At 42.1% G+C, this 60,948-nt stretch overlaps 3 protein-coding genes and 1 long non-coding RNA gene across 7 annotated transcripts in view; 1 reads left to right on the top strand and 3 right to left on the bottom strand.

Moving 5' to 3' along the window:
• The first annotated feature begins 470 nt into the window (after positions 1-470).
• Positions 471-37,626, top strand: CNN1 (calponin 1). 2 transcript variants are annotated; one of them, XM_087711047.1, is made up of 7 exons: positions 471-628; positions 24,934-25,055; positions 26,799-26,865; positions 29,214-29,351; positions 30,474-30,584; positions 32,213-32,359; positions 34,458-37,626. In XM_087711047.1, the coding sequence occupies exons 1-7, from the start codon at positions 566-568 to the stop codon at positions 34,707-34,709; spliced, it is 900 nt and encodes a 299-aa protein (XP_087567173.1). In that variant the 5' UTR covers positions 471-565; the 3' UTR covers positions 34,710-37,626. The 2 variants fall into 2 exon arrangements, with proteins under 2 accessions (XP_087567173.1, XP_087567175.1); XM_087711049.1 differs by lacking the exon at positions 471-628 and adding an exon at positions 10,455-10,520.
• Positions 37,627-41,087: 3,461 nt separating this feature from the next.
• ELOF1 (elongation factor 1) lies at positions 41,088-45,677 on the bottom strand. Of its 2 annotated transcripts, none has more exons than XM_087711045.1 (4): positions 45,540-45,677; positions 42,715-42,836; positions 42,304-42,374; positions 41,088-41,798 (listed from the first exon to the last, which is right to left on the bottom strand). In XM_087711045.1, the coding sequence occupies exons 2-4, from the start codon at positions 42,828-42,830 to the stop codon at positions 41,734-41,736; spliced, it is 252 nt and encodes an 83-aa protein (XP_087567171.1). In that variant the 5' UTR covers positions 42,831-42,836; positions 45,540-45,677; the 3' UTR covers positions 41,088-41,733. The 2 variants fall into 2 exon arrangements, with proteins under 2 accessions (XP_087567171.1, XP_087567172.1); XM_087711046.1 differs by lacking the exon at positions 45,540-45,677 and adding an exon at positions 45,051-45,199.
• A 9,525-nt stretch (positions 45,678-55,202) lies between these two features.
• LOC148048417 (uncharacterized) lies at positions 55,203-56,738 on the bottom strand. Its single transcript, XR_015696088.1, has 2 exons — positions 55,753-56,738; positions 55,203-55,664 (listed from the first exon to the last, which is right to left on the bottom strand). It is a non-coding gene; the product is annotated as an uncharacterized LOC148048417 (long non-coding RNA).
• A 338-nt stretch (positions 56,739-57,076) lies between these two features.
• The window catches only part of ACP5 (acid phosphatase 5, tartrate resistant), a 13,246-nt gene continuing 9,374 nt past the window's right edge, over positions 57,077-60,948 (bottom strand). For both annotated transcript variants that reach the window (XM_087711043.1, XM_087711044.1), the window contains exons 4-5: positions 60,526-60,871; positions 57,077-57,682 (exon numbers count right to left, since the gene is read on the bottom strand). In XM_087711043.1, the coding sequence (XP_087567169.1) occupies positions 57,440-57,682; positions 60,526-60,871 (589 nt within the window). In that variant the 3' untranslated portion in view covers positions 57,077-57,439. The remainder of the gene's footprint in view (positions 57,683-60,525; positions 60,872-60,948) is intronic.

The raw sequence follows: 60,948 nt of genomic DNA, 5'->3' as shown, positions 1-60,948 counted from the left end.
ACTGGATTTTGTGTCTCTAGCTCATTCTTCTGAGGCTTGGATGTACGAGAAGGAAAGCTACGAAGGAGAGTGGAGAGAGAATTGCAAAAGGCAGGAAGGCTACATGGGAACATGAAATAGAAATGGAGTAACACAGAAGTTAGCAGAGCAGGCAAGTGGGGAGGGAGAAAGAACTGTGGGCAGGGGATGCTCTGCCAATCATACCCATCAGCATTTCCCCATTTCACACATGCTTGGGCTTCTGTAAATATTTAGACTCTCCATCCATCAGGAAATCGAGTCAGAAACAAAACTGGATGCCCCCCCAAAGCCCCTCAAGGTGGAAAAAATGACACCATGGCTTCTTAATGCCATCAGGCTGACATCAGCATCCTTGGCAGGTGGCGATTGGCCACGCAGCCCAGCCAATGGAAGGACTCCTCGGACCGGAGGGTGGGGGAGAGTGCCAGAGCAAAGAGTTTTTAAACTCTTGCAGGGAAAGCTCTGGAGAGCCAGACCTGAGCGTGCAAGCAGGGAAGCAGAGAACCGCACTGAGCAACAACACCACACGCCCCCCTTCCCCGTCATGTCTGCAACACATTTCAACAGGGGCCCAGCCTACGGCATGTCAGCTGAAGTCAAGAGTAAGGTAAGGCATGGCCAAGATGCCAGGTGTTTGCATGTGTGTGTGAGAGAGAGGGGTTTTGAGTCCCACGTGGAATGGTACTTTTTCCAAGTCGGGGATGGGATTGAATCAACCATAGGACGGGAGAAGTGCAAAGGGCTGTTTGCCTCTATGAAAAATCCAGGCACGAAGGGGGAGAAATGCATTGCTTTGGTGCAGCTCCTCTCAAGCATTCCAAGCATTTTACAGACACCCCCCCCCCTCCTCACCTCCTTTCAATCTCCACGTTTCAAACTAATGTTCTCCTGTGTGCTGATATTACAGGCAGGAGGTGAACTGAGGCTGGGGAAAAGACTGTAAACTTTGGGGAAGGCATAGAGAAAATGGAATAGTGAAAGAAAACGTTAAATACCCAGGAGCACAGCTGTTTTACTAATTCTATTCCATGTCTGATTATGCCCATTTTACAGATACAGAACAATAGATATGATGCAACATTTTTTTCCCCCCTTAACAGTATAGAAAGAGCATTTTACACATGAGGGTTCTGGTTCTCTCTTCCATGATATTTATAAGGTCTGTCTGTTGAACCCTCAGAGGATAGCCTTTGGTGATGTGAATAAACATTCTGGCCTTTGGAGGTTTATACCTGTGCTTTAAATATTAAGTAATGGCCATTGAATTCAACAAATCTCACTTCCAGACAAATCCCAGGACTTTGCGTCAACGCACAATTCCAATCCCTGGCCCAGCATCATCCCAGCCCACGAGAGTTGTTCACTAACATGAACAATATATTTGGACAGCAACAGGTTTCGGGATGCACCTGTCACATTTACAGAAACAATTTGCTGCTCCAGAACCTTGTGGACAATCGTGATTCCACCCCCCTAAAATTAGTTCTTATAGTGAGTTCTGATGTACACAGTACTTAATTCAAAATAAGTCGACTTTAGACTACGGCTCGCATTTCTTTGCTATTGATCTTTTTATTGTTTCCAAAAATCGATTTCAGTATACCCAAGCTGGTATATATGGAATTGATTTGATTTGATTTCATTTCATTTATATGCCGCCCTTTTCCCCAAAGGGGACTCAGGGCGGCTCACAATTCAAATCAGGGAAGGGGGGTACAGACAGGAAATAAAGACGAAACATAACAATACATAATTTAAAAACACACAACAGTCATACCATTCGAGACGGGGGGGGGCAACGGTTCTTTAGCCCCAGGCCTGTCGGAACAGCCAGGTTTTAAGGGCTTTGCGGAAGGCCTGGAGGGTGGTGAGGGTACGAATCTCCACGGGGAGTTCGTTCCAGAGGGTCGGAGCAGCCACAGAGAAGGCTCTCCTCCGGGTAGTTGCCAGTCCCAAGCGGTCTTGCAACAAAGCGATAACCAGACTAAACTTTGGAGGTTCAGAGGTGACTCGTGATGAGTTTTTGCTATTACAATATCTTGCTTCCCGTCTTAATGTACACAGATTGCATACAGAGATGTTTTGTGGCTCTGTCTGCATAAAATATCTTTCTACCGCCCTGCATCACACCAGCTAATTTGGAGGTGAGATTTGAGAGAAGCGAATCAACAGGTTGCAGAGTTGAAGGTTCATCTATTGGGGATGCTGCAGTAATAAATTCCTGCTATAATCAAGGGTTTGGACTAGATCTTTTGGTACTCTTGTATTGTATGTTTTTATGAACATGCTATTCCATAGGTCACGTGCTCCACCCCGTAGAGGCTGAATAATTATGACTTAGCATGCTCAGGGAGCCCTGTTCCTATGTGCATTAGGCTTTTCTTGCCTCAGAGAGTTGGGAAGATGGAGACAGAATGATGGGCTTTCAATGGGTCAGCTACTGGACATAGAGTGCTTAAGATGGATTAGCAAAATAGCAGGAAGCCCAGGAAGCTGTGATGTGATGGAACTCTTATTGGCTATCAATGACTCTTCCCTAAAGACATAGTGAGGGCAGCCACTTCAGATGATCTGAGGCGCCATTTGGAAGGTAGGATGGAAAACAGAAGAAGTAGGACCGTTGTAAGATAAGATGGATCTATAGGATGTTAAAAAAGCAATCTTCAAGTATATTGTCAACTGTAGGGAAAAAATGTTATAAATACATATTAGTAATAACGGTTATGAGATCATATAATTGTGAATGTATATATGAAATTGATAAAATAAAAAATAATAATAATAATTTAAAAAAAGGAAAACAGCACTCAAAGAGCTATTACTTGAATCATGGGGTGGGGGGAGGCAAACCCCTAATTTTGGAGGGACCCTCAGCTGCTACTTTAGATGGTTTCCAGAAGGGGAAAATATAATTAAAATAAAAGGAACTGAGGGAAATTGGCCATGGCTGATTTGTTTATGCCCTCCCAATTCCCTTTCCTCCTACCAGTACAAGTAGAACAGATTCCCTGCAGAAGATCAACCCTAGGCTTGTGTTTCGTTCCTTTCGTTTTATCATTTGTGAGGGAAAACTTCATCGGGGGCTATGCGGATTGTGCTGAGGTTGTTAGGCAGGAAAGTGTCCTGCACATCTGTCCTTAGCAGAAACAGCTGTTGGGAGCTCTGGCAGACCTTCAAGTGAGGACTCTGTTATCTTTTGCTTCCTCCTTTTCTACATCAGGACCTTTTATTCTAAATCACACTGGAAGCAAGAGCTGGTTTTATTTTATTTTTCTTGTAACTTAGCCTGACTGTTTGAATCTGCATGGGGAGCACTCAACTATGGGCCTTCCTTGAATGTTAAGAGCATCTGTCCAGCCCTGATCCCCAGTCACTGAGCTAGATAAACCATGGCTTAGCTGAGGCTAAGACAGCTTCCCTAGCAGTTCCTCATCGATTAGAGAGAACAGAGCCCCTGTGGATTAGCCAGGAGGCCCTGATTTTTCTCCTGGTGCCCTGCCTGTCCCATGAGGGCTGGTTCTAGCCAAAGACCAGTCTCTTCCCTCCCCCTCCACAGCTCCTCTCTGGCCTGTCTTACTGGAGTCTCAGCAGCAACAGACTCACCATATATGGTCAGTTTTGGGGTTTCTTTGAAGGCTAGTTCTAAATAAGGGCATGGCTGGGCAGGGTGTTCGTTTTAACAGATAGCAGAGGGTTTGCATTGAGATACCAGGTAAGAGAAACCACCAGCATAGCCTTCACACTCATATATGTATGTGTGCACGCACACCCTTACATACACACAGATATAGAGACGAAGATCCATCCTCCCCTTCAGGTTATAAACACCATCTGTAGCCATCAAAATAAAATATTTTTTTTGTGGATTCTGGAATAAAAGAATTAGACTTCCTGAAGGACAAGTGGTACCTTTCTCCCTTTCATCAGGTGCAAGTTGGTTACTCTGAAACATTGCTCTCTTTACTTGCGATAATCAGTATTATCCTTTCAGAACAGTTATGAATCCTAAGATCCAGAATGATTTTTTTTTTTTAAAGCCATTCAGTTTTTGAAAATACCAAACTTTCTTCCAATTACGCTGGCACATATTTTGTATATTTAGTATTTTGTTTCAATCTTCATCTCAAAGACCTACAAGCAAAGAAGCAGACCGTAAGACTTTCTTATTGATGTAAGACTTTGAAATAACTGAATTCTATCATTGTATAGAACTTTCGGGAAAAAAATAAAAAGAAATCCACTAGGAAGCCACAGGAAAAAGCGAACAATTACAATTCAAATATCTCCAGTTCTTTCAAACATCCCCATAATGAGAAGAAAAAAACAACACATGGAAATGTGCATGTTTTTCTATCATTAGATTGTGATTAAATATAGAGAAGGGTAATTATGCCAGTGTTTCTCAACCTTGTCAACTTGAAGATGTCCGGACTTCAACTCCCAGAATTCCCCAGCCAGCGAATGCTGGCTGGGGAATTCTGGGAGTTGAAGTCCGGACATCTTCAAGTTGACAAGGTTGAGAAACACTGTCCTAGACACTGAATTGTTTATACGCGAATGCTGGCTGGGAAATTCTGGGAGTTGAAGTCCGGACATCTTCAAGTTGACAAGGTTGAGAAACACTGCATTATGCATCTGAACATGAAATTCATTAGATATATGAAATACATTAGAACATCCATTTTCAGTAGGTTTGGAATACCACCACGCTATATCTTTGAGCAAATATTAGACGAAAATATTCCCAGCTCCTACAGGGAATTAATACAGTATATTCCTAGAGATTGTTTTCAGTTGTTTTCTGTCTCCGGAATCTGGAAAAAGGCCGCCAAAATGGGAGTTATCTTAAATAACCTTTGAGGAACTGTTGAATCGAAATGGCAGCAAACAGTGACTTTAATTCCTCAGGAGAATATGCAAAGGAGATTTTCCTCATGAAAATCAGATTTGTATATGTTTCACATATGTTGCTAACTGCCTCTATATAATAAATGGAGGACAGAACTTATAGAATCATAAGGCTTGAAGGCTAGAAGGTCTTCTAGTCCAACCATTTGCCCAAGGCAGGAGTCTTTATTTCATCCCAGACAAATGGCTGTCCAATCTTTTCTTGAAAATGTCCAGTGATGGGGCACACACAATTCTTGGAGGCAAGCTATTCCAATTATTAATTGTTCCGTCAGGAAATTTCTTCTTATTTCCAGGTTGGGCGTCTCTTTAACAAGCTTCCACCCATTGCTCCTTGTCCTGCCCTCAGGTGCTTTGGAGAATAAACAAACACACTCTTCCCTGTGGCAGCCCTTCAAGTATTGGAAGACAGCTATCATGTCACCCCCTAAGCCTTCTCTTCATTAAGTTAAACATACCTATTTCCCTTAGCCATTCATTGTATGAATTAGTCTCCAGCCACCTTTGAATGGCCTCTTTGTTGCTCTTCTCTGCGGTCTTTCTAGGGCCTCAGCATCTTTTCTGGTATCTTGGTGATCAGTACTAGATGCAATGTTCCAACTGTGTCCTCACCACTGCAGTATAAAGCAGTACTCTCCCTTCTCATAATCCTGATGCTATTCTTCTATTGATAGAGCCAAGGTGGCGCAGTGGTTAGGGTGCAGTATTGCAGGCCACTTCAGCTGACTGTTATCTGCAGTTCGGCGGTTCTAATCTCACCGGCTCAAGGTTGACTCAGCCTTCCATCCTTCCGAGGTGGGTAAAATGAGGACCCAGATTGTTGTTGGGGGCGATATGCTGACTCTGTAAACTGCTTAGAGAGGGCTGAAAGCCCTATGAAGTGCTATATAAGTCTAACTGCTATTGCTATTGCTAAAGAAAACAATAATGTTTGTCTTGTATGATCTTCCTTGATTGCCTAATTTAATCACTTTATCAAAGAAAGCAATAATGTTTGTCTGGCATGATCTCCTGTTTTTTTAACAAAGGCATGCTGGCTTCTATTACCCTGTTCATTTCTAAGTGCTCAGAAATCTTTTCCAGGATTTCCCCAGGAATTAATATCAAGGAGATTGGTCTGCAGTTTCCTGGTTCCACTTTCCCCCCTTTTTTTTTGCAAATTTAAACCACATCAATTTGTTTCTAATCCTCTAGCACTCCCCCCCATGCTCCAGGAGTTCTGAAAGATTTTATTCAGTGGATCAGAGGTCATAGCTGCCAGCTCCTTCAGAACCCTGGGATGTAAACTATTTGACCCATGTGATTTGAACATCTAAAGTGGATAGGTGTTCTCTTAGCAATTTTTTTGTCTATTTTCACCTGTATTCCTGTTCCGTCTCCCAGGGTGCTGCTTTTGATAGGCTGGTTTATTTTTTCATTATGTGTAAAGACAGATGCAAAGAAGGAATTAAGCATTTCTGCTTTCTACCTGCCACCACCTTCTTGTCATTTTCTCCCATTAATGGACCGATCATTTCCTTGACGTTCTTCTTATTTCCTACACATTGAAATAAACTTTTTTTTTGTTATTTTTGGCATTTGTTGCAAGTTTTAGTTTATTCAAAGCCTTAGCTTCCTTGACTTTATCCTTGCAGATTGGGGATATTTGGGGCTATTAGTTATATGTCCCTCTGTCTATTTTTAAATACTTGTCCTTTTTTTACTTTCAGTTTGTCAAAGTGCAGTCTTTATGCAACTGGGCTGATTTCATCTGGGTCTCGTTCTTCTTTCTCTGTGGTATTGTGTCAAATTGGGCTTTTATAATCTCATTTTTCAGAGTTTCTCAAGCATCTTGAGTTACTTTCCCCTTTAGGATTTCCATCCATGGAATTCTTTCTAATCCCTCTCTTAGTTTGTTCAAGTCAGCTCTCTTAAAATCTACAACATCAGTCTGACTTGATTCAATTTTCCTGTGCTTGCATTATGACGGGTTCTAGAATGACATGGTCACTATCCCCCAAAGTTCCCTCAACCAACTTATCCCTTTAGTAAAAATTAAGTCTAGTATAACTGACCCTCTAGTTCCCTTCTCTATCTTTCCATGACAAAGTTGTCAGCCAGGCACATCTGGAGCTTGTTTGATTTCGCACTTGCTGCAGAATTTGTCTCCCAGATGATAGCTGGTAGTTAAGTCTGCCATTATTACATGGTTCCTGTGCACCTCAATTTACTAATTAGTTAAAAATCTATTTCCTCTACTTGGTTAGGTGGTCTATAATACAAAACCTATAGCAATATCATTTCTTTTTCCTCTAATATTCACCCAAATACTTTCAAGAAGGCTTTCATCCTTGGTATTGTGAATATTTCTGTAGAGGTGTGGAAATTCTTTATGTACAATGCAACTCCTCCTCCTCCTCTTTTGTTGAGTCTGTTGCTTTTGAACAATTTATATCTTTCTAACAGTATGTTTCAATCATGAGTTTCATCCCACTAGGTTTCAATAAAAGCAACAATATAGTATTTGCTCTCATGTACCAGGAGTTCTCACAGGTTCTCTGTGTTTGTTCCCCATACTTTTAGCATTAGCGTACAGGCATCTCAGCCCTTTATGTTGACCCTATATTTGCTTCATGCATCTTCTGTTAATGTCCCTGAGTGCCCCTTCCTTCTCACCCCCACTCTTCCTCATCATCTGCAGCTGGCAATGGAATCCTAGGCTGCATTAACAGTTATAGAATCAAGACCACGCACAGTCTTAATACCACTTTATAGTTCCTTGGTAAGACCCCCACTTGGAAAGTTGCTTCCGGTTTTGATTACCTCGGTATAAAAACTCTAGAAAAATGTAGAGAAGAGCAACAAAGAGGATTAGGGGGCTGGAGGTATAATAGTATAGGGTTGCCTGCTTGAGCAGAGGGTTGGACTAGAAGACCTACAAGGTCCTTTCCAACTCTGTTACTATTTTATGTTATTCTGACGTGTTTTTATTAGACTTTACGCTTTGGTTTTGGCCCTAAAAATTGGTCTCCTTCTCCCTCCAGTTTTACTTTAAAGCCCTTCAGATGAGTTGAGCCTGTTGTTTCCCAAACACATTCTTCTTGGTCCTTATGAGGTACATCTCACCTCTTGCATTGCATTGCACCTTGTAGTTACCAATGATTAGTCATTTAAACTGCTCCTTCCGCTACGTCCAATAAGGCTGCTACTTTTTCAACGATAGCCATGGCTTGCAGAAATAATCCGGCTCCTCTCTTACATTGTTGCTTCAGGTTTTTCTCTAGAAGTGTTTGTTATTTATTTTACACCATGGTTGTATATTTTGTTGTGTTATAATAGTGTCTTCTTTTAAAAATTGGCCCAGGAAAATAAATAAATATTTACTGTTAGGAAGGCAAAAAACGGGCTTGATTTGCTGTTTATAAAGGGACCAGGAAGAACTGCTACATATCAAACTGCAATAAGAAATCTGTTCTGCAGAAAAAAATGGGCAGGAGGATTTTTTTTTTAAATTAAAAGTTATTAGAAAAATGGGGGGGGGGAAATCTACATAATCAGAATGGGCAAGTGTGAAGGGACAGGAATCACCCTCACCAAACCAAGCACACAAACTGAAATCCTTTAATATATAATATATTTAATATATTTAATATATAATCCTTTAGAAGAACCGAGTTGGCGCAGTGGTTAGGGTGCAGCACTGCAGGCCACTTCAGCTGACTGCTATCTGCAGTTCGGCGGTTCTAATCTCACCGGCTCAAGGTTGACTCAGCCTTCCATCCTTCCCAGGTGGGTGAAATGAGGACCCGGATTGTTGGGGGCGATATGCTGACTCTGTAAACCGCTTAGAGAGGGCTGAAAGCCCTATGAAGCGGTATATAAGTCTAACTGCTATTGCTATTGCTATATGTGAAAGTCTCAGATATAATCTGGAGCTGATCAGGACAAAGTAATAAACACGCACGGAATGGCTTATCTAGAAAATGTCCCTGGACCCAAATCTCCTTCAATGGTGTCTGATTCAGAGGGATCCTCCTCTTCCTTTATTAACATTACAGACTCTAGTTTTCTTATGAGATTTGAAAGTACTGTTGCCTTCATTTTACCAATCGTGACCCTTGCTGTGGAGCAGAAGAAATGAACGTTATTAGAGATGATTTTAAGAACGCAGGAGAAGTTTCTAGCACAATGTTTTACAGTGCTTGGCATGAGGCACTGCTACAGCTATTGGCAACGTTTGCATCTGTGAAGCTGCTGTCAGAGATTGTTTGGAATACATCCCGATCCAAAACGGCTTCCCCTTCTTAGGTCAAAAGCAAAGTTTAAAACACAGAACAGTCTGTGACAGGCATTCCTGTGAGCACAATGTCCCATTAGCTCCACATGTGATAAATTCAGATAATCCCTCACAAAAGCCAAGGCTTCCAACAATCTTGCCTGCATTTTTTTTGTAGGCTCCACAACCTGGAACCCATAAATTAGTATTTATCGCCTCTCTAAAACTGCACCCAATCCTAGTTTGTAGAAGGGTGTATCGCCACACTAGTTGACTTCTCAAGCAATTCCTTCTCAAGGGCCCTTTGTAGATTTTGGAGTAGAATCCAAAAGAAAGTTTTCCCAATGTTCCTTCTGCATTGCACAAACATTAGTACTAATCAGCAATATATTAGTGAGGGACTATCTAAAGCAGGAGATGATGATAATTGATAAAGGAAGAAGGTATTTGGCTTGATAGTCAGTTTCTGCTTGGTATCACTAAGTTGTTTCTCTCTTGATGTGCTGGTATTCCTTAATGCAGTGTTTCTCAACCTTGGCTACTTGAAGATGTCTGGATTTCAACTCCCAGAATTCCCCAGCCAGCGAATGCTGGCTGGGGAATTCTGGGAGTTGAAGTCCAGACATCTTCAAGTTGACAAGGTTGAGAAACACTGTCCTAGACACTGAATTGTTTATACGCGAATGCTGGCTGGGAAATTCTGGGAGTTGAAATCCAGACATCTTCAAGTGGCCAAGGTTGAGAAACACTGGCCTAATTGCTACCCTATCTGGAGTGCAGAAATCTGGAAAATGCCTAGATAGCTGGAAATAATTAGATGTTTCTGTAGCTTTTTACAAGAATCTAGTACTTGTAACGACATCTTGATTTCTGAATTCAACTATGGTAGCTCTAATATTTTCTCTTTTAAAATGTTGTGAACACGAGAGCGGAAGAATTATATTCTAGTCATACAATTTAAGTTTGATTTTAGAGTTGATTCATTTGTTTGATACTTGTGAGCTTGGATAGTTACCCAATTAATTATTTAAGAATAATAAAAAAATTACAAGTACAACTAATTTCTGTAGCATTCAGGTTGCATGAATTGTGCCTATTTGCATAGGATCAGATGAGCACTTCTGTTATTTAAGACGTATAATCAGATACTTTCTGCCCGTGGTTTTCCTATAGAATTATTTCAGGCACCAGCCAATTTGTATGAGAAGTTCATGATATTACCCAGGAGATTTCACTTCTCTTGGTTCTTAACAATGAGCCTGACTAATTATGTCCCATACTTCTAACTAGCCCCTGGCTCCCAAGGTACAACTGAAAACACTCCAGGCATTTTAAGGAAAGTACAGCTTGCATAAAGTTTGGAAAGTTCCATGATTTCGGGTTTGAAAATGCTAAGAATTTAGTGATAAATAAATCCATATCCAAAATATTTGAAGCATTTAACTTTCATCACTCTAAATCAAAACAGTGGAATGAATACTGGCTTAACATGAATTTGATTATTTTTTAACACTTCGATTTCTGTAAATGTTCCATATATGCACCAAAAGCTACAGTGCACGATACAAAATGAAAAAGGGAGAGAGAAGGGAAGAAGGAAGCAAGCATTTAATTGAAAAGCTGATATTTTAGTCATAGTAAAATTTAATGTAGAAATTACAATGCAAAAATATAAATAGCCATGAATCTGATCTCAATGATATATTTAACTTTTGTTAGAAGAGCAGTGAGATACTTCCACTGAAATATAGCGCTATTTTGATTCTGTCAGATATATACGTGAAGGCTAACTGCATTACAGTATTTTCCCCCATGTTTTTTTAGGTTAGTTTATTTACTTGATTTGTATAGCTTCCCATCCCAACAAAGGGACTCTGGGCAGCTCACAACAGTTACAAATAACCCAATAAAAAGTTGCTGATACAGATTTCCCTTTTGATTTTCCATGCTTCCGAACTGCTAGGTTGGCAAAAGCTGGTGATAAATCCAAATCTAGTTATATGATAAATCCCTACAATTAACAAGAGAAAATAAGTTTAGCTGAACAAAACAAGACACACATCAAAATAGAATTCTTAACATTGCTTTTTCCAGTCTAATCACTATGACATGTATAGATAAAGAAGGAAAGTGTCATCTTGGGCACAGCAGTGGAAGCTGTTCTAATAATGTAACAGATAAAAGTGCCAACACTATTGCTACTTTCCTTTTTCCTTTTTCCTTTCTTTCTGTAACATCTAGTTCATTATCTGAGGAAGATGAAAAGGGAACGAATAAGTGAGTCCAGACAGCAGGATAAACACACAGTCCTCCATTTGCTAAACTTCCACCTAAGTCCTGTCTCCGTTTAGCCAGGCCTGATCTTTGAAACATCGCAACCAAGAGATAAATCTTTGTGGCTCTGCGACAAGTATGCCCTCCATTTTTCTCCCAAGTTTGGTGAATTCCTTGTAGAGGGGACACAGCGTGTTTGGATTGGCAGAACTCCCTGGCACAGCGGACGGTATGAAACTGTCTCATATCCAGAGAGAGAGGAAAGGCCCCAGGAATGCGTGTGAGTTCTTGTTCTCAGCTAAGACATTTATGCCAAGCACCAAGAATGGAGAAGAAGAGTGCCGGGGAGGGATGCAATCAGGGCATCAATGAGATCAAACACAGTCTTCCCTTTTACATAAGATGAAATAGAACAGCTTGCCTTTTCCTCAATACTTAGTCTCCTAATGGTGGCAGTCTTGCTTGGGGAAAAATTATAGTTTTGCTAGGAGACAGCCAGGTCTCTGGTTTATATGTTCCTTTCTAGTTTTATATTGATCTTTCAAACCAGATCTCTCCCCTCTAGTTCCTCCCCTTCAACCCCTTTGAGTTGTTCACCACCCTGAGTCCCTCCCGGAGAAGGGCGACATACAAATAAACTAAATCTTAAATCTTCCCGATTTCAAGCAACTTTCCCTGTGCTTTTTCTTGAGAATGTTCATACTTGCTTTTTAACTCTTCACTTGGATTGAAGAACTAAAGAACTCTTCTGTCTGTGCCCTATAAATCACTTTGTATTATGCCTATATCACATGCAGATGTTTGCTCCAAACCATATTCCAGAATGTTCACTCACAAATCACACTCCAGAATTTAGATTTGCATGTTACTTTAATGCTTTAACACTCTTCTTTTTTCAAAAGTGAGGAAAGTATACTAATGTTCCAGCTCTACAGACTGACTGAGTGATTGTGTGCTATTGAGTCATTTTATACGCAGATCAACCAGATAAATGGTTTTTCTTCAGTTCTCCCAATGGTGCCCTCACTGTTATTGTAACTGTGTCCATCCACTGCCGTTGGGTATTTCATTCTTCTCTCTATCATCCCATCTTTGTCAGCATTAGAGCCTTCTTCAGAGAGTTAGGTGTTTGTGTATAAGTCTGAAGCAGGATAATTTTGAGTATTGTCATTTGTACTTCTCACGAGAACTCTGGGTTGATTTGTTCAATGATCCGTTGGTTTGCTTTCTTATCCGTCCTATTCTCCGGAGTCTTCTCCAACACTAAACTTCAAAGGTGTCAATGCTCTTCCCGTCCTGCTTATTTAAAATCCAACTTTCACTTCTATTAAACATCACAGGGAATACCATTGTTTGCCTGATTCTGATCTTTGTAGGTACACACACCATGGCCGAGGTGGCGCAGTGGTTAGGGTACAGTACTGCAGGCCACTTCAGCTGACTGTTATCTGCAGTTCGGCGGTTCTAATCTCACCGGCTCAAGGTTGACTCAGCCTTCCATCCTTCCGAGGTGGGTGAAATGAGGACCCGGATTGTTGTTGGGGGCGATATGCTGACTCTGTAAACCGCTTAGAGAGGGCTGAAAGCCCTATGAAGCGGTATATAAGTCTAAGTGCTATTGCTATTGCTATGGCATTTGAACACCTTTTCCAAGACTTCTGTGGTACTCTGCAGCACATTTCTTGAGTTTTGGCAGAAGCCATCCACCATTTTTTTTATCTTTCCCACAGAGAGGTCACTATGGGCCATGGGGGATTCCATGCCTATATTGTAAGAAATCCTCCAGGCCTGCTGGGCATCTTGGATGGCCACATCTTACTTTACAGGGGACAACCCTCGGTTTGAAAAGATGCAAATCCAGTTAAAGAGGTGAGGTGGCGCAGTGGTTAAATGCAGCACTGCAGGCTACTTCAGCTGACTGCAGTTCTGCAGTTCAGCGGTTCTAATCTCACCGGCTCAAGGTTGACTCAGCCTTCCATCCTTCCGAGGTGGGTAAAATGAGGACCCGGATTGTTGTTGGGGGCGATATGCTGACTCTGTAAAACCGCTTAGAGAGGGCTGAAAGCCCTATGAAGCGGTATATAAGTCTAACTGCTATTGCTATAGTTTAAAAATAATGAATCATAAGACTGAAGACCAAGAAGCCCCTGGATATAAACTGAGCAGGCAGACAGATTACACAACGGCTATAGTCATCACACTGTGTAGATGAGATTTTATGGCATTTTTATTTCAGTTGTAATATATATATCTTTTAAATTTAAACACATAGAATATATAATGGTGCAGCCACCATTATATTCTATAATGAACATTCAAGGAATATGATCCACAGGAGATATAGTTCAGAATGTCAGTAATGATTAGCGGTCTAACTTGAGAGTATGTTATTCACCATTATTAATATTCTGACCCCTGGACCGCTGCTCAAAAACGCAGAGCTCCAAAGAACAAACCAAGAGTTGTACAACATCACATAGGATCCAGCAGGGCAGCTCTGCAGTCTCACGTTGCTCTATTGCTGCTTCTAGAGCCTGGCCCTTCTAATCAGGAGTTTGGAGAACTTGTGTAGTCAGGATGGGAGGAGAGGAAAATGGCCAAGGAGGAGCAGTCACGTTTCTGTTGGAGACAGACTTTCAAGTTATTTCTTAGGCATGAAAGTAGTTGGCTGGGTGGGCAGCCTTGGATGAGTCCCCAGAGCTGCAAATCTGAATTATTGAATGATTTACATATATATTTCAGCAGAGGTTATCCTGGACTGAATCTGATGTCACGCTAACCTCTCCGTTTGCTTCCAAGCTGTGTTCAGCTTTCAACTTCACCTTGTAAAAATAGTTTTTCTTTCACTGGAGGCCATGTATGAATAAACATATGAATATCCTTCCTCACAGGCAAGGCCATGCTATTTTCTGCCTACTTTATCTAGTGTATCAAATAAAGCTTTTTCCTACCGAGTTTCAGAGTAGGACCAGTCATTTGTCCTAAATTAATTTTTTTCTGCTTTAGCTGCATGCAAAAGGAAGATACTGAAGGAGCTTAGCTTTCTCTCTCTGTAATACATAAGAGAAAACTAATGTGGATTTTAGGCATTGCTGTGTGAAGGTTGATCAAATCCTTGCCCTTTTACTAGTACAGTTTCTCTTCCAAAAACCAAAATACCCAGGGTTTTTTTGTATATACTTTTTTATTTTCCATTTTCATAACATACAATCACATGTATACTTTTACATAGCCAATATCCTATTGCATTAAGTAGTAATTACATCAGTTCCTCTTGCCATCAACGCCCAGAAAGATAAAAACCCATTATTAGCTCTTCTGCTCTCCATACACCTCTTTCTTCTGCCTCTCTCCTACCTCCTTTCTTCCCTCCATCCTCCTTTCCTACTCTACTTCCCCTTCCTTTCTCCTTCTCCTCTCTCTTCATTCCACTCCTCCTTATCCTCCTCATCTTCCCCCCTTACCCTCTCTCCTATCCCTCTCTTCCTATCTTTCTTCTCTCCTCTATTTCCCACTCTTCCTCTCATTGGTGTATTTCAGCTTCTGAGCAAACTCCATTCTATGTTGATGGTATTTATGCTTCCATATCAATATACTTAACATATCTTAGTTTTTTAAAAAAAGAATAAGAGAAGACAGTATACATGTGCAATCATATTACTTTAAAACCTAACACCCCCTCCTCAAGTCTAATATACTTCCCTCCCTCCCCCCCTCCCCCCCAACCCCCCCCCCAGCCTTCCCTCCCCCGACTTCCCAGAACCCATACACGGTCTAAATCTTAAACAAAAACAGTCTAAAATATATTGGGGGAAAAAATAGAAAATTGATAACATCTTTACACTGAACTTAGCTCCTCCTTGCTAGGCTAACTTTAAACAATTTATATCATTCCTGATCTTAATCATAAGCTATCTGGAATTTCTTAGTCCGATATTTATTTTGTATATAATCAATACCCAGTTTTGATGGGGATATTTCAATACTAATTGAACCTAGGTCAAAGAACACCAGCCACAGCTGTGCATATCACCAATAAATATATAAGTGGAAGCATTTCAGCAATATGTGATCTGTTTTGGATTTTCCACCAATCAAAGGAGGCAGCAATGCATGTGATTATGACAGAAGCACTGTGACATTTGCTAGCATATTTACTGTGAAGTCAGTGACTATCAATGAGTATATAGATTTTTTAAACTTTATTTTTAGAGGTTTATATTTGCTTCTTTTCCAATTTTTTTAAAAGTATTTTTAAAAATTTGTTAATTGTGTGTGCATAACGAAGAAAAAAAAGCATGCACTCTAAAAGATAAGTTGATTTCCACCCACATTTATAATTAATGCAATTAATTGTAAGAGAATATGTAGTGTGTTACCCAAAGAAGTTTTTAAAGTATTTAGAAAATACAGATTAACAGAGTTGGAAGGGACCTTGGTGGTCCGACCTCCTGCTCAAGCACGAGACCCTAGACCAGTGTTTCTCAACCTTGGCAACTTGAAGATGTCCGGACTTCAACTCCCAGAATTCCCCAGCCAGCGAATGCTGGCTGGGGAATTCTGGGAGTTGAAGTCCGGACATCTTCAAGTTGCCAAGGTTGAGAAACACTGCCCTAGACCGTTTTGGACAAATAGCTGTCCATTCTCTTCTTAAAAAGCACTCATGATGGAACATCCACAATTTCTGAAGGCAAGCTGTTCCTCTGAATAATTGCTCCGTCAGAAAATTTCTCCTTAGTTCTAGGTAGTATCTCTCCTTGATTGGTTTCCATCAATTACTTCTTGTCCTGTCCTTAGGGTTTTTGGGTAATAGGTTGACCCCCCTCTTCTTCATGACAGCCCCTTACATATTGGAAGACTTCTATCATGTCACCCCTAGTCCTTCTCTTTGTTAGACATACCCAGCTCTTGCAGCTGTTCAGCGTATTTTTTAGACTCCAGACTCCTAATTATCTTTCTTGCTCTTCTCTGCCCTTTCTAGCATTTCAACATCTTTTTTATATTGTGGTGACCAAAATGTATGCAGTATTCCAAGTGCAATCTCACCAGTGCAGTGTAATTTGGTACTAACACGTCATATGTTCTTGATACCATCTCTCTGTTGGTGCAATAGCAATAGTTAGACTTATATACCGCTTCATAGGGCTTTCAGCCCTCTCTAAGCGGTTTACAGAGTCAGCATATTGCCCCCAACAACAATCTGGGTCCTCATTTTACCCACCTCGGAAGGATGGAAGGCTGAGTCAACCTTGAGCCTGGTGGGATTTGAACAGCCAAACTGCTGAACTGCAGTCAGCTGAAATAGCCTGCAGTGCTGCATTTAACCACTGCGCCACCTCGGCTCTTGATACCTAGGACCACATTGACTTTTTTGGTGGCTGCAGCACACTGCTGGCTCATACTTCAGTGGTTGTCCACTAGGACTCCTATATCCCTCTCATAGTGCTCTTGAGCAAAGTATCACCTATTCCAGTGGTTCCCAAACTTGGCAACTTTAAGACTTGTGGACTTCAACTCCCAGAATTCTCCAGCCAGCAGAGCCACAAGTCTTAAAGTTGCCAAGTTTGGGCTGACCTATTCTATACCTATGCGTTTGATTTTAGTCCTTCCCCCCCTTTTAAAAGAATCAGTCATGTACAGTCTTCATTTAAACAAAAGCACCTACTGTCGTGAGAAGATTAAGAAACACGATATTGGAGGACTGCAGTCACTTCTGCCAACACAGCACAGGTGGCATAGTGTGAAGGTAATTTAGCATTAGAGAGTTGTGTGCATTCTGCACAGTCTTTGTATTGCTTAGTGCAAAATACTGCTTGCTACTGTAATGCCAAATTCATTTGCCAGTATGTGAGGAGGAAATCTGGTTGGTTTTATTGCATCTAAAGAACAAGTAAAGGTCTAGAAGAGCCCATTTAACCAGAGGAAAAAGCCTGCAGGCAATCATTCCCCCTATACAACTCAAAGCAAAACTCTCTAGGCCTTTGCAAAGATTTGCCAGGAACCCTGGATGAGAGCTTTCTTAAAAAAATGTCAGAGGTTCAAGCAGAGGTCCACTTACCTCCCCAATGACAAATGCTGTTTCCATTAAACCAAGGTTTTACCAGCAGATAAACCATCAAATGTTGGTCTATTGGCCAAGTTCAGACTGTACAGTCCGAACCCTGAATCAGATTACACCTGACAGGAAGACTTCTTTGAGTTTACTGATGCACATATGCTGGTTTTGGCTTTTTAAACCCCAGCAGCTGCAGGAATTCACAATCTGAACCAAACTTGACATGTAGAAGCACTCAAATCAAGGAGCTCTCCCAGCCGAAAGAGAAATTGCACTAATGAAGAATATTTGCATGAAAAATAAACAAGAGCCAAGGAAATAGATAACCCTCTTTTTTAGGGGTTAAATTCTGATGGGGTTTAACTTCCAGCAGATACTTAAAAGCTCCTTTTAAGTGTGGGGAAAAACTACATCGCTTGTAGTTTGGTGTTTACAGGCTTGCTAGATTCTTTCCAAGACATGGTGATGAGGCAGAAACAAAAACAAAAAAATAGTGTTGGCTCCACTCTTATCTAGGACTAGCCAAGCCTCGAAAAGGAACTGGCCTAAGGCACCAAGGCTTAGGGGGCACCAATGCTGTCTCTCCTTCCAAGTCATTCAAAAAATGCCCTTTGGCGAGACGGGGCACCATTGCTGTAGCCTGGGGGTATCATGCACCCTTGAATCAATACTTCACGCTACTTCAACTTGAGGATAGGAGATGTCACATTCAAATGCTCCTTTTTATCTGTCTTCAAATTCTTTAAGGTTTTTTTTTTTAAAAAAAAAGACTTTGTTTGGGTTGGGAGAGAGCAATCTTAATATGTTCCCTGCTAGAGAGATAAGAAAGCTTGTTTATTTGTTCTATCATAACAGAATGTTCAGAAGCATAAAATGGCAGAGTTCATTCTCTCACCTCGGTTCAAGGGATATGTAAATCAGGCTCCATCCTAATGTTACCCATCTCTTTGCACAAATGAAAGATTGCAATTTTTTTCTTATTATGGCAGACGTGTACTAGCATGCGGTTAAATTTGAAAACATTCTGTTTCTGAAGCGTATGTACACGGTGGAAGGACAGAGGGCCCAAGGAGATTGAACTAAAAAAAAAAAAAATCTAAGAATATGCATTGACGGATGACAACCAGGAATGGATTTGTAAAACATCATGCCATTATGTCAGTGAAATAAACCATTTTATGAATCTTCTTTGGAGTAGATTTGGGGGATTTCATTCCCATCAAGCCTGTGGGAGATTAATACTTGCAGGAAAAAGGAAAAAGATTCTCTTTAGTGTGTCTCTTTAGCTGGCACTCAATCCAGACAAGACCAAGTGGCTATTGATGTTGCCCCCCAAGAACGGACCAGATATTCCATCTCTCAGCCTGGGGGGGGGGGGCAAACTCTTCACCCCTCAGAGAGGGTCCGCAACTTGGGTGTCCTCCTGGATTCTCAGCTGACATTAGAATACCAGCTGTTGGCTGTGACCAGGGGGGCTTTTGCCCAGGTTCGCCTGGTGCACCAGTTGCAGCCCTACCTGGACCGGGAGGCACTCATGCCCTCGTCACCTCTAGGCTTGATTACTGTAATGCGCTTTACTTGGGGCTGCCCCTGAAGAGTGTTCGGAGACTACAATTGGTCCAGAATGCGGCCGCGCGAGCGATAGCAATAGCAGCTAGACTTATATACCGCTTCATAGGGCTTTCAGCCCTCTCTAAGCTGTTTACAGAGTCAGCATATCGCCCCCACAGTCTGGGTCCTCATTTCACCCACCCCGGGAGGATGGAAGGCTGAGTCAACCCTGAGCCAGTGAGATTTGAACAGCCGAACTGCAGAACTGCAGTCAGCTGAAGTAGCCTGCAGTGCTGCATTTAACCACTGAGCCACCTCGGCTCTATCGGGTGTACCTAGGTACACCCATGTTACGCCTATCCTCCGCGAGCTGCACTGGCTTCCCATCGGTCTCCGAACGCGCTTCAAGGTGCTGGTCGTTACCTTTAAAGCCCTACATGGCTTAGGACCTGGATATCTGAGAGACCGCCTCCTGCCATATACCTCCCAACAACCCATAAGATCTCACAGGCTGGGCCTCCTCCGGGTACCGTCGACCGGGCAATGCCGGTTGGCGACTACTCGGGGGAGGTCTTTCTCTGTAGCCGCTCCGGCCCTGTGGAATGATCTACCCGCAGAGATCCAGACCCTTCCCACTCTCTCGGCCATTAAAACCTGGCTGTTCCGGCAGGCTTGGGGCTGTTGACCCCAAAATACGGTCCAGACCCACTTGGAATGGAGTGCATGGTGTGTTTGTTAAATCTATCTTTCCTTTCCTTCTATTTTTTTTTTCTTGGTTTATTCTGTACTGTAAGCCGCCCGGAGTCCTACAAGATTGGGCGGCATATAAATGTTATTAAACTTAAACTTCACCCAAAATAATCTTGTTCACTTTTGTAAATGCACACGGTAACAGAGCTCTTGGCACCTCCTTCCTTTTTATTATGGGAAGAATAGCCGATGTCCTCAGAAGTATGATTTTTAAATGGGGTGTGTTCAGATGGTTGAAGTGTGACAGAAGAGAAGCCGCCTCTTCAGAGGACTCCACGGGGCTGCAAGTGTGGAAGGTGTTCTCTGTGAAAATAGGTGACTTAATGTAAGTGAGTAATCCCATTTCCCCACATGCCAAAGTAAGCTAGTTACTTTTTATTCAGCTTTTAAAAATGAAAAATGTGGACAATAAAATCTAGCAGGAAATCAGCCCATCAAAGAGGCAGTAAGCTGGATCTGATTTACTTGAATCCCTGTGTCACTTATTTTAAAAAAAGTGAAATTATGTGTAAGTTGCTTTCCTTGCCAGGAGAAAATGAAAGAATCATAGCTAACAACAAGATTTAGGATATGTAGTACAGGAAAACAGTTATTCTCCTATAGGGGATATTACAATCCCTTCCGGATTGTAGGGTAGTTGATGTACTGTGAAAACTGTGGATCAAGTCAAGCTATGAAGGTACCAGGGTGGCCTCATGAAAACAGGGGCTCTCTAGATCAGTGGTCTCCAACCTTGGCAACTTTAAGACCTGTGGACTTCAACCCCCAGAGTTCCTCAGTGGTCTCCAACCTTGGCAACTTTAAGACCTGTGGACTTCAACTCCCAGAGTTCCTCAGTGGTCTCCAACCTTGGCAACTTTAAGACCTATGGACTTCAACTCCCAGAGTTCCTCAGTGGTCTCCAACCTTGGCAACTTTAAGACCTGTGGACTTCAACTCCCAGAGTTCCTCAGTGGTCTCCAACCTTGGCAACTTTAAGACCTGTGGACTTCAACTCCCAGAGTTCCTCAGTGGTCTCCAACCTTGGCAACTTTAAGACCTGTGGACTTCAACTCCCAGAGTTCCTCAGTGGTCTCCAACCTTGGCAACTTTAAGACCTGTGGACTTCAACTCCCAGAGTTCCTCAGCCAGCAAAGCTGGCTGAGGAACTCTAGGAGTTGAAGTCCACAGGTCTTAAAGTTGCCAAGGTTGGAGACCACTGATCAAGATGCTTCATCTGCTGCATTTTGCTTTGAGTCCATGTGTGTGTTCTGAAAATGTGCCCGCTGGGAGCATTTGGCTGAGGTGAAGGGAGATGGTGGTGCTAGATCTCAATTTGACAAAACCAATAGGGGGACAAATGGCATCGTCCAATATTGACAAAGGCGAAGAGAGGGGACTTTGAAATAATATGGAACCTATGGAAAAAGATGATTGAGGGTGCCAGGTTAGGAACTCAGAAGGCTCTTGCCACTGATTTTAACAGGTGGAGTCCTAACAAACTAAAAAAAAGGAGATAACAAATCAAGTTTTCAAGTTTTCTTACTGGCTTTGTTCCTGTGGAGTTTCTCATTCATTCAAGTCATGGCTTTGTGGTTTTGCTTTTTAGCCACAATTCCTACCTAACTTTGGCTGATATTACAAAGCTGGTTCCAATTAGTATTTGGATGTGAGATAAACTGGGAATACCCAGGCAGTTTCCTAAATTGAGGGGGGGGGGAAAACATCTGGGAAGGAAACGGTAGCAAGCAAACCACTTCCATGGAACTGCCATGAAAGCTGCAGTGTTGCAATCAGCAGGATTCAAAGTTGATTCAAGTGAACCTTTGACTTTTTAAGCAGCGAGGAGGAGAAACACAGTCTATGAAGACGCCTAATCTTAATTATCCCGTCCCCTGACATTTTCGACTGGCAGAATACTTTTTACAAGACTGAAATACTGTTTTGGATTTATTTTTATTGTTTTGACAAGATCACAAATTCTTCGGAGCTGTTTCCCATCACTCGAGCAGCCTGTCCCCAGAACCCCAATCAAACTACCGCTTCGGCTGCTTGGAGGAGGTGAAAAAGCTTTAGAAGGAAGGCCAGGACTTGGCTTCGAAGTCCATTTCCAAATAGCAATAGCAGTTAGACTCAGCATATCGCCCCCAACAACAATCCGGGTCCTCATTTCACCCACCTCGGAAGGATGGAAGGCTGAGTCAACCTTGAGCCGGTGAGATTTGAACAGCTGAACTGCAGAACTGCAGTCAGCTGAAGTAGCCTGCAGTGCTGCATTTAACCACTGCACCACCTCGGCTCTAAATAAAGTGGCAGACTAGCACCAACATTGCTTTTCCCAGTGGCATAATAATAAAAAACAATCCCTGGGGATATTAGTCCCATATCTGATTAAACTTTTAAGACGTTTGACTGATGAAACTGGAATTCTCAAGGATCACCACCTAAGCTATATAAAACTCTATACGGGATTTAACTACTATCGGAGTTTCAGTTTGGCAGCAAAAATGGTTATTTTTGACAGCATAATTCTCTACCTGAACTCCCTCCCACAACAGCAGCACAATGGATGCGCTAAACCCCTTTACAATGATAAATGGGGCCATCTTGCTTTTCAAACACCACTCATGGAAAAAATTCAGCAAAAAGAACATCACTGCAGTCTATGATGGGGAAAAAGAAATCTTAAATGTACTGCAGCAATCTGTATTTTTAAATAAGGAAAATTATCCAAATCGTGAATAATTACACGGTGATCTTGCAGGCAGAGCATATGATTTTTTAAGACCAATTTAAGACCAACGTAAGCCGAATGATGGAATAAAATAAACCAGTGCTGCTTGCCATTTTAGTCAGAAAGGATATAAAAAATTCAGCCTTCACAGTTTATTTCCTGCTTCTCTTTGAAACAGCAACTATCTGCAGCAATAAAAGAGAAATGTTTATGGAAAACATATCTCCCACATCATTTATATTGCAGGGCCTTCTGTCCTGGAACACATCTTTGCTGACATCCAGAGTAGGATATGAAACACGAATCTTAGCTAAGATAGCAATAATGAACTATGGGTTCAATAGCTAGCAAACTAGGAAAACTAGCAATACATACATGTATACTGTCTATAAACCAACCAACATTGGAAACTTTTTCCTAGTCCCATATAGATTGCTGTACTAAACTATTAAAATCAGGTAATACAGGAATATTCTTAAGATTATTGTATGGGATAAGTGTATATTTAGAAACACAATGTTGGAAGACTGACTACCAAGTGTAGAGTGATCTAGAACAGTGTTTCTCAACCTTGGCAACTTGAAGATGTCCGGACTTCAACTCCCAGAATTCCCCAGCCAGCATTCGCTGGCTGTGGAATTCTGGGAGTTGAAGTCTGGACATCTTCAAGTTGCCAAGGTTGAGAAATACTGATCTAGAACTATCACACATGCTATTTCCTATCTTCCACGGGCATTTATGTTGATTACGAATTCACTCAGTGCTGAAATATGTTTTTTTAGTGACATGAGAAAGAGGGAGGCAGGGAAGGAGGAGGGGAGAGATTGAGCCAGAGAGAGAAGGTATTATAAAGGTAACATGTTGTAAAACAAGACAAGATCTTATTCTGTGTCCGTTTTGCCCTTCCTTTTTTCAAATCAGTAAAAGAATTTTTGCTCCCCAATGTACAAACTTCAAACCCAATGCAAAATGGAGCGTTTTTTTTTAAAGCCAAGATGAGATATCTCTCGATTTATTAAATCTCCATCCTTCACAAAGCATGGTTTCCAATGTAATGTTCAACACATACACTTTTAGCAACAAAACTGAACTTTACTTTGATAAAAGAGTGGTTTTAAAATTAGATGTTTTTATTTAGTCTTCCTTCATGCGTTTAACCCATTGTAATCATTACTACTAGATTTTAATTTTTAGAATGCATAAATAACTGTAGTTAACATATGGTGGAAGTGAGATTCGAGAGAGAGAAAAATAACTTTGGACCTTGTCAGCAGTAATTTTAAAACTTTGGATTGGATCCAAGACTTCATTTCACTTAAGAATGAAAGAACTGAAATCCTCAAGAGCTGCAAATCATAACTAAATCAATATTCTGGTCAACTCTATTCATATAATTCAAGTCTGGTGAGTGTGTGCATCACTTAACTGATGCCTAGAGGGGGGAAAAAAACCATGTTGAATTCTGGCAGATTCTTGTCTGGGAATCGGGGAAGATTCCGTGTTGTTGCACGTTCAATGCTTTGAAAGCTATTGAGGCACAGCTGGCTTCCATAGCAAGGACAACCTTTTTCCAGCTCTTATCACTCATGGATGCGGCTGATCCTAGACAAGACAGTAGCATAATGCAGTGCACTCTTCATTAAAGCTTGGGATAAGTGTTTTGGGCTCCACGAGGTGCAGCTATTCCTTAATAGCAATAGCAATAGCAGTTAGACTTATATACCGCTTCATAGGGCTTTCAGCCCTCTCTAAGCGGGTTACAGAGTCAGCATATCGCCCCCACAGTCTGGGTCCTCATTTCACCCACCTTGGAAGGATGGAAGGCTGAGTCAACCCTGAGCAGGTGAGATTTGAACCGCTGAACTGCAGATAGCAGTCAGTTGAAGTGGCCTGCAGTACTGCACTCTAACCACTGTGCCACCTCGGCTCTTAAAACAGCCCATCTTTTGCCAGTCCCTGAAAAAAAAATCGCTAATCCCGCTAAAAACCCATGTAATTCTTAAAGCAATTGCTACTTTGATTTCAGGCTCATGCAGATGCCTGGAAAAAAAAGGATGGACTGCTCTGATGAATGAATGAGAGGTGACATGCTTGTATAAGGTCTGAAAAAATCCATTCAAATTATTTCTGCCGAGCGCAGAGCCTTGGTGACCGCACTGAAGATACATTTCTTTCCATGTGCACACATGGCCTTCTTCTGAGATTGGTCTGGGAACTCATTTATGAATATGAACAGTTCTGGACTGTAATTATTATAGTATTAATGACATTCTTTTAAATTATTGTATGTTAATTCTCAGGCGTAATAAACTCCATCAAGGAGGAGGCAATTGCATCATGCTTGTGAATGAATCTTTGTTTATTCCGTTGGTTAAATATTCCAAAATACATCATTTCTTTCTGCAGCTAGCACAGAAATATGATCCCCAGCGGGAACTTGAATTGCGACAATGGATTGAGGAAGCAACAGGGAAGCGCATTGGAGACAACTTCATGGAAAGTCTGAAAGATGGAGTCATCCTGTGCGAGTAAGATTACACAGAAGGAAGGGGAAGCTTCTTCTCCAAAGACTGAGGATGGACAAAGGAGGTTTAGTGCTAGTTTAGACTAGCATTAATTAGCTGACAAAGGACTTGGAATAGTACGCTTAACTGATTAAGAAAAGGAAATGTTTGAATACTTTCCTCTGGCTTCACAGCCTTAGCTGTTTTCATTCGAATTAAAATTTTAATGACTATCTTTTTCTAGATGGGCATTTTCAGATATAATGAATTGGGGGGGGGGGAAGAAATATTATCTCCTTTTTAAAGAAAATCCCATACATGTTTGTTGAGGGACATTTTTATTTAGATTTACAGTTCATTCTATGCCAAGGACAGTGAATGATTTATTATAATTTGAAAAGAAGCCTGGATTAAAAAAAAAACATTTAATAGCCTAAATACCTACTAAAATTACTTTAAAAGGAAATAAAGAAATCTGATGTAACCCCCATATTCAAAGGTTTGGCCCTAAATATGTTCCCCTAATCCCAAGTAATGGAATAGCTCAAGAATGCTTTAAATTTAATTGAATTTAAAAGGGATTGAAAAACATTGCTTTGGTGACTTAAGACATAATGAAATGCATCAAAGATGGATTTTTTTCCTGGTTATCTGGCAACTTTACTTACCATCTCAGCCAACTGGCAGAAAAGCAGATGTACCACTTTTTCCATTATACTGCATTTGTTTTTATTACTATGAATATTAAACAATTTAAACATAGCCGATATTTGTACACACAGGTGTTAAGAGTGCAATGCCAGCTCTATGTGGTCAAAGCAATCTCAAAATATTGGCAGTGTCACTGAACCACATCCCTTAATTTAATTTTAATTTTTAATTCTACTCAATCACTACACCGAGAATCATGTCCGAAAACACCACCTAAACTGCCTAATAAAGACACTTTTTGGACAACAAATAATTAGGACCTTGGAAAATCTGCACCCTTAATATATTTAATTTATAGTCGATGTGTGGAATTTTAAAACTAAGATTCCTGAGCTGCCCTGGGTCTGTTTTGAAGACAGAAAAACAATACAGCAATTTTCTTCTGACTGACTACTTCTTGAGTACATTCTATGGGTAAGAACACATAAGTATTTCGTGACCCGTCAAAACCGCGGTCCACAAAAGCGCGCTCGACGAAAGCGCGCATTTGACGTCATCACAGCGCGACGAAAAAAATTAAAAATTGAAATAAAATTAAAATTAAACCAAGCTGATTCACATAAAGGTAAGGGTTAGGTTTAGGGTTAGGGTTAGGTTAAGGGTTAGGGTTAGGTTTAGAGCGTTAGGGTTACGTTTAGCATTAGGTTAAGGGTCAGCGTTAGGTTTAGCGTTAAGGGTTACGTTTAGCGTTAGATTTAGGGTTAGGTTAAGGGTTAGGTTTAGGGTTAGGTTTGGGGTTAGGTTTGGGGGGTTAGGGTAAGGTTTTCGCTTTATTTTTACATTTATCGATCACAGCGCGATGTTTTCGTCGCGCTGTGATGACGTCACGTACGTGCTTTCGTCGAGTGCGATTTTGTCGTCCGCGGTTTTGTGGTGGAACCTAAGTATTTTGTTTAGAGAGAACTTTTCAGAAGGAAAAAGCATACAGGTTGCCCCTTCTGAATTACATGGTATTCTTCCATCAAAGTAAACACACGGAAGTCCTATATTGATGCTGAAGAAATTAACAACCTTGAAATTAAACTTTCCTCCCCCGTCTCCCCGCTTCCCTTTCAGACTTATCAACAAACTCCAACCTGGATCTGTAAGGAAAGTGAATGAGTCCACCCAGAATTGGCATCAGGTACCACTCTCTCCTACTATGTCCAGATCAATGCTACTTTTACATTATTAAGGAACTTTTACTAAGGTACATGAGAGATTAGCATTATGGCAGCAGAAAATAGCTGAGCTTTACTACACAGTAATAGCAATAGCAGTTAGACTTATATACCGCTTCCTAGGGCTTTCAGCCCTCTCTAAGCGGTTTACAGAGTCAGCATATCACCCCCAACAACAATCCGGGTCCTCATTTTACCCTCCTCGGAAGGATGGAAGGCTGAGTCAACCCTGAGCCGGTGAGATTTGAACAGCCGAACTGCAGAACTAAAGTCAGCTGAAGTAGCCTGCAGTGCTGCATTTAACCACTGCGCCACCTCGGCTCTTAAGCCTGATAACGGGCTGGGGAATGAAGAACAGGATGGAATTAAATAAGATGGCGCTGCTGTTATTACATAAAAAGTTTGACTTGGAGATTAGCAGTAGCAACAGCAGTTAGACTTATATACCGCTTCATAGGGCTTTCAGCCCTCTCTAAGGGGTTTACAGAGTCAGCATATTGCCCCCAACAACAATCCGGGTCCTCATTTCACCCACCTCGGAAGGATGGAAGGCTGAGTCAACCCTGAGCCGGTGAGATTTGAACCGCCGAACTGCAGAACTGCAGTCAGCTGAAGTGGCCTGCAGTGCTGCACTCTAACCACTGCGCCACCTCGGCTCAAAGTGTAGTAAAGCTCCGCTTTACTATACGCTTTACTACACAGTAAGTAACTTTCCAATATTTGAGGGGTTGCCACAGTGAGGAAGGGGTCAAGCTATTTTCCAAGGCACCTGAAGGCCAGACAAGGAAAAATGAATGGAAACCTATCAAGGAGAGATTCAACCTAGAAATAAGGAGGAACTTTCTGATAAGGAGAGCAATCAACCCATGGAACGGAAGTTTCCTGCAGAAGTTGTGGGAGCTTCATCACTGGAGGCTTTCAAAGGGAGATTGGACTGCCATTTGTCAGAAATGGTGTAGGGTCTGCTGCTTGGGGGGGGTTGGACTAGATGACCTACAAGGTCCCTTCCAACTCTTGTTAATCTAATCTAATCTCAGTTGTTTGGTGTAAACGATAACATATTGGCAACACAAACGAAGAAGTGTTTCAACTGAAATAAAAAGTTTAAATAGTTGAATTTTTAACAAATATAAACACATTGGACAGAAATAAATAGTGAAATTTAATTTCAAAGCCTAATGAGGAAAAACAGGCAGCCAAATATTGTTAAGAGAAAGACGGGCTGATGTATTTGGGGGTAGGATTGGGCAATGAAGAAAGAAATTCCCTTCTTTGATCCAAAAGCTCCCTCTCAAAAGTAGCTTTTATGCCAGAGGTCTGTTATTATACAATACATCAGTGGCCCCCAACCTTTTGGGCACCAGGGACCGGCTCCGTGGAGAGAGCTTTTGCCATGGCCGAGAGGGGTGTGTGTGTTTTCGCATATTTAGAAGCACAGAGCAATTACCAAACATGGCAGAATAATATCCAGCTTTCTGCTTTCCTATCTTTTTACTAACTGCTGAGAGCCGAGGTGGCGCAGTGGTTAGAGTGCAGTACTGCAGGCCACTTCAGCTGACTGTTATCTGCAGTTCAGCGGTTCTAATCTCACCGGCTCAAGGTTGACTCAGCCTTCCATCCTTCCGAGGTGGGTGAAATGAGGACCCGGACTGTTGTTGGGGGCGATATGCTGACTCTGTAAACCGCTTAGAGAGGGCTGAAAGCCCTATGAAGCGGTATATAAGTCTAACTGCTATTGCTATTGCTACATCTTTGCTGACTATACAAAGCGAAGGAAGCACTTCTGGCTCATGAATCCACTCATTATTGGAAGAGTCATTATGCAGTCCTTATGCTTGCACCACTGCACTTGTGATGCATTATGTAGATGGCTCTGAGTTTTCCCCTTGAGCTTTGAGACAGTACTAAATCAGTCTTCCCCACCACAATGCTTTTCAGACATGCTGGAATTACAGTTAGCAATAGCAGTTAGACTTCTATACCGCTTCATAGGGCTTTCAGCCTTCTCTAAGCGGTTTTCAGAGTCAGCATATCGCCCCCAACAACAATCCGGGTCCTCATTTTACCCACCTCGGAAGGATGGAAGGCTGAGTCAACCTTGAGCCGGTGAGATTAGAACAGCCGAACTGCAGAACTGCAGTCAGCTGAAGTAGCCTGCAGTGCTGCATTTAACCACTGCGCCACCTCGGCTCTTACGCGCCATACTGGAGAAGATTCCACCATCCACATTTAGGGGAAGCATTGTAAAGGAAACCATTCCTGGAAAATGCTCAGGGACTGTAAACGATTATTTGACTCTCCTGTTTTGCAGCTGGAAAACATTGGCAACTTTATTAAGGCTATCACAAGATACGGAGTGAAACCCCATGACACTTTCGAAGCAAATGATCTCTTTGAAAATACAAACTACACCCAGGTCCAATCAACCCTGATCGCTTTAGCTAGCATGGTAAGTTGTTTTTGGTCATTTTTTCTTCAGTGAACCCTACATGATAATATGAAAGTATTTCATAGTTATCACCCCAATAATCTAAAGCAATAGCAGTTAAGACTTATATACCGCTTCATAGGGCTTTCAGCCCCCTCTAAGCGGTTTACAGAGTCAGCATATCACCCCCAACAACAATCCGGCTCCTCATTTTACCCACCTCGGAAGGATGGAAGGCTGAGTCAACCTTGAGCCGGTGAGATTTGAACAGCCGAACTGCAGAACTGCAGTCAGCTGAAGTAGCCCTCAGTGCTGCATTTAACCACTGCGCCACCTCGGGTCCTAACATTGGATAACACAATCACCATATTGAAATGTGAGTGGAGGCCAAGACCTCAGATTACATTTAAAATGACAATCTCATAGCTCCATTTTTAGAAGAAAATACCTGTTTTACTGCCTCTGAACTACGATATCCCTTATTGGTCTATAAGTCTTCCATCAGAAGAGTTTTCTTGATGGACAGGGGGAACCATTTCCCCATATATTCAGTTAATTTCTCCTTTCCAGAATTTTACATGCTAGCAGTAAACCCTAAATTATAGAACTGTATAGAACTCTTTCTCTTTCCATATATGCTCAGCTTAATTTTTACACACGCCGAAGGAAGGTGCTGAGATTTCAGCTTGGACATCAGAGAGATGATATCTCAAGAAAATCATTTGCCGAGCTAAACACTTGAGTCCAGGGTTTTTGATCCAATGTGAATTGAAATAACTAAGACAATGTTTCTCAACCTTGGCTACTTGAAGATGTCTGGACTTCAACTCCCAGAATTCCCCAGCCAGCATTCGCTGGCTGGGGAATTCTGGGAGTTGAAGTCTGGACATCTTCAAGTTGACAAGGTTGAGAAACACTGTCCTAGACACTGAATTGTTTATACGCGAATGCTGGCTGGGGAATTCTGGGAGTTGAAGTCCAGACATCTTCAAGTAGCCAAGGTTGAGAAACACTGAACTAGGAGGTCCGGGGCAGGGGGAAACTTCCTGTTGCTCTCAACTCCGCTGCAAAACGGACCTGCCTCATTCTGGCAAAATACCTGAGAGAAACATCTGAAAGGGATTTCTGATTGTCACAACGCAGGCAAAGACAAAAGGCAACAGCGTGAATTTTGGAGTTAAATATGCCGAAAAACAACAGCGGAGATTCCTGCCCGAAAAACTGAAAGAAGGAAGGAACATCATTGGATTGCAGGTACGTGGTTCTGTTTCCCTAAGATGCAGATATTTATGCATCATTGTCTGTAGCAAACAGTTTAGGATACCTTGCTCTACCTTCAAAATTAGTCCCTTTGTGCAAATGTTTACTGTGGCCAAATACATAATTACGGTGGCACTTCCACACCAGTGCTTTCATCCTTCTGCCCAAACGCCCTGAAACAGTTTGAGATTGATTTGCAACGTTTCTCGCCACAGTCAGCCTCGAAGTACCAAGAGGTAGACAACACTTCCTCCAGTCATTTAATTGCAGAGGAGACAAAACGGTGTCTCTGCTATTCTTAGCTCATTACGTGCCTTAACTAATACAGCAAGATGCACCCATACGGATCAGCCAGGTGTGCATCAGGCAGAAAGAAAAAATGCTGATGAGAACCATGAACAAAACACCAACAATTGCAGCTGGGAGAGAAGCAATAGAAATTCCCTTTCTCCCACCTTACATTGCAGAAAATATGCTGTTAGAAGACCAATTTCTCCTCCAAAATAGACACATCTGGGAGAGGGGGAGACGGGGTCCGGGGGAGAGGAGGAGGAGGGGGCAAAATAAAACAACCCCAAGCAGCAGGAAGCATGCTTTGAGCCCACTGCTTAGGGAAGGAAACATAGTCAGATTCACCTGAGCTCTTTTCATCTGAGTTATTGTGTGCAGGGAATTAAAACAATTTACTGCGGAGTAAACTGGGATCAGTAGATTTTTTTTGTTGTGATGTGCACCGAAAATATAGGAGCAGTTGCTGTAAAGATATGCCTGCAAAGCTCTCAAGTCACTTCTGTTTAAGGGCCAAGTGAACACCAGAGGAATCTGCAGAATTGAAAGTGATTTTGTTGTGTAGGCTTTGAAATATGTTAACATTATAATGCATGCACAAAGGGAACGGGCTTGCCATGTGATTCTATTTTCATCATTCTGACTCCACCTGGGCCCCAGACTAGATGTCATTGATGCTATGCCAGCTCTGAAGCCTGGAGCTGGGAAGTGGCAAGAAGTTTCTGCCAACAGATTCAAAACAGACCACTGACAAAACTCTTGCAAGCTTCATCACTGGAAACCTATCAGTATTTTACACTGCAGCCAAACTACAAATGAACAGGCTCAACTGGTGGATAAGGATAGCAGCATAGGATATTCAATTCTGGAAAAAAATCCAGAAATGGTGCAAAGACTGTGGGTGAAGTACCCACAGTTCCATTTTATACCTGACTCATTAAAACTGGCACCTTGTCGTCTAAGTATTATATTTGCCAATGTGATTTTTGCCCATTTGTTCCAAAAAAAAATTATCTCTAGGAATCTCAGTGCTTTGAACTGAGTTTCCCTGCATTAAAATCACTGCCGAGTAGGTAAGGGAAACAGAAGACATGAAAAGGACCAGTTTTTCACTTGTGATTTACAGAGGCACCATAAAGCTGTCTTCACACGGAATGTTTTGTTACCAGCCATGGCTAAGTGATGTTGCATGATATATAAATCGCTGGGGAAAATGGGAGAAAAGGTCTAAGTGACAGAATGAAGAGGAAGCTTTTAACCCATGCAGCATGTGAACTAGAAACTTGGCAAAGAGAGAATGATGAGTCTAATTGTCAATACTGCATTCTTCTTAGATGGGCACCAACAAGTTTGCCAGCCAGCAAGGTATGACAGCATATGGCACACGTCGACACCTCTATGATCCAAAGTTGGGTACAGACCAACCTCTAGATCAGGCCACTATCAGTCTACAGATGGGAACCAACAAGGGGGCGAGCCAGGTAAGAAATCTGAATGGAAAGAAAATGGGTTACTGAGATGATTTTGATACTCTTACCTGTTCCACCCCCCCATTATTTCATTTCATTTATTGAATTTCTAGGCCGCCCAATCCCGAAGGACTCCGGGCGGCTTACAGAAATGAAAAATATTAAAAAAGAGTTAAAACAATAAGACACAACAAAATTAAGAAGAAGCACAACATGCACCCAATCAAAGGGGGGCTGGACCTCAATCCAGAGGTCAACAGCCCCAGGCCTGCCGGAAAAGCCAGGTTTTAATAGCTTTATGGCCATGAGAGTGGGGAGGGCCCGGATCTCTGCGGGTAGCTCATTCCATAGGGCCGGAGCGGCAACAGAGAAGGCCCTACTCCTAGGCGCAGCCAGCCGCCACTGTCCCGTTGAAGGCACCCGGAGAAGGCCCATCCTGTGCAATCTTATTGGTCTTAGGGCGGTATACGGCAGAAGACGGTCTCGCAGGTATCCGGGGCCCAGGCCATGTAGGGCTTTAAAGGTGATAACCAGCACCTTGATTCGTGCTCAGAGACCAATGGGAAGCCAGTGCAGCTCGCGGAGGATAGTTGTAGTATGGGTGTACCTTGGTACACCCAATATCGCTCGCGCGGCTGCATTCTGGACTAATTGTAGTCTCCAAACACTTTTCAGGGGCAGCCCCAAGTAGAGCGCATTATAGTAATCCAGTCTTGAGATGATGAGGGCGCGAGTGACTGTTTGAAGTGCCTCCCGGTCCAATTATTCCACTGGGACATCAACAATTTATTGACTAGTAGGATTACCACAACTGCTTGTACAATAGCAGATACACTGGTTCTGTCATAATGTAATCTCCATGTAGAAACAAAGGATACGCTCCTGTTTTGCAATTTCTGTGTGCGTCTGCATGCTTACTCAGATAATACTAGGCTCTTCGGATCGAAGACAAATAGGTACTTCAGGACACGTGAATCCTATTTACAACTCTTCAAGTTGTATGCAGCAACCACACAGCCACTTCAGTTGCTATGCTTTAAGAAGTCAGACGGTTGCTATGCTGAAGCCCCTTCATGCTCCAAAACCCATTTGCCTTTGACTCTGAAGTACGACACAGGTAGCCATATGTCTACGTGGCTGGGACGTTCCTAAAGGTTTCAGACATACACTGTCACTGTGTGAAACTAGGTAACTATATCTAGAACACTTATGTAGCTTGTGTTTAGGTCTCACAAAAAAAAAACCCTCTAAAATTCTTCCAAACACAAAGTTCCTGTTCTTGTTTGTACATCCGACATTTAATTTGGGAGCACACGATTCTTCGGATTTTGGTCTCTGAAAACGTGTGAGTTGAGGCTGGAGCAAGTTCAAGAGTCAACCACCATTATCTCACGATACTGTATATTTGGTGTAAACAGGTCATGGTTTGTTCTTTCCTCTAAGTGTAGAAATTAGGCACCTCAAATCTCTAGAGAGATTTTTATCTCTTATAAATCAAGATTAAAGAAATTGTTGAGGTATGATAGAAAGCCAATTGCTTCATTCTGAGATATATCAATTAGGAAATGAATATCTTACAAGGGAAAGAGTCAAATTGTTTTTTCTGCGGTGGCATATTTTCTTCAACACAAAGGTTTAGTAATCATGCTAAATACTAACTGGCAGGTATATGTGTGGGTTCCACAAAACCGCGTTCGACTAAACCACGTAGCTGACGTCATCAACAGGGCGACAACAGCACGGAGACAGAAGCACGCTGTAAATGCTAAACCTAAAATTAACCCCTAACCCTAACCCCCCTAAACCTAATCCTAAACTTAACCCTAAACCTAACCCTTAACCTAACCCTAAACCTAACCCTTACCTTAAGTTGAATCGGCTTGCTTTCAAAGCGCTATTTAAAGCACCCTTCTTTCTCCGCGTTGGCTGTTGTCGCCCTGTTGATGACGTCAGCGACGCGGTTTAATCGGGCGCGCTTTAGTCGAGCGCAGTTTTGACGGGTCACGATATGTGTGTGGTCAGTTATTCCAATCTTTTCACACTTTTCCAAGTAACTGCTTTTTACTTTTCTATTCTTCCCCCTTTTTTCCCTCTACTGCGCCCACCTCAGGCGGGCATGACAGCTCCTGGAACCAAGAGACAAATCTTCGAGCCCACCCTTGGCATGGAGCACTGCGACACCCAGAACATCTCCCTGCAAATGGGCAGCAACAAGGGAGCCTCACAGCAAGGCATGACTGTCTATGGGCTGCCGCGACAAGTCTACGACTCCAAGTATTGTCTCACGCCCACCTATGCTGCAATTGGAGATGATGAAGACCAATATAACCACAGCCATCATAACTTCTACAACTCTGAATAGCCAGGAGGAGCTGTGGGACAGATAATAAGAGACACCAGCACTGCAAGGAACTTCCTAAAAGATCCATCGTCATGTGGTTATTTTACCCTGGGAATTTAAGAAGATTCAGACAGTTCCCTAAATTGCTAACCAGCTCACTAAAGACTCCTTAATACATGCCAGAGCCAGGCGTCCCCCTCACTGAGTGTTAAAGCTTCACCTTGATCTCTTTCACGCTTTGACTTAGCAATTCCTGTCACTGCTTTTGAGCACTAATATGGCTCAAAACTCTCAGGATGAAAGAACAAATAATAAAACCAGTCGGTTGAGAGAAGTAGAAACGAAAGAATGAGTCCTCTTAACTTGGCTTCTCAACTGACAAAAAGCCCTGGCAGCTGTCAATCATTTCTCTCCGTGCCAGCTGCTGCTAACGTTTTGCAACAATGCAGAGGCAGGCAATGAAGGTACCTGTAAAATTGTTAGGTGCTGCAACAATTTTGTATTCATTAATGACGCAAATCGCTTCAGGGCAAGCTGTATTTTCTGATCGGCTTAGATATAAAATACCAAGTTCTCCATATGCTAACTTCCCATTGCTTCTGTTTCCTGAAACGCACAAAATTTGTGCAAGGGCAGTGGCAACCTGAGCCAGCCACTAACTTCTTGGAAAGCAAAAGCTTGTGGTGGAAAATGTGTATGGGGTGGAGAGTGATTTGCAGGAGCTGGTCACACCAGCCAAGCAACATGACTAGACTGGTGACACATATAAATATGTCTTTAAGATCAGTAGGTGGCCAATGTCAAAGTCATTTGGAAAGGATGGGTGCGAAAAGGGAGGTGCGAAGTTAAACCAAGCACCTCTGCAATTTCGGGGAGAAACTCTCTGGAAACTGAACAGACAGTTGCCCCAAGAATACAAAAACTTTCCTGCAAAACAACCCAACGCTTTTTAATTCTTTGTTCGGTCATATAACAAGCAGGTTCCTGCATAAACCTGGTTGTGTATTACATGGATAGGAACGTCTTGGCAATTTACAGCTGTTTCTTTGTATTTGCCTTACTTATTTTTCATTATTCAGCATGCCAGTACAGTATCCCTGATCTTATTTGTTCCATTCATTCCGATGTACGTATTTAATTTGCAGTAAATAATAGACGTTTGTGTATTTGCATGCAATCTAAAAATGTAAAGGCATGGGAAATTAGATAGGCTATACAGCAGTGTTTCTCAAGCTTGGTCACCTGAAGATGCGTGGACTTCAACTCCCAGAATCCCCCAGCCAGCAGAGCTGGCTGGGGGATTCTGGGAGTTGAAGTCCACGCATCTTCAGGTGGGCCAAGGTTGAGAAACACTGTTAATACAGGAACCAAGATTACTTTATAAAGCAGATTTATGTAAACAGTCATGTGCCTTGTACAAAGACAAATATCATCTACCACAAAGACAATACTGTGCAATTCAAGGTATAAGCCCAACAAGTATACATTTCACACAGAAGTAGGATTGATTGGTAGTTGACGTGCATCTAGCTGTGTCCTGCCTTTCTTTCAGGAACTCAAGGAAAGCATCCTTTCCTCCAATTTCTCCCAAGATAAAGTAGATTGTGAGATAGCCTGGACTAAGAAAGAGAAATTGGCTCAAAGTCGCCCAGGATGAGCTTTTCGGGGTGTCTCTACTCCAATACTTAGATAACATAACATCACACTGGGTCTCACTTTTTGCTGCCCGTGAATCTTTAATTATGCATATTAAAACACTTTTCTATTAAAAGATAAATTTTATTCAATTTATCATCTAATCCATGCACTTGTAGTTCAGGATTGGTGTGCCTGTCATCTATATGTATATTTAGTTGAGGAATGGCTGGCTTCACTATTTTTTTTCTATTGCCATGTCTGGTAATTATGTAGAACTAGAGGAATGTTTGCTTATTGTCCAAAACGGCATAAATATATACTACTGAAAAGCTAATAGTCAATGAAAGCACATTCCCTTTATCTTCCTAAAAATTCACATCTTCTTTGCAAGTGTTCTGCATGCTGAACAGCTAAAGGCATACTTCTCTTAAAACAAAAACATATAAAAAGGTATGTTTCATTGCAATGTTCTACTAAACTTTACTTCATGTCACTGTAGCACAATAAAAAGAGAAAAGGGGGCTTTTAAAATATGATTTTAAATGCAATTTAACACTTCTGGCGTGTCTATTTAAAAACAAAATGAAGATGTCACCATAACCCTTCCTATTACAACATGTCAGATCATTTACCAGTATCCACGTTCTCTAAACAGAAGTCTTTTGTAACCCTTAGATCTAAGATATTTCAAGAGAAGACAACCACACAGAACTTAATTATTCCATGAAACCTCTATCAGCTAAGCCATTTGTTTGAATTTTTATATAAGCATTTCTTATCTAATGGAAGCAGTCAGCACTGCAAAATGTGCCAAAAGCAAAAGGCATTTCATTCATTACTCTTAGCATGAGATGTGAAGCTACATGATCATGAATGCATTCTTTAAATTGCAATATAATCCACAGTATGAAAAAGACTTTCAGCAAATGAGTCATCATTAAAAGTTTTCGGTGACACTAAAGATAAAATCTCAATATAGAGGACAGTCTCTGCTCACTTGAATATTTCTGCAGGAAGGAACTATCAAGATACAGCAGGTCTGTAGGCAAGATTGGGAAATGTAATGTTTTGTATCTGTGACTCTCTCTTGATCTGGAAAATAGCAATAGCAGCCATCACTGTATTGTTGCCAAAATCATTACTGATGTATACACATAGCTACCAAGAGTCAATTTTGCATATTTGGAATTGGATTATATTCTAATGAAACACAGGCTCAAAAGTGAAATATTTCAGTTTTTAACACTTTGTTGTAGCAAGTCTGCTCAGTGAATTTTCAAATAAATTATCCCCAAATCAATTGATTTTCACATAACCTCATGGACAGAATTGCAGATAAGAGCCTATTTAGTGTGCCCCCTCATTGCTGATATTCAATTCAAAGCTATGCTGGCTGGGGGATTCTGGGAGCTGAAGTCCACAGGACTTCAAGTCGCCAAGGTTGAGAAACACTGTCCTAGAAGTAGAAAAGAGATTTTAGGCTTACCTATTTTTTTTAATTGGAAAAGCAAATTAACAAGGATGTCAGCCGCATATATCTTCTATCTGTTCCAGATCTGCTTCTGTGCTATTTACGGGGTTAGGTGTCAAACTTGCAGCCTGAGGGCCGGATGGGTCACAGGCTGGCTCCACCCTCACCCAGTTTAGTGAAGGGGGGGGGGAAGTCCCAATACATCATGTGACGCTGCCATGACTCTGCAAGTTTGATCCCTTGGGCTATAGTAATGGAAGGATACACTTTGTTCAAAAGAAACTCAGCAAGATTAATTATCACATTAAACATAAAGAATGACTACACCAATATGGACGTTTGTGACACTCTGGTTGAAAACTGAAAGAATTTAGATGAATATAAAGGGGAAAAGAATCAAAGAATTATTTTGCTTGATTAGGCACCCTGCAAAACTGACAAGTGTTCAAAAGCTCTAGGATATTTGGTCTAAAGAGAAGAAAGCTAGTGGGAGACATAAAAGTCTTCCAAGACTTGGAAATGGGCTGTCACAGGAAAGAAAGTATAGAGGTATTCTCTGTATTGCCTGAGAATGGGTGAAGGTTTTATAGAGAAAGCACCAAATTTGAAATAAGGAGCAATTTCCTGACAATAAAAGCTGTTAATGCCAAGGTGGCGCAGTGGTTAAATGCAGCACTGCAGGCTACTGCTAGATCAGCAGGTCAGCGGTTCAAATCCCACCGGCTCAGGGTTGACTCAGCCTTCCATCCTTCCGAGGTGGGTAAAATGAGGACCCAGATTGTTGGGGGCGATATGCTGACTCTCTGTAAACCGCTTAGAGAGGGCTGAAAGCCCTATGAAGCGGTATATAAGTCTACTGCTATTGCTATTGCTATTAATGGAAATCCTCCTTCCTGAAGGGTCTTCCATTTCTGCAGATTTTCAACAACCATTTACCTAGGATTATCTGGTGATTCCTGCTCTAGGAAGGGGGCTGAATAGAAGACCTTTAAGTTCCTTCCAACCTATCCGTTTATAATACAATAAAAAATAGGAAAAGCTGTATCCAAAAAACAACAAAAAAAGCATCTTACAAGTTATAGCACCATAACAACACACCGAGCCTCTTCTTTTACTACATGAACTTTTGAAAAAGAAAAATATTCAAGATCCCTTGCAGATTATTTTTTTTAAAAAAAGGAATGGGCTTTTGCTTCTTCAAACATTATTATGTATAAAGAGCTTGGGAGTTGTTGTCTGCAGAGCATAGAATTAGTTCAGTTTTAGAAGATACAAACCTTGATGCCATAGTGGTTTTAACTTGAAAAAATAACTGCAGTCTCTGAATTCCAATGCTGAAGAAGATAAACTGGAATAGGTCAAAATAGCTTCTCTTCCTTGTACAGTGGATTCAGAAAGTATTCAGACCTCCTCCACTCTTGCCATTTTTGTTGGGCTGCAGCCCGACAGATGTTGAAATTAACATAACAGGAAAAACAGAAACTTTAGAAATGTCTGTAAAATTATTAAAAAGAAAAAAAAAACTGAAATATTACAGTGGCATAAGTATTCAAACCCTTTCAACGCGACTTGAAATTTAGCTCAGGTGCCTCCCATTTCTCTTGATTATTGCTGACGTGTTTCTACACCTGTGGTAGATTAAACTGATTGGCCGTTATTTGGAAAGATAACACACCTCTCCCTAGAACAGTGTTTCTCAACCTTGGAGACTTGAAGTCCTATGGACTTCAACTCCCAGAATCCCCCAGCCAGCATAGCTGGCTGGGGGAATTCTGGGAGTTGAAGTCCACAGGACTTCAAGTCTCCAAGGTTGAGAAACACTGCCCTAGAAGACCTCACAGCTGACAAAGCAGTGTAGCAGAGCAAAAGCCAGATGATGAAAGGAACGGCCTTTAGAGCTCAGAGGCAGGATTATTGCAAGGCACAGATCTGGGGAAGGCTTCAACAAAGTTTCTGCTGCACTGAAGGATCCTAAGCACAGTGGCCTCCATAATTCTCAAGTGGAAGAAGTTTGGCATAACCAGGACTGTCCCAAGACTGAGCAATTGGGGGAGAAGGGGCTTAGTAAGAGAGGTGATGACCAAGAACCCAATTGTCACTCTATGCTCCAAAGATCCTGTGTGGAGATGGGACAGAGTTCCGGAAGGGCAACCATCACTACAGCCCTCCACCAATCTGAGGGGCGAGACAGAAGCTTCTCCTCGGTGCAAAACTGCATAAAAGCCTGCTTGGAGTTTGCAAAAAAGCATCCGAAGGACTCTCAGATTGAAACAAGATTCTCTGATGTGATGAAACCAAGATTGAATTATTTGGCCTCAATTCTAAACATTATGTCTGGAGGAAACCAGGCACTGCTCATCCACCTGCCCAATATCATCCCAATAGTGAAGCGTGGTAGTGTCGGCATCATGCTGTGGGAGTGCTTTTCAGCAGCATGGACTGGGAGACTGGTCAGGGTTGAGGGAAAGCTGAATGCAGCAAAGCATAGGGATATCAATAAAAACCTGTTCCATAGCGCTCAGGATCTGACTTTCCAACATGACACAATCCTAAGCACACACCACACAGGAATGGCTTAGAGACAACTCTGTGAATGTCCTAGAGTGGCCCAGCCAGAGACCTGACTGGAACCCTATTGAGCATCTCTGGAGGGACCTGAAAATAGCTGTTCACCAATGGTCACCATCCAACCTGACTAAGCTTGAGGGGATTTGCAAGGTAGAATGTAGAAAATCCCCCAATCCAGGTGTGCAAAGCTTGTCGTGTCATACCCAAAAAGACTGGAGGCTGTAATTGCTGCCAAAGTACTGAGTGATGGGTCTGAATACTTATGCCAACGTGATATTTAAATTTACAGACATTTCTAAAATTGTTTTCATTTTGTTGTTATGGGGTACGGAGTGTAGATTAACGAGGAAAAATGAATCTCAACAACTGCAGAATCAGGGTGCAGCATAACAAAATTGAAAAAGTGAAGGGAGTCTGAACACTTTCTGAATGCACTGTATGCAAGATTCAGACTCAAGCCACAGTCTATCCTCCCATATGCATGGACACATTCATTCTTAAAGTCATAAAAATGTTTACTAGGATTCATGTATTGGGGGGGGGGGAGAAGCAATTGAGTGAAATGTTCTGAGCAGAATGCATATTCGTTCCATACATAGCATTAGGGTAAAAGTAAAATGGTCAAATAAATATCTCTACCAAAGGAATTAAAAATTGCCCTACGTATATTGCACCAAAATGTTTTTAAGGCGACGGCATCATTTCTCAGTGAGTCACGCAGGTTTACTTCTCTGAATTATACTTTATTACATAACACAGTTCTCAAAATCCCATGCCCAATGCCACACAAGAGCCCTGCAAACAGCTTTTTCTGAAACACAGGCAAAGCACCGTCATTCTAACTGGAGACAAGTTGTTGAGAAAAAGGTTGACTTCATGATCATTGTTCCAACAGATAAATATAAAGCTTGTATCATGGGACCAAGATGGGGCTATTTTTTCTTACATTCCATATATTCTTGCTGACTATACCTCGCTATTTAACACGGAATTCAATCCCAAGAACCATCACAGTATGGAAGAGAGGCTTGTGTGGAGGCCCTTCTCTATAAGACCGAAATAAATTAACAAAAATGGAACAGCAGCATCTGATGCACTGAACCTCGTATTTCAATCTTGAGAGAAAAAAATTCCCAGCATCAACCTGAATAAGAGTTGATCTTTCCCACACTTGCAAGTCTTTTTCTGGCAGTCTTTAGTCTTTATCCTCCACAATATTCATATAAAAAGATAGGTTACTGAATAGAAGAAAAGAGCACAAACCACCATTTCATAGTCACTCCAGCTGTCTCTCCCTTGCATTGTGAAACAAATACCCCCACCCTTGAATAAAGAAACATTAACTTCCAACAAGTTCCTTTTACGTTGTTATTGATTGGCTGCCTCACAAGCATCTATCCAATCACTGTAAACATCCACTGGTTCCGAAAGATCTTTAAGGTCAAAAGTCAAGGATAATAATAATATACTGTCTTCTAACTAGAAAAAACATCTAAACACAGAATGAATATGCAAAGCCAATATTTCTACTAGGATTGTACAGATACCATGGAGCAAAGGAAAGTATCCAATTTTGCTTAATAGGATCTTGATCAGGGTTAATTTACAGTAAACTCTCAGTTTAATGTGCCTCAATGTATTTAGATATCCCAGAGAACTTTTTTGTTCACCCTCTCCACCATCACTTAATGAATTAATATCCATTAATTTGAGGCTGTAATGGCTCAAACAAGAGTTTATTGTAAATGTTACCATTTATGCCAGTTACATATCTTGATGCAAGTGGATTTAATTTGTATTTAATACACAATCCTCATCTTGAATGCTTTTATTAAATTGACGCTTTATTATAGGTAAAATCCAAGCATATTTTCCTTAACTGTAAAAAGCAGCTAGGACAGAATAGGACAATTATTTGATACTTGAAACAAAGGATACAAGTGATAGGGGTCTGAAATTCTTCCAGACATACAGTACAGGATATCACTCCAGTATTCCGAGGTCTTTCCCTGGAACACAGAATCGTAACTGCAATTAAATATTACATCAGTATAAATCAGTCCACTAGAATTCTGATTGCAAAATACAGTGCAAATAGGTCTTAAGTGTTAGATATAAAAGCATAACAAATAAAAATGCTATATATTAATGCTAACTGGATTACTATTAACAGTCCAAACTTTCTCGATTTCACAACTGCCCTACTTAGAAAAATAAATCTTTCTATGTTTTCGTTTCCAAAATCTTTCCTTCTGGATATCTATAGCCCCAACAGCTGCATCATATCCAATTTCGCTTGCCATCAAACAGGGAAGCTGCGTTCCCCCGTCACTTATATAAACAGCTTACATTTTAACATCACAGGATTTCTCATGGTTACAAAAAGGACATGTGAATTGGGTCTCAAGTGTTCCTGTCATCTTCTTCTTGGGTGGAGGCTTCCGCTTTGACTTCCTACGACCCATTTTTGCCTGCAGCAAAGAGAAACAAAAGATTAAGGAGGACTTGGGGGGGGGGAGAAGTGGGGGGAAATTCATAAAAAAATTATTATCTAATCCCAATATTTGTAAAGATTAAAGATGCAAATCTTAGTAAAAAAAGTTCCATACAGTTTGTTACTGGATAATTGTTAAGATTCATCATTTGGAACTTAGAGAGAAGAAAAGATACATCACCAAAGATGGGCCCTAGTAGAATTCCCTGTGACCATTATAAACTGAAAGCAATTTCCTGCTACTCTGAAGCAGGTGGTGACTCTCTATTGTCTGATCTAAAGTAGACCTAAAATTTAGGTTATATGTTGTTGCTATTAACAATGTTGTAACAACTGTGATATTATAGTGATGCTGCATATGAGCAATGAGATATGCTAGGTTTATTGTAAATGTTACCATTTATGCCAATTACATATCTTGGTCGGTTTTTTTATTTTTATTTTTATTTTTATACACATAAGCACATCAACAGAACACATAAACACATTAACAAAAATAACCACATAACTTAAAAACATAGGAACAATAAGTTCCATCGTCCAAGTCCATACAGCAGTTCCGAATCAGTTTCTTTGCAGTTAGTGTTTTCCCTTCTATACATTTCTATCTTGCGTTCGTAATCTCGTTACTCGTTATCCATTTTTATGTACATTTCTTTCTTTATACTTAGCTACTTATGATCAAGTATTATTTACCTATATTGTGCTTTATATTTTTACTGTCATCTATTCTCTTACATGCAGTTATAGGTATACATTCACATAGTTATTCTTTTTCTTTGCCACTCTTATATTATTATTATTCCATTTAAAAGGGTATAAGGTATAATTTGGAATGTATTATTTACCATCCTTCGCACCTGCTATGACACCACCTTATTTTCTCTTTTTCTTTTCTCCCTCCCTTCCTTCCTTCCTCCTTTCCTTCCCCTTCTTCCTTCCCTTACTTCTCCCCTACTTCTGCCCTCTTTCTTCTCCTTCCTGAGCCGAGGTGGCGCAGTGGTTAAATGCAGCACTGCAGGCTACTGCTAGATCAGCAGTTCAGCGGTTCAAATCCCACCGGCTCAGGGTTGACTCAGCCTTCCATCCTTCCGAGGTGGGTAAAATGAGGACCCAGATTGTTGGGGGCAATATGCTGACTCTCTGTAAACCGCTTAGAGAGGGCTGAAAGCCCTATGAAGCGGTATATAAGTCTAACTGCTATTGCTTCCTACCCTTTCTCCTTCTCTTTTTCTCTCTTCCTCCCTCCTCTCCTTCTATCTCTCCCTCCCACCCACCTCTCCTTACCTTTCTTCTTCCCCAACCTCTCCTCCACATCTCACCTTATTTTCTTTCTTTTCTTTTCTCCCTCCCTTCCTTCTCTACTTCCTTCCTTCCTCCTCTCCTTCCCCTTCTTCCTTCCCTTATTCTCCCCTACTTCTACCCACTTTCTTCTCCTTCCTACCCTTTTTCCTTCTCTTTTCTCTCTTCTTCCCTCCTTCTCTTTCTCTCCCTTCCACCCACCTCTCCTTCCCTCTTTCTTCTTCCCCTACCTCTCCTCCACATCTCACCTTATTTTCTCTTTCTTTTTTCTCCCTCCCTTCCTCCTCTCCTTCCTTCCTTCCTCTCCTTCCCCTTCTTCCCTTACTTCTCCCCTACTCCTACCCTCTTTCTTCTCCTTCCTACCCTTTCTCCTTCTCTTTTTCTCTCTTCCTCCCTCCTCTCCTTCTCTTTCTCTCCCTTCCACCCACCTCTCCTTGCCTCTTTCTTCTTCCCCTACCTCTTTTCCACACCTCACCTTATTTTCTCTTTTCTTTTCTCCCTCCCGTCTCATATCTTGTTGCAAGTGGATTTAATTTGTATTTAATACACAATCCTCATCTTGAATTTTTTTTTTATTAAATTGAAGTCTTATTATAGGTAAAATCCAAGCATATTTTCCTTAACTATTGTATACTGCTTTGGTAAGCTGCTTAGACCAGCGTTTCTCAACCTTGGCAACTTGAAGATGTCTGGACTTCAAGTCCCAGAATTCCCCAGCCAGCATTCGCTGGCTGGGGAATTCTGGGACTTGAAGTCCAGACATCTTCAAGTTGCCAAGGTTGAGAAACGCTGGCTTAGACTATTTTAAAAACTTCACAGTGACATATAAAAGCAAACGAAAGGCTCCGCCCAGCGAATAGTCCTAAACAATACAAAATATAAAACTGACTCTTTAGGTACCAATCCCTGCGATTTTTTGGAGAACTATTTTCAGGTTATTTCGTTGGTCCTAAAAAATAACCCACTCCTCCGTGAAGGCTTGTGTAAAAGGCTTCTTCTCCAAACCAAACAATCTGAAAACAGCCTGGGCCTCCTCCGTAATCGAGAGGCCCGCCTGAACACGGAGCATCGGATACGGAGATGTACGGCGGTTCTCGCAGCATCCCTGCCGCCATACATGCCCGGCACATGGTGAGGCGATATCCTAAAGCGGAGGAGGAGCAAAGCCCAGAGGACGGAAGGCCACACGAAGCTCTTCGAAATACTTTTGCCTCATAAAAAGCGTTTAGGAAGCTGGGAAGCCCAGGAATTTTGGGGGGCGGGGGGGAGGGTCAGCAGCAAGAGGCCTAGTGAACCGGCGCCGAAGGTTAGCCACGCCGCCGCCGCGGCCCCCGAGTCCTTTAGCAACGGACGGACGGAGAAGGAGAAGAAGGGCTACCTTTCTTTCCCCGCTCGCGACCCTTTCCTTCTTCCAAGGCCAATCCCGGCTGTCACCTCCGACCTGGTCGGAGAGCTCCCTCAAGGCCGCGTTTCCAACGGAGACCAGCACTTCCGGCGTTGAAGGCCGGAAGCGGATTTATTCGTCGGCCGTTCTTGCCACAGTAGAGAAAGAGAGAGAGAGAGAGAGAACAGAAAAAATGTAGAAGCATGATAGTATACGCACTTCCGGGTCCCGAAAAAAGGGTTTGGCGTTGCTCTGGCGCGCTTGCAAAAACGGTGGTGATAATAAGCGTGTTTTTTGCTAATGCCAGCAGTGCGGACTTGGCGTTGCAGTGCAATCAATGCAGCGTGCAAAGCAGGTGCACGCCAAGGCATGTCCATTACCATACTGTGGACCAATTGAAGCTTCTGTATGGTCTTTTAAGAGCAGTCCCATGTAAAGCACATTGCAGTCAATGCAATTATTGAGTGCAATGTGCTTTCCATGGGACTGCTCTTAAAGACTGTGCACGTTGCAGTCAAAGCTGTACGGTGACTAGGGATCCTATGAAGGGCCCTCCAATCTAGGAAAAGGGCGCACTTGGAGTTGTGCAGAGCTTTCCCGACCACAGCTATTACTTCATATGGCATAACAGAATATTTATTTTTATTTATTTATTAGACTTATATACCGCTTCATAGAGCTTTCAGCCCTCTCTAAGCGGTTTACAGAGTCAGCATATCGCCCCCACAGTCTGGGTCCTCATTTCACCCACCTCGGAAGGATGGAAGGCTGAGTCAACCTTGAGCTGGTGAGATTTGAACCGCTGAACTGCAGATAAGTCATCTGAAATGGCCTGCAGTACTGCGAATGCTGGCTGGGGAATTCTGGGAGTTGAAGTCCAGACATCTTCAAGTTGCCAAGGTTGAGAAACACTGTGCTAGTCGTTCCCGACTCTAGGGGGAGCCAATGGAACAGCTTGTCTTCAGAAGTTGTGGGTGCTTCATCCCTGGAGGTTTTGAAGAAGAGACAGTCACCTATCTGAAATGGTATAGGTTCTCCTGCTTGAACAGGGGGCTGGACTAGAAGACCTCCAAGGTCCCTTCCAGCTCTATTCTATTCTAATCTAGATTTCTAAAATGAATACATATTATGTACCCACAATTAAAAGGATATCATAACATTAAAAACGAGGCAGTAATAGAGGAAAACAAGGGAAGGAAAAGTTACTCTTTTTTTCAGCTGATTCCTATTTTGAAGAACTACCGCCTGTAATCACGGAGAAGCAAGTTATGAAGGTCCCATGACATTCTGTTCATCTGTTCTTACTTTGCATAGGACACTCGTTCTTGTCAATATGTGCTGATGTCAGGAGGTGTTGTTCAGAGAGGCTGAGAGGTTAATCCGCCACTTGTTTGCCATTGTGAATCACATGAATTCAGGACTGCTGACCAAAGAGCTCTTCCAGATGTTGGGTTGCAAATCAGCTGAAACATCACAACTGATGTTGGACAATGTTTTTATGTGATTCATTTCTGCTGTATAAATAATTCTAAATTGTATATTATAGGAGATGGAGAGAAGGGGGCGTAGGGGAGAGAGAAAGTGACACCCTATAGTTCCCTTTGCAAGATTTGGAAGTGAACTATAGGTGGATGCAAATATAAAATAACAGGAAGAAGCTGAGTTCAATGCAGAGGTGTTATTAACTTCTTTTTTTTAATTTCCTTTGTCTCAATATATTTTAGACTGTGTTTTGTTAAAAATCTACACCGTGTACGGGCTCTGGGAAGTCGGGGGGGGGGGGGAAGGGGAGGTGGGGTGTTAGGGGGGAGGGGGGATATATAGTATGTGCTAGATTTTTAAGTAACGTGACGGCACTTGTATACTGTTTTCTTTAATTTTTCTGTAAAAATAGGATAAGTTAAGTACATTGACATATAGTGGAAATACACCAAGGGGAGGAGGAGTGGGATAGAAGAAAGAGAGGGGATGGAGAGAGGATGGGAGGGAGGGTGAGAAGGAAGGGAGGGGAGTGGACTGGGAGAGAGGAGTGATAGAGGGGGAGGGGAAGTAGGGTAGAGGGGGATGATGGAGGGAAGAAGGAAAGTTGGAGGGGGGCGGTAAGAAAGGGTGTATGGAGGGTCGAAGAGGCACATTGGGTTTCTATTTTGGGGGGTATTATCGACAAGAGGAATGGCTGTGTTTATTGTTTAATGTTATATGGCCCCGGTTATGCACAGTATATATGTGACTGTACGAAAACGAAATGGAAAATAAAAACACATTTACAACAACAAATATAAAATAACCTTGAACACATATTGCCAGTGATTACTAGTGGCATATTACTATCTACATTTCTAGAAGTCTATTTTTTAAAAAAAGGATAAACAGTAGTGCGATAGCAGCCGAGTTGATCCTTGTAATAAAAATATTGTTCCGTGCTTTTATGCCAAGTCATGTTTGCAAACAGATGCAGGAGATCATTTTCTTATCCAAGGAGGGTCAGTAGCAAAATGATGAAGTTAGCACTTAAAGTTAGCATTGTGTCATTAGTTTTCTCAGCAAGATACTTAACGTGCACTTTGTTTTTACCTTGTGGGGGGAAAAAAAACATTTCTGTTGTATCCAGTGTTATTTCAAATTAACACCTCAAGCATGTGAGTTATGGGAGGAAAAAAATAAGCCGGTACATATTTTGATAATTGAAAATCCTTTTCTGTGGCAGCAAATGGCGGAATGTAAGATCTCCAGAACCAATATAGTTGCTAAGGAAAAGAATTTGCTGGATCCTGGTCATCCCTGAAATGAGATTCTAGACTGCCTGAGTCCATCAATTGTTCCAGCCCCAACAGCTCCAGAAGAAATATTCCCAAGCCCATCAGAAAGAGTGGAATGACAACAGTAGTTTAGTTAGTTTAGTTTAGTTTAGTTTATTTGTCTTGTATGCTGCCCACTCCCGAAGGACTCCGGGCGGCTCACAATAGACAAGGGAAGGGGGATAAATAGACAAAGACAACACTTAAAAAATGCAACATTCACAATTTCCGTGGGGCTGGATGTTTCACAAGCCCCTCGGCCTGCTGGAGCAGCCAGGACTTGGTGGCTTTGCGGAAGGCCGGGAGGGTCGTAAGGGTCCGGATCTCCACGGGGAGGTCATTCCAGAGGGCTGGAGCTGCGACAGAGAAGGCTCTCCCCCGGGGAGTCGCCAGCCGACATTGGCTGGCAGATGGGATCCGGAGGAGACCTAACCTGTGAGATCTAATCGGTCTGAGGGAGGTAATCGGCAGGAGGCGGTCTCTCAGTAGTATGGCTGCAGGAGGCAAGCAAGCTATCTATGGTAGCTACTGCCACTAGGGTCATAAATTGATATAATATATAAATTGGTTAAATAAATAAGGTACAGCGCCCCTGTGGGAGCCATAGTGGAACTGGCCCAAGAAGCAGAGAGCCATGTGGATGAATGTGGGGGCATGAGTGTGTGTGTGTTGTGGACCTATAGTGAGCCAAGAGGCCACCTGCAAGTTGCTCAGCAGCAGGTTGGCCCCAGCATAGAGTTGAAAAGGGTAGATCCTCCACAAACACGTAGCAACCCAATAGCAATAGCAGTTAGACTTATATACCGCTTCATAGGGCTTTCAGCCCTCTCTAAGCGGTTTACAGAGTCAGCATATCGCCCCCAACAACAATCCGGGTCCTCATTTTACCCACCTCGGAAGGATGGAAGGCTGAGTCAACCTTTGAGCCGGTGAGATTTGAACAGCCGAACTGCAGAACTAGCAGTCAGCTGAAGTAGCCTGCGGTGCTGCATTTAACCACTGCGCCACCTCGGCTCCTAAGCCAACTCAGAACTGGAATGTGAACAGATAATGGATGAGTCCAAATAGAGGAATATTGATTTTTTTTTTTTAGGGCAGCAGTGGTATGTTTTGACATTTAAACCGCACTGAGAATTGCATGCAGCAAAACAAAGTTAACAATTCAACTAGGAGGGAGCTACGGGATTGGTTTTTGTCCTGCTGAGCAGCTGTTTAAATTTGGTGTCTTCTTAGGGAGACGTGCGTGCTTACATTCTATATAACCACTTTGGAAAGCACCTCCTTCTACCATCTGGGTTTTCAGAAGGAAAGTTTCTCAGACGATTTGCAAGCTTCCACGTGGATTAAGCTCCCATCTGCAGTATTTTGCTGGAAATATTAAGTAAAGCATCCTCTTGGCACCAAATATCTGCGTACGTAAAGTAACTGAAATGGGGTTTTATATTCTTGCCCTTCACCTTCGCAGGATTAAAAGAGCCGAGGTGGTGCAGTGGGTAGAGTGCAGTACTGCAGGCCACTTCAGCTGACTGCTAGATCAGCAGTTCAGCGGTTCAAATCTCACCGGCTCAAGGTTGACTCAGCCTTCCATCCTTCCGAGGTGGGTGAAATGAGGACCCAGACTGTTGGGGGCGATATGCTGACTCTGTAAACCGCTTAGAGAGGGCTGAAAGCCCTATGAAGTGGTATATAAGTCTAACTGCTATTGCTATTGCTAATCTCACCGGCTCAAGGTTGACTCAGCCTTCCATCCTTCCGAGGTGGGTGAAATGAGGACCCAGACTGTGGGGGCAATATGCTGACTCTGTAAACCGCTTAGAGAGGGCTGAAAGCCCTATGAAGCGGTATATAAGTCTAACTGCTATTGCTAATCTCACCGGCTCAAGGTTGACTCAGCCTTCCATCCTTCCGAGGTGGGTAAAATGAGGACCCAGACTGTGGGGGCCATGTGCTGACTCTGTAAACCGCTTAGAGAGGGCTTTCAGCCCTATGAAGCGGTATATAAGTCTAACTGCTATTGCTAATCTCACCGGCTCAGGGTTGACTCAGTGTTCCATCCTTCCAAGGTGGGTGAAATGAGGACCCAGACTGTGGGGGCCATGTGCTGACTCTGTAAACCGCTTAGAGAGGGCTGAAAGCCCTATGAAGCGGTATATAAGTCTAACTGCTATTGCTATTGCTATTTGCTTCTTCCGTGTTCCTTTTTATTTCTCAAAGGCAAAGCCCCGGTGCTTTTTACCAGTTAGAAAAATGGTCTGCCATCTTCCCAAATGTGAAATTTGCCATTTTTATTTCCTTTACAATTGTCTGCCATTACTTCCAATTAGTCTCTGGGAAGAATTCAGAAGTGTTGTTTTTGAACTTTAAAGCCGGGCATCCTGGGGAGTTTCCTGTGGAGGTTCCTTTGGTGTTCCCCAGTCTCACTGCATCGCCTGACATCTGCCCTCCCCATCTGCACTGGGTTTTTTTTTTAAAAGGCCTCTTCTAATTAGATGAAAAAATGACAGGCTGCAAACAGTCGTCCAGTATTATTTTTATCTCCCAGTAGGCCTGTGGGCACCCATAAACATTTTCAGAAAAAGATGGGTAGCTGCAATCCAATTCTTTATTATTATTTTTTTTATACCCAGAAAAGGAGTAGAACAATTATATCCCAGCAGTTTTGCCTTCTGATAAAGGTCTGCTTTTTGACTGGCAGTGCCTACTCTGGCAGTCACTTTGTGAGTGTTTGCAATACAGTATTCTACATGTTTGGATGACTTTGAGTCGGGGGAAACTGGTAGCCTAGAACAATACGGTTGTTACAAGATTAAATGAAGAAAGAGCAGGGAAAATGTCATTCGTTTTAAGTTGCACCAGTTGCGGCCCTATCTGGACCGGGAGGCCCTTCAGATGGTTCAGATGGTCACTCATGCCCTCGTCACCTCAAGACTGGATTACTGTAACGCGCTCTACATGGGGCTGCCCCTGAAGAGTGTTCGGAGACTGCAGTTGGTCCAGAATGCAGCCGCGCGAGCGATTGTGGGTGTACCTAGATACACCCATGTTACACCTATCCTCCGCGAGTTCCCCATTGGTCTCCGGACGCGCTTCAAGGTGCTAGTCGTTACTTATAAAGCCCTACATGGTTTAGGACCTGGTTACCTGAGAGACCACCTCCTGCCATTTACCTCCCAACGACCTACAAGATCGCACAGGTTGGGCTCCTTCGGGTGCCGTCGGCCGGTTAATGTCAGTTGGCGGCCCCCCGGGGGAGGGCCTTCTCTGTAGCTGCTCCGGCCCTATGGAACGATCTACCCGTAGAGATCCGGACCCTCACTACTCTTCCGGCCTTCCGTAAAGCCACTAAGACCTGGCTGTTCCGGCAGGCCTGGGGCTGTTGATTAGTATCCAGCCCCACTCTAACTGTATGCATGGTGTGAATTTTAATATTGTATCCTCATTTTAATTTTTTTATATATGTTTCTTTTGTCTGAGCTGTAAGCCGCCCAGAGTCCCAAGGGAGTGGGCAGCATACAAATGTTAATAAACTCAAACCTGAATTTCTTAATGGGAAATAACAGAATTGGAAGGGATCTTGGAGGTCTTCCAGTCCAACCCTCTGCTCAAGCAGGAGTCCCTTCTAGACAAAAGGCTATCCAACATCTTCTTAAAAACTTCCAGTGTTGGGGCATTCATAACTTCTGAAGGCAAGTTGTTCGACTGATTAATTGTTCTCACTGTCAGGAAATCTCTCCTTAGTTCTTGGTTAGATCTCTCCTTGATTAGTTTCCATCTGTTACTTCTTGTCCTGCCTTCAGGTGCTTTGGAGAAGAGGTTGACACTCACCTCTCTCTTCTTTGTAACCGCTCTTAGAGATCAGAAGACTGCTATCGTGTCAACCCAGTTCTTCTGTTTGTTAGATTAGACATACCCAGTTCCCGGAACTGTTCATTGTATGTTTTAGCCTCCAGCCTCCTATTCATCTCTGTTGTTCTTCTTTCTATGTGCTCTTTCTAGAGTTTCAACGTCTTTTTTTGTATTATGGTGACCAAAATTGGATGCAGTGTTTCAATGTACTAGATATCTTCATTTTACACTTGTGCATTTGGTTTTTCTTGCCCACGTGTAAAATCTTAACTTTTCTCACAATTGAATTGCATTTTGTTGGATAGGGCCCCGTGTCGTGATCCTTCTGGATTTTGAACCTATCTTCTAAAGTGTTGACTATTCCCCCCAGTTTGATGTCATCTGCAAAATTGATGAGTTCCCCTTCTATCCCCTAATCTTAATCATTTATGAAGATGTTGAAGAGTACTGGGCCTAAGACATGATTGCCTTTCAGGGAACAATTGCTCTTTACAAGCAATTGCTTGTAAAATATTGGTGTGAATAGGAAGCTTCTGCAGCAAAGATACACTATGCGTGGATGTCTGATGCACATTTGAGATGTTCCGTTTTATGATATGATTTAAAATTTTTATTGTAACTGTTTTGTGGAATTCCTGGCAAATTCCCAAAGAGCCAATTTTAGCTGGAGTCACAAACTCTCACTTTAAATACTATTTTCCTAAGATATAGAAATCCATCTATACATTCTCGCATCCTTTTATAAATGTTATTAAAAGTTTTGAAAATAAAATAAAAAATGAACAAAAATGAATATAAACTAAAGAAAGAAAAGTAAGGGGGGGAAAAAAGAAAGCAGGGAAAAGACAAAAGCACAAAAAGAAAAGATAAAAAAATATAGAAGGAAAAAACTTCTAATATCCTTTGCAGCAAATACAAGAATGACTACAAAATTATATCTTACTCCAGTGTTTCTCAACCTTGGCAACTTGAAGATGTCCGGACTTCAACTCCCAGAATTCCCCAGCCAGCGAACGCTGGCTGGGGAATTCTGGGAGTTGAGGTCCAGACATCTTCAAGTTGCCAAGGTTGAGAAACACTGTCTTACTCTATGATTAAGGCACTCATGCTGTCCAAGATTCTCATAGTTTATTAGCCTCAGTTTCCACAGTCTTGCAATATCCCATTTCCTTGTGCCAATAAATGTGTCTTTGGGATGCATAGGTCATTCTTAGTTGTATGTAATGATTGCAATTTGGTTGAGATTTCTTTATTTTTGTACATTGGTGTTGACAGATGCACAGAGTTGTATTATATAAAACAGGCGGTCATATATGCATTTTAAAGAAATAAATGCACAAGTACGTTTCTTTGGGAAAAAAAGTTGAACAATAATCTGCCTTTCAAATGGGTGCCTACGAACACCTGGCAAAGCTACCCAATGAACAAGGCTGCAGGGTTTTAAGGAAACCACAAGTTTTCTTGTGGTTTCAAATACGCTGCAGCCTTGCCAGAAATATATCAAGTTTGGCTCTTACACGCTGCTGAAATCATGGCAGGTGGTCCAGAACTGGTTTCAAACTGATGCACTCTTTTTGGGTAAACACTTAAGAATTATTCTTTCACTAAAGCAACTCACATGGGTCCTACTGTGTTGGAATTATTATATATTTCAATTTGTGAACAAAATCACGTTCCTAAGGCAACTAATTTTAATTGTGAAAGACATTAGAAAGTAAAGCTAAGTTGATAAGGTACAATAGCTTTTGTTCGTAGTTTTATGGAAAAAGTAAAAATTAAGACCCTATCCTGCTACGTAATGGAAAACCACTCTTCTTTTTGAAATGTCACCTTTTTCAGTGGTGAGAAGAGTAAGATCCTGCTCTTAGGCAGAAAAAGCCAAATGCACGTGTATAGAATAGGAATAGCAATAGCAGTTAGACTTACATACCGCTTCCTAGGGCTTTCAGCCCTCTCTAAGCGGTTTACAGAGTCAGCATATCGTTCCCACAGTCTGGGTCCTCATTTCACCCACCTCGGAAGGATGGAAGGCTGAGTCAACCTTGAGCCGGTGAGATTAGAACCGCCGAACTGCAGATAGCAGTCAGCTGAAGTGGCCTGCAGTACTGCACACTCTAACCACTGCGCCACCTTGGCTCTAGATAGATAGATGAAGATAGATAGATAGATAGATAGATAGATAGATGATAGATAGATAGATAGATAGATGATAGATGATAGATAGATGATAGATAGATAGATAGATGATAGATAGATAGATAGATAGATAGATAGATAGATAGATAGATAGATAGATAGGAGATATGGATGGATGGATGGATGGACGGACAGAGATAGATAGATAGATAGATAGATAGATAGATAGATAGATAGATAGATAGCAATAGCAGTTAGACTTATATACCGCTCCATAGGGCTCTCAGCCCTCTCTAAGCGGTTTACAGAGTCAGCATATTGCCCCCACAGTCTGGGTCCTCATTTTACCCACCTCGGAAAGGATGGAAGGCTGAGTCAACCTTGAGCCGGTGAGATTAGAACCGCTGAACTGCAGATAGCAGTCAGCTGAAGTGGCCTGCAGTACTGCACCCTAACCACTGCGCCACCACCAGGCTGAATAGTAGTGCCTGTGAGTGGGATCTAGGTGTCCTTGTGGACCACCACTTAACTATCATTCAGCAGTTGTGCTGCAGCTGCCAAAAAAGTCAGTGAAGTATTCTGCTACATCAAGAAAGGGATAGCATCAAGTTCACAAGAAATGATAATACCAGTCATCAGGGGTGAAATGCTACTGGCTCAGGCCAGTTCGCCCAAACTGGTAATAAAAGATGCTAAAAAAAAACTTTTTAAAGCATTTTTTTTACTACCAGTTCGCGTGAATAGATAGTAAAAAATGCTAAAGAAAGTTAAAAAAAAGTTTTGATGATCGCACGGCACAGCTGATTGTTGAAAAGATATTATAAAAAACAGAATTTCTGTAAGATGACAGAAATTCGATGAATGAAAGAAGCAGACATTATTCATAAGACATTTATTGAACAATCACTTTGCAAGAAAAAAAAATGAGAAGATTGCGTTCTCTTATAAAGCAAATTAAGAATACTACATAGAGAATAAAATTGAATTCTTGTGGTAAACAATCATAATCATAGGAAACTGAATTTTCCCAATTTTGGGCAAATATATGGCTTGAAATACATAACTGCAGCTAACCTTCCAAGCAAAATCAATTAAAAAAAAACAGATGAGATACAAGAAAGGAAATGATGCATTGTGGTGTTCATTCACTCACTGTATTTGCAATGCAAAATCATCAATAGTCAGATAATCCATGTAGAATACAGAAAAATCTCCTAACCCTTTGGCAGGCATTTCATTACATTCTTTAAGTCTGAAGAATTGGGACATCGACTCTTTGGATAAGTAAATGAACCACTAAATCCAATGAACTGATGTGGCTAAATCAGTGTTTCTCAACCTTGGCTACTTGAAGATGTCCGGACTTCAACTCCCAGAATTCTGGAAGTTGAAGTCCAGACATCTTCAAGTGGCCAAGGTTGAGAAACATTGGGCTAAATAGTAGTAAATAGTACAGTGCTGAATTGTGAACCCAAAATGGACTGGCAGAAAAAAAATGGATGTACAATCCTAAAGTGGCATTGCGGAAGAATGACAATAAAGTCTTTGTTATTCTTGAACCTAACATAATCCCTTCTCCAGCACTTCAAACTCCAAGTGTTAAACTTAATTTCGGCCCCACTCTTCAGCTTGTTGAATCCCACTATCTTCACCTGAAACTGGCAGCATATTCATTTATTTGGAGTCAGTGGCATCCCTACTAGGCCCAGTTATCGCTTCTACAGTATGCTCATGGCAAGGCCAGGCTTTTACCATGCTACTGGGACAAAAACTACATAATCAAATCACAGAACTGTCCTCACTTTTTCTTTTACAGTGTTGAGGAAATCTTGGAGGAATTATTACTGTGTTATCCATGCCTCAATAATTGGCACCTTCCTTTAGGTATGCATGACAAGTAGATGCTAAAAGCACTGCCATCAGAAACTGCCCTCCACGTGTTATCTAGCAATTGAATGTGCATACGGCAGAGCTGTGACACTATCCAGGAATAAGAGTGGGGTTAAGCTAGATAGGAGTTGTATACCTGAGGAGCTGGCTGATATTGCTAAATCTTCAGCTCTTATTATTAGCCTATTCTAAAATCCTGAAAAATACACTGTACTACTGTTCGAGAAATGAATCGGAATCACCCTCCATACGGCGATTGAGCTGAATCATTGACAATTCTTGATCTGCAGTTGTCCAGGAATGGCTGGAACCCCAAGCCTACCCATGGAACTTCAGAGGTTACATTCACTGGGAACGTTTGTTATGTTGAATAGAGAAAGATTACTGGGTGTGACTCTCAAAATATGAGAAAAAGTAACACAAACTCTCATTGATTCCCCTTCTTATGCTTGCCAGCTCTCAACTTAAGTCAGTGGTTGCCAAACTTGGCAACTTTAAGACTTGTGGACTTCAACTCCCAGAATTCTCCAGCCAGCAGAGCTGGCTGGAGAATTCTGGGAGTTGAAGTCCACAAGTCTTAAAGCTGCCAAGTTTGGCAACCACTGGATTAGGGGAACATATTTAAGGTCAAACCTTTGAATATGGGGGTTACATCAGATTTCTTTATTTCCTTTTAAAGTAATTTTAGTAGGTGTTTAGGTTATTAAATGTTGTTTTTTTTTATCCAGGCTTCTTTTCAAATTATAATAAATCATTCACTGTCCTTGGCATAGAATGAACTGTAAATCTAAATAAAAATGTCCCTCAACAAACATGTATGGGGTTTTCTTTAAAAAGGAGATAATATTTCTCCCCCCCCCCCAATACATTATATCTGAAAATGCCCATCTAGAAAAAGATAGTCATTAAAATTTTAATTCGAATGAAAACAGCTAATGCTGTGAAGCCAGAGGAAAGTATTCAAACATTTCCTTTTCTTAATCAGTTAAGCATACTATTCCAAGTCCTTTGTCAGCTAATTAATGCTAGTCTAAACTCTAAGCTCTGCTGGCTGGAGAATTCTGGGAGTTGAAGTCCACAAGTCTTAAAGTTGCCAAGTTTGGGAACCACTGACTTAATGGAAAGCGAGGGTGTGTGTGATCCAGAGATGCCACCAGGGCTTTTCTCTCTCTCTCTTGAGTCACAGCATCTAATGCAGAAGTTAGCAAAACCGCCGTCTGAATTTTAGTTTAGCCTCCGCCTGGGCAGTGAAGTCTTGTAAAGAGATTTGCCCCTGGCCTCAATATAGAAGATCCGCATTTCTTTGCCATCGATCTCAAAGTAGGCAAAGCCTCCTTGGGAAGAGGGCTGCCCGTAGAAGAAGCGTAGGTAGCCATTCGGGACTTTGTGAAGGTGTTGCTTGGAGTCGTCCATGAAGTTTCCTGCCCCGCTTAGCACATGACCTATGCCACCTTTGTCCTGTAGATACTATTCAATGGAGAAAGAAGAAGAAGAAACAACAACAGATTTAGATCAGGACCGCATCACACCATCTTGGGGGCATCTTTGCCCATTAACATTCCTATGGAGAAACATTAATTAGCTTTCTATTCAGAATATAGAATAACAGAGTTAGAAGAGACTTTGGAGATCTCCTAGTGCAATTACCTGTCCAGCACCTATATTGAACAAATAGCTGTCCAATCTCTTCTTTAAAACCTCTAGTCATGGAGAACCAGAGGTGGGTTCCTACCAGTTCGCACCAGTTCGGTAGAACCGGTTCGTCAAATCTACCGAACCGGTTAGAAGAGGCTCCAGCAGTGGACCCGGAAAGCAGGCCACACCTACAGAAGAGGTTCTGAAATTTTTTGAAACCCACCACTGACACACACACACACACACAGAGAGAGAGAGACAGACAGACAGACTCACACACAGACAGACTCACACACAGACAGACTCACACAGAGAGAGAAAGAGAGAAAGAAAGGAAGAAAGAAAAAAAGAAAGAAAGAAAAAGTGAGAGAGATATGAAAGAAAAAAAGGAAAAAGGGACAGAGAGACAAAAGGAAGGAAAGAGAGAGAGAGAATGAGAGAGAGAGAGAGAGAGAGAGAGAGAGAGAGAGAGAGAGAGAGAGAGAGGGAGAGGGAGTCATGGTCGGCAAGCCACTCCCACCAGGTCACATAGCTGGCAAGCCACTCCCACAAAGGAGGCCACACCCACAGAGTAGGTTCAAAAAAAATTTGAAACCCACCACTGTGGAGAACCCACAACTTTTGGAGGCAAGCTGGTCCACCGATTAATTGCTTGATGTGTAGTGGGACTTGCAGAACAATTATGGCAGGCTCATTGTGATAATCACAGTAATGGGGGAAAAAAATATTAGATGCTGCAGCCAAACTAAGCCTGGAGAACAATTGCTGCATTTAATGCTCAGAATGTACTGGATGACACAGGCAATGAAATGCATGGCTGTTGCTAAAAGGGCTTTCGGTGTGTGTGAAGCGAACAGAACAGAGTGGATTTGGGGACAGAGCATTCAATCTTAGGAAACACACGCAGGGAAGCTAAGCTCATTCAAGAAAAGCTTTCATGAACATGAAAGAGCCGAGGTGGCGCAGTGGTTAAATGCAGCACTGCAGGCTACTTCAGCTGACTGCTAGTTCGGCAGTTCGGCTGTTCAAATCTCACCGGCTCAGGGTTGACTCAGCCTTCCATCCTTCCGAGGTGGGTGAAATGAGGACCCAGACTGTGGGGGCAATATGCTGACTCTGTAAACTGCTTAGAGAGGGCTGAAAGCCCTATGAAGCGGTTTATAAGACTAACTGCTATTGCTATCTATCTATCTATCTATCTATCTATCTATCTATCTATCTATCTATCTATCTATCTATCTATCTATCTATCTATCTATCTATCTATCTATCTATCTATCCATATCTCTTATCTATCTATCTATCTAGAGCCGAGGTGGCACAGTGGTTAGGGTGCAGTACTGCAGGCCACTTCAGCTGACTGTTATCTGCAGTTCAGCGGTTCTAATCTCACCGGCTCAAAGGTTGACTCAGCCTTCCATCCTTCCGAGGTGGGTAAAATGAGGACCCGGATTGTTGTTGGGGGCGATATGCTGATTCTGTAAACCGCTTAGAGAGGGCTGAAAGATCTATGAAGCGGTATATAAGTCTAACTGCTATTGCTATTGCTATTGCTAAGCTCATTCAAGAAAAGCTTTCATGAACTTTCAAAAAAACCCAAGAGCTGGTTAGGGAGAAGGCAAGAATAGGCACAACACAAATACACACACAACAGCGACAAAGGTAAGTCAAGGCAAAAGAGCACTGGCTAGGTTTCGCTCACTCAAGCCACAACGAAAGCCGAAAGGTTATGCTTGAGATTGTTATAAGAAAGAAACTATTTTTAAAAAAGCAATAAATTCCACTGCAGCCTGGAAAGCAGATCAAAGAAAATGCAAACATGCCAAATCTTATTTGACATTTATTGCCATAAAGCATTTCCACTCTTGGTCATCTCCAGCAATTATAAGGGAGCCTATTGTCCTTCCCATTTTACAAGTTAAAAATAAAGACTGTCAGGCAGGTTTCCTGGGAGGCCTGGAGCTTGGTCTCAAACCTTCTGTCTTTCATCAGTTGGATTCCCATTCCGGTAGCCTTCCAAATGTTCTGTGCTACAGCCACAACCACCTCAGCAAGATGGTCAGTGGGGTAGTGGAAGTTGTAGATCAGAAACATCTAGAGCAGTGTTTCTCAACCTTGGCAACTTGAAGATGTCTGGACTTCAACTCCCAGAATTCCCCAGCCAGCGAATGCTGGCTGGGGAATTCTGGGAGTTGAAGTCCGGACATCTTCAAGTTGCCAAGGTTGAGAAACACTGTGCTAGTCATTCCCTACTCTAGGGGGAGCCAATGGAACAGCTTGTCTTCAGAAGTTGTGGGTGCTTCATCCCTGGAGGCTTTTAAGAAGAGACAGTCATCTATCTGAAACGATTATAGGTTCTCCTGCTTGAACAGGGGGCTGGACTAGAAGAACTCCAAGATGCTTTCCAGCTCTATTCTATTCTATCTAGATTTCTAAAATGATTTCCACAGCAGGAGTCATCATGCTAGACCAGTGTTTCTCAACCTTGGCAACTTGAAGATGTCCGGACTTCAACTCCCAGAATTCCCCAGCCAGCATTCGCTGGCTGGGGAATTCTGGGAGTTGAAATCCGGACATCTTCAAGTTGCCAAGGTTGAGAAACACTGGTCTAGAGAGTTGCAGGTTCCCTCCCTACAGAGGACAGCAGGACTCAATGATGAGGTTTCTTCGCTCACCTGCAGGTTGTGATCATGGCCACACAGGTAGGCAGTGGCCTTGTACTTCAATAGCATTGGCTGGAGCTGCTTGACCAAGCATTCAGTGGGGCCGTGCTTCCCCACAGACCACACTGGGTAGTGCCCTGCTACCAGCAAGTAGTCATCCTGGCAATTGGCCATCTGTTTGCGGAGCCAAGCCAATTGGCTACGGGCCAGGCCTGCATTCTGAGCACGTAAGGGCTGCTCGCTTTGGAAGTCATCTGAATTACCGCAGATGGTCACCGTGTCGATCATGAGGATTGTAACAGTAGAATTGCTGCCGGGAACTTTGAACCTCAGCTTGTAGTAATATTTAGGGAAATGCCTGTGTAAAAAAGATTGGAGGAAGAAGTGTTAGAGGAAAGCAAGGGAACCTTCACAAGAGCATTTCCAAGGTACTTC

Source organism: Thamnophis sirtalis, unplaced genomic scaffold (assembly GCF_051295495.1).
Source record: "Thamnophis sirtalis isolate CommonGarterSnake01/CBP01778 unplaced genomic scaffold, rThaSir2_p1.2 scaffold_3, whole genome shotgun sequence".
NCBI classification, from domain to species: domain Eukaryota; kingdom Metazoa; phylum Chordata; class Lepidosauria; order Squamata; family Natricidae; genus Thamnophis; species Thamnophis sirtalis.
Note: the sequence above shows the minus strand (reverse complement) of the source record. Positions and strands in the feature narration are given on the sequence as shown.

Coding starts and splice junctions, on each gene's coding strand:
- ELOF1 (XM_087711045.1), bottom strand. CDS start 42,830: ATGGGTCGTAGGAAGTCAAAGCGGAAGCCTCCACCCAAGAAGAAGATG. Junction 42,375..42,714: donor AAATCCTGTGATGTTAAAAT/GTAAGCTGTTTA, acceptor TCTGTGTTCCAG/GGAAAGACCTCGGAATACTG. Junction 41,799..42,303: donor ATTTCAGACCCCTATCACTT/GTATCCTTTGTT, acceptor TTGACCTTAAAG/ATCTTTCGGAACCAGTGGAT.
- CNN1 (XM_087711047.1), top strand. CDS start 566: ATGTCTGCAACACATTTCAACAGGGGCCCAGCCTACGGCATGTCAGCT. Junction 629..24,933: donor CAGCTGAAGTCAAGAGTAAG/GTAAGGCATGGC, acceptor TTCTTTCTGCAG/CTAGCACAGAAATATGATCC. Junction 30,585..32,212: donor GGAACATCATTGGATTGCAG/GTACGTGGTTCT, acceptor CATTCTTCTTAG/ATGGGCACCAACAAGTTTGC.